The sequence below is a fragment of the Cryptomeria japonica genome, chromosome 5, assembly GCF_030272615.1.
Source record: "Cryptomeria japonica chromosome 5, Sugi_1.0, whole genome shotgun sequence".
Classification (NCBI taxonomy): domain Eukaryota; kingdom Viridiplantae; phylum Streptophyta; class Pinopsida; order Cupressales; family Cupressaceae; genus Cryptomeria; species Cryptomeria japonica.
In genome coordinates, this window is record NC_081409.1 from 369,816,470 (window position 1) to 369,888,558 (window position 72,089).

At 36.2% G+C, this 72,089-nt stretch overlaps 1 protein-coding gene across 1 annotated transcript; it reads left to right on the forward strand.

The window, feature by feature from the left end:
- Positions 1 to 1,782: 1,782 nt before the first annotated feature.
- On the forward strand, positions 1,783 to 46,392 carry LOC131034832 (3-dehydroquinate synthase, chloroplastic). Its single transcript, XM_057966436.2, has 8 exons — positions 1,783 to 2,352; positions 9,664 to 9,811; positions 10,193 to 10,360; positions 10,461 to 10,687; positions 10,773 to 10,896; positions 45,509 to 45,571; positions 45,664 to 45,807; positions 45,906 to 46,392. The coding sequence occupies exons 1-8, from the start codon at positions 2,024 to 2,026 to the stop codon at positions 46,035 to 46,037; spliced, it is 1,335 nt and encodes a 444-aa protein (XP_057822419.1). The 5' UTR covers positions 1,783 to 2,023; the 3' UTR covers positions 46,038 to 46,392.
- The last annotated feature ends 25,697 nt before the right edge of the window (positions 46,393 to 72,089 follow it).

Genomic DNA, 72,089 nt, shown 5'->3' on the forward strand with positions numbered 1-72,089 from the left:
TTTTTTACCTTAATAAAAAACAAATTAATATGACCAACACTATAATTCTATATTTTTGATAAATCAAACCATATATTAAAACAAAAACAAAATAGCTAATCCTCAACACGAAGTATGATGGAACAACCATTGATGCGAGACACATCACAAAATTATAATGTTGTGTGATAAAACACCTTACATTAGTAGTCACTTTTCTTAATATTGTAGTTTGAGGTTTGCGATGAGAGCAAAGAGTGCACATATAGAAAAACTTAAAATAACAAATAATCAACTTTCATCCCCCTATTAATAAATACTTAAAGTGTTTGCATACATGTGATCTTATAATTGTTATCAATAGACGTGAGAAAAAATATCATTAATATAAATAAAAATCATCATTAATCAAATCACACTCAAAATAGAATTCTAATTCAAAATCTTAAAAAACTTTAATATAATTTAATAAATAAAAAAATACACAATATAGTAATAACAATTTAGACCCTTCCAAAAACTCCTTTTTATCTTAATAAAAAACCAATATAACCACCACTATAATTCTATATTTTCGAAAAATTAAATCATAAATTGAAACAAAAAACACAAAATCATAATGTCAAAAGGGTCATGGATAAACCAACTTACAATATTAGTCACTACAATATAATATTGTAGTTTGAGGTTGTGATGGGAGCACAATGTATAGAGAGAAAAACTTAAAGCAACAAATAATCAACTTTCCTTCCCTTATAAATAAATACTCGAGGTGTTTGCATATCGATCTTATTCTTATTACCAACATATATGAGAAAAAATATAAATAAATACTCATAAAAACATCATTAATCAAATCCCACTCAAAATAGAATTATAATTCAAAATTTTATAATTTTTTTATATAATTTAATAAATAAGAAAATACATAATATAGTAATAATAAATTAGTGTGGTTTCCACTCTTCCAAAAACTCTTTTTTTTTTCAAAAATAAATTAAGGTCAATTCTCTCAACTTAAACTTACGCTCTAAAAAAGAAATACTTAAACTTATGCTCTAAAAAGGAAGGAATTAGTCTTGCTCTAGGAGAAGCTTAGATGGAGTTGGAGATTGCGAGGACACCCTTAGATTACCAAAACAAAAATATTATATTTTTATAATTTAAACTAATTTTAAAAAAAAAAAAATACAGTAGGGGAAGAGCACCAGTAGCCGTCATAGCTAAATTCGCGCACCCACAGATCTTAAACGGTACATCGGATTTTGATTTTTTTTTTTAGTTGTCTTCGTATGCGACTTAACTGCTTATAGCTATTGATCTGGCTTCTGGGTAGTAACGATGCACGCTGTCGAATCAATTATGTGCACAAAGGTCAAAAAGTGCACATTTCAAAGTGTCGCCTGGTACCTAACTAAAGATGTTCCAGTACCCGTCAACTCAAAATCACTAGTACTTGTTGACAAATGTCCCAATAGTGGTGCACAAATGATCCAATAGTGGTACACAAATGGGACATATGTTCCAATAGTTGTGCACAAATGGACCAATTAATTACAAAAAATGATCGGCTATTGGTACAAAACAAATTTATTAATGGTGTTTTCACTATGACAGCTATTGGGGGGTCAACATGACAATAAGGTGACAGTTATTGGAACTATGTTATCTATTGATACTCTTCCCCTAATGAAGAAAAAGAAACAAAATCCCAATCTAAGAAACAAAAATGGATTTCCTAATCTAAGAAACAAAAAATGAAAATCCACCTCACAGAAGTGGCGAAGCGACCCCACTGCAAATGGCAGCTACCTTGTTTTGATAAGAGTAGCAGATCCCCACAGCCGTGCGACTTGCGAGTGGGTGGAGTAGGTGAGTGATTGCCCGCTTTCCATACCAAACAAACCAAGAAATAAAATAAGTCCAAAAACGCACGCTGTGCTCGTGGCTCTTTTCCCATATCATTGTCTGCCCAAATTACAATCAATAACTCTCCGAAGCTTAAAATAATCTTGAAGATAAATTCCAGGTATTAGCAGGGACAATGGCGGCTGCTTCCTTCACAGTACCTCTTCAATTTACTTCACATTCAACTTATAATTCGAAACTTTCCGTCTTCTGCAAGCCTAATAATTCTTGTTTGGCATCGTCTTCTGCTGGATCAAGGGTTTTGAATGTTAACAAATGGCTACATTTGGAAAGAAATTCGAGAAGTTTGAGGATTATTAGAGCAAAGGCTGCGCAAGTAGCAGAAGAAGCCCCGCCATCCTCTTCACAGAAGGAAATGGAAGTGGTAAATGTGGATTTGGGAGATCGGAGTTACCCAATTTATATCGGATCTGCTTTGCTCGATCGCCCAGAGCTTCTTCAAAGGTATGATTTTTTCCGAATTTTGTAGTATGCGTGTTTGCACAGTGCTTAATGACCGATCTCATCTTTTCTTATTAATTGTCCGCTTTATTTTCTATTTTTGGTGAATCCTTTTTGCGCGGTCAGCCAACTAGTTATCGTATTTTCACCGTATTACTTTTATGTCATGGGAATTTGAATCTGCGACCCGTTCATTAAAGTCCGCCTTAGCTCTTGCTTACCCCATTAAACATTCATTTCATCTTTTTTAAATCTGGTAAATCCTGGATCATTCATTAAACATTCTGCCTCTTTTTCTCTTTTTCCTTTTCGTTCGTAAAATTCCTTTCTTTTAAGTGAATTTGAGCTCTGGTTCTCAACACTCTGGGTTACATTGCAATCAACGAGTTGTATCTGGTAGTTTACTCAATTTCAACACTTTATCATGTCTCTTGTATGTGTGACCCCCAGGCTCAGCTGTGAAGTTGGATGTTTAATTAAAAATATAATAGTAGCAAAAATACAACGAACAATACCAAAAATACTTTATTTTTATTCATCGACAGATTACATATTTATAGCTACGATTAACTTCAACTACATCCTACAAATCTTCTACAAATCAGTTAACTAATATGACAGCTAACTGTAGATTGTTGATAGTGAAAATTGACAACAAACTGGTTCTAGTGACAACGAACTGGGACTCTCAACGTCACCAATGCCTATCCAACAGTTTGGATCCTGTATTGTACTTGATTTCATCATTTATCACATCTCTTGGGAATTTGAACCTGGGGATCTGCTATGAAAGCCTTGTGCATTACCACTTGAGCTTATTTGGTTGATTCTCGTTTTTGGGTAACCGTCAATTTAGTCATCAGGACCATTATCAATTTTCTTTATCATTGTAAACAGATTCTGCACTGTAATATAATTCCTGTACAGGAAACGATAAAAGAACAGAAACTAAAACCCTATCAATACGACTTAAAAATTAGATGCAAGAATCTATAAATGCATACTGTAGCAAACAACAGACGGAACTTGCTGGATGAGTGCCAGAACTTGTCACTTCTTTTCATTAATTCTGAACATAAAAATCTGCTACAGAAACTAAACTCAACTGCTAGCCGCTAGACTAAAACTTCAAATAAATTTGTACCTCTGCACTTTCTCTTATAGATCTGAGATGTTTGTACTTTGGGTTCTACAGAAGTAAATCTCATACTTCAACTAGAGATCTTCATAAAGGATTAAGTAGTGCACTCCATGAGACAGTTAAGCTTCTCTTGGAATCTGAGCCCTAAGTTACAGATTAACACAAAATAGGACTTAACAGAACTCAGCACATAAACTAGAACTGAGAGACGACATTATCTGTAATGTCCCTTTTCAGGATCACCTTATATTTTGCCCTAGAAATAGAATGATACAGCCTGTAACTTAATAATAGTTCTGATCTGATCTTATCGCTGGTCTAATTTCTATTTTGGAACTGCTGTTATAGGTGCTGCTGCTTGAAATAATTATGTTACGACTCAGATTGGGTCTGCTGTATGCGAGGGTCTCTGCTGTTGTTCGATCTGATCTCCTTTATATATGCTCTAAATAGGAATGATATAGCCTGAATTGTTGCTCTAATGTCCACCAAAAGACTTGTATATATATCCCTCATTCTCAACATGCCTCTTTAACCAATGGTCACCTCCCTTTGATTAGGTCAGCCAGCATTAATATAATAATTATTTATTTGTGTTTTGACTCCATCTCCAAAAGGGAGCTCTTAAAGCAAGGAAGTCGGCCTCTCTACATTAATCCTCAGTTGGCTCATTCCAACAAGAAATGATTCATACGTGGCCACTAGCAAACTTTTCCAGGTCGGGCCTATTTAGTTATTTCGTTGCCTAGGGTATTTTATAAGGTCAGCCCTAGGAATTTCAATTGGTTTTACATCTGAATTTTTATCTATAAGGCTGCAATTTGTTATTTATTTTGCCCTAGCCTCAGGGTATGACAGTCTTCCATTCCCAAATTTGCTTGTCCTCTTTTATGTCCCTTTCCTAGATTACTTTGTAATTTGCTCTAAATTCACAAAATCCCAATGAAATAAGGAACACAACTAGTTAGAGAGATAATCCTTACCTAAGAATAGAATGAGGTAAACCTGCAACCAAGTTAGATAATAATGTAGACATAATACATATAATATATCCATCACTAGGGTTAAAGGAGAAACACACTTATTGCACATAAATCCAAGTGATCTCATAGGATCAACCATAACGAGGATGGAGATAGGATGGTCATGATGAGGTGCCCTAAATATCTCCAGCCCTAGGCTTAAGAGCAGAAACCCTGTCCCTCTTGGCTTCATGTGGTCCTTAACTGTGCTCATGAGGTGGTGTACCTAGTGTAGCCTGTACACTGTTCCCCTCCATCATGCTATTCTTCTCGCCCCTTATGATTGAGGATCCCCTTTCTTGTCTACCTCAATAACTAATCCTATACTATAGGGTTTGGAGGGAGGATTGCAATACGGTGCCCTTGACTAACCCTAGGTCCAAGGTTAGGACCTTATCCTCCTTGGCCTCATGTGGTCCTTAACTGATGGTCCTTAACCATCATCATGAGGTGGCGTCGTGGTCCTTAACAATCTTTACGAGGCGACATACCTAGTGAGGAATCTTTCACCATTCCTCCTATTGTGTCCCTTATCCTCCACCACAATTGAAGACATCGATAACATACAAATTATGCATTACAATACACAAACATTATGCAGCATTGTCCTTATTATCGATACACATAGAGCATGTTTGCAAAGATATGAAGTGCATGGATATTAGATTATTCCAAGAAAGTAGTTTATAAATGCATAAACATTGTAAGTGCATAAATATTACGAGTGCATGGATATTATAAGTGCATATTATTATATTGTTTTCATCTATTCATTCCAAATCGCAAGGATTAATGTCCTCCGTGCTGGATGTGTAATGTCCCCACTTGGGATTTCCCTTAATTTAAACCTGAGACATCCATTCTAACCACAAATTAGAATAGAAATATATTAATAAATACAATTTTATCAGAATTAGATATATTTTACTATAAAATTCTGAGATTAATTCGAATAATGGAACTTATCTTGATCAGCTTTCCGGATTTTGACAATTGAGGATATGTTATGACTGATAGAGTTAATGATACCAGCAGTTCTGAAGGTGTCATTCATTGATATGAGTATGCAATTTTTGTCTCTGACTGATTTTGTAATGGAAACTGTACTGTCGTGGTTTGTGTTGTAGTTCTTTGTCACTATGCTATGTATATACTGTCATCCTTGACACCAATCCATGTCTTCATGCATCTGGTTTACTGACTCTGTGCATATAGAACCACCCAACTGGGCAATGATGGTGGTGTTCTTCCGGTTTTCTATCCATAAGTATATATAACCACTTTATGCCAAAATGTGAATGAACAACTCAGCTCATCCCCATGCATACCACTAATAACAAAGATGTTACTGCTTGTAACATAATAACAGTTCTGATCTTGTCAATCCATGGTGATGCTATTGGATGCTTTGATTCCTTTCCTTTATATCTCTCAATGTGAGGGAGAGGTCACACCACTTCATCATGTATACCCTTTGGCAAGAGACACACCCTTTCACCATTAGCACCCTTTGAAAGAGTGCAACTCTTCATTATTTCTGTCCTTTGAAAGGGACACAACCTCTCATAATCAGATCTGCATTTATTATTTAAATCAGATCTGCACCTCTCATTTTCCAAATTATCCCCCCTCTCAAATGAGGTTCTCTCCTCCCTTTTATATCTCATTGTTGAGGGAGTCACAACTTTTCCTTTCATGTCTTTTGACTTTTCATCAACTTAAATTAATTTTTAATTAATCATATTTAATTATATTTAATTATATTATTTTATATTTTAATTTAATTTTAATTATTTTAATTTTATTATTATCATTTATTATTAAATTTTATTTCAAAGTTGGGACATTACAGGATGCCTGAGATCTGATGTTTCTTCCTTTCCCCCCCCCCCCCCTTCCTCAAATGAGACCTTCTTCCCTTTATATCTTCCATTGTGAGGGAGAAGTAACACCCCTTCAATATGCCTGCCCTTCAAAAGAGTCACAACCTTTCACAATCACCACCCTTCGAAAGAGTCAGAACCTTTTATAATTTCTGCCCTCCTTTGGAAGAGTCACTTCCTTATTTACTTCCCATTTCTTCCTTCTTCCATTGACTCTTCCTTGATTCACATGCTTCCTTCTTTCTTTTCTCCACCCTCTCCCCTCTCAAATGAGGTTCTCTGCTCCCTTTTATATCTCATGTTTGAGGGAGTCACAACTTTTCATTTCATGCTTTTTGACCACTCTTTAACTTGTTAAATTTTAATTATATTTAATTTTATATTTTAATTTAAATGTTATTTTTTATAGTTTAATTTTGTTTTTATTATTTATTATTAAATCCTATTTCAAAGTGTGGACATTACATCCTCAAGCATTAATGGAATGATCATGGAGTCTAGTTTGTAATCTGCCTTTCTTTGCGCTACTCTGATTATCATAAGTTGCTAATTTGAACAACTTAACTGAGGTGTTGAAATTTTAAGACAAGTTTTCTTCCATCTTTCTTTCCCCATCACTTGAAAATGTAAAGGATTGATTTGGATGGACCCAACGTATATTGGATACCTCTTTGTGTTAACACAAGAACTTGCCATATATTAAGATGAGGATTGGGTTCACTCTTGTTATTCTCATATTGTAGATCAACCAAAAATAGGAATCTTCATGATGATAGGAATGTGTTTACAGTATTCATAGATATTCATGGAGTAGACATGCCAACTACTGAGCATACACATAAAAACACAAAGCATACACATGAAAACACAGAGCATACACATGAAGAGATGTAGACATAGTGAACAGGCAGATTACAATAAACATTATGACTAGCTAATTAACCTATAACCAATTATTGCTTAGTTTGGTAGGAACTTGAAAAGGTGCCAGTAAATTGCCTGATCCAACTAAGCTCAAGAGCGTGTCACATCCAAATTGTATCCATTCACCTCACATCTTACAAGCGGCAGGAACACCCAACTATGACTAGTTCCATTTCTTGGGGTAATCAATTCATCACTTGGCCCACAAGAGGCAGGAACGTCCAACTATGAATAGTTCCATCCCTTGGGGTAATCAATTCATCACTTGGTCCACAAGAGGCAAGAATGTCCAACTATGACCAGTTCCATCCCTTGGGGTACCAATTCATTACTTGGCCCACAAGAGGCAGGAACATCCAACTATGACCAGTTCTATCCCTTGGGGTATCAATTCATTACTTGGCACACAAGAGGCAGGAACGTCCAACTATGGCCAATTCCATCCCTTGGGTAATCAATTTATCACTTGTCCCACAAGAGGCAGGGACGTCCAACTATGATCAGTTCCATCCCTTGGGGTAATCAATTCATCACTTGGCCCACAAGAGGCAGGAATGTCCAACTATGACCAGTTCCATCCCTTGGGGTAATCGATTCATCATTTCGCCCACAAGAGGTAAAAACGTCCAACTATGACCAATTCCATCTCTTGGGTAATTAATTCATCATTTGGCCCACAAGAGGCAGGAACGTCCAACTATGAGCAGTTCCATCCTTTGGGGTAATCAATTCATCACTTGGCCCACAAGAGGCAGGAACGTCCAACTATGACCAGTTCCATCCCTTGGGGTAATCAATTCATCATTTGGCCCACAAGAGGCAGGAACGTCCAACTATGACCAGTTCCATCCCTTGGGGTAAACAATATTCCACAACTCACATAAATCTCTTCCACAAATCTGCTATAAAATCTTCTACAAATCTGCTGTAAAGTCTTCTATAATCTGATCATAGGACTGTCATAAAGTATCCACCGTCTATTACAAACTCTTCATAGACTTCAACTTAGATCTTCATATAATATTCTCTCTTAATCTGGTGTATATATTATATACTTGTCTGGTTCCACTTTTAACAATACACCCTTTTTTTTTTTTTGAAATACTTTTTGCAGTAAGATCCCACAAACAACATGTCTGCTGTCTTCTTTTGAAATGATTTGCAATTCATTTATTTCGGTTTTTACAAATTGTGATTTGCTAAGTAACTTGTTCAATGCATTAAACAATAACATACAACTGTTCGTCACTTAAATTATAAATACCTTAAAAACTGTGTAGTGACCACCCATTTTCAAGTCTGCTGTAGCAGAAAAATGTATGACAGCCACCAACAATCAACAAATCAACTTCCCAGCATCACCTCAACATCTCCAGCTTGATACGGAGCATGAAAGGGAGCACTGCAGGTCTGGTATAGCAGGAATATCAGATTGCAGATCTGTCACAGCTCTGTTACAGGGCAAATATCTTTTAAAACCTCGTAGAACTAATCCATGTATCTCAATACACCTCCAAGACGAAGCCAGAATGCAGGGAATAGGCCCAGCAGTGTCTTTGATGAAGTGGTACCTGATCTCTATATGCTAGGACTGATTATGAAATATTGGATTTTGAGAGAGTTTGATACAACTTTGATTGTCATAGTAATCACGGTAGTGTCTAAAGTTTTATTTGTCAGATTTGCCAGTAAGTTGTGGAGCCAGATAGTAAAACTGGCTGCCAAATAATGTGTTTCTGTTGAATTGAGTGTTGTAGAAGTCTGTTTTGTACCCTGCAAGGAAACCATATGTAATGCCTCCTTTTATTAAACAATATTATAATAATAAACAAAAACATAAAATATATATAAAACTTTGCATCCCTTGGTTCTTAATGTTGATAAATACACAACTCTAGGGTATGGATTTGAATGTTGTTAATGTGTGGATATATATTTGTGGAGTACTGAAATGTGAATTTTAATCATTTTTAAGTGTTAAGCCTTGGTTGTGGAGTCCAACAATGGATTAAAATTCTGTATCTGTCCAGCATTTGTTGATCCATTTTCAACAAAGAGATGCGTGTATAACTTAAGATGGTTACCTTTCATCGTGGCTTGAGTTCATTTCTATGGTTGCTAAACATGTGTAGCAGAAGACGCATACGCACTCTCCATCCATTGCTCATTACTATATTAAAATCAGAGATGAAAATGTCTGAACTTTAGAATAGCCAATAGTTTTTCTTTATCTATCTTTGACAATCTTGTTGTTTATTTCTTAAGAATTTGTTTTTTCAAATAATGCCCGGTTACTATATTTGGAAAGACAATATGGCTTTCTTGACAAATGGCTTTTCTACAGGCATATTAAAGGACAAAAAGTTCTTATAGTAACAAACACAACTGTCGGTCCATTGTACTTGGAAAGAGTTGTGGCTGCAGTTACTCATGGTTCAAAAACTTTGGTGGAAAGTGTTATTCTACCAGATGGAGAGAAGTACAAGGACATGGTAACTAAAACATTTGTAGTCCATTGGCTAATCTTTATTACTCTTGAATGAATATGCTGGCTACTATATTTATCTGTTAGTCAGGAGGAGGTCAAACTGACTACAAATATCTGCTTTGTATGTCAAAAATTTAAATGCTCTGCTGGCTGAAATATCAATTTGCAGAGTCCTTTTATATTTCTTTTTTGTGGAGTGACTTTAGATGTATCTGCTCAACATGCCATTTTATGGCTGCATTTATATTTTCCCTTCTCTTACATTCTTCTCTTTTATTCAAGAAGTGCCTAAGATTCAAGTAGCCTCAATTGTTTATATGATAGATCTGTTCAACATCTTAAATTTGATATTTAACAATGAACCTTTCTGGGGGGATCTATTCAGGGGACTCTCATGAAGGTCTTTGATAAGGCTATTGAGACACGAATGGATCGACGCTGTACATTTATTGCTCTTGGAGGAGGTGTGATTGGTGATATGTGTGGTTTTGCTGCTGCTGCCTTCCTCCGTGGAGTAAATTTCATTCAGATTCCAACAACACTGATGTCTCAGGTTTGATTATTGCGTGGCTTCCAACTTAACTGTTTTCCTCTCAGCTTTGGAGCATTTTTCTCTGTTAATATGTACAATGCCTTTTTACTTATGGGTACAGGTCGATTCTTCAGTTGGTGGAAAAACAGGAATAAATCATCCTCTGGGAAAGAACATGATTGGTGCATTTTACCAACCTCAGTGTGTACTGATAGACACAGATACGCTGCATACATTACCTGATAGAGAACTAGCGTCTGGTATTGCTGAAGTTGTCAAGTATGGTCTGATCAGAGATGCTAAATTCTTTGAGTGGCAAGAAAAAAACATGAATGCTATCCTAGCAAGGTATTTTGAGCTTCATCCCAAGGCAAGTTTTCATATAATTTGAATGTAGGTTTTCAATGGACACATGTGCTACTCTGATGTGCAGGGATCCAAATTCTTTGGCATATGCCATCAAGCGGTCATGTGAAAACAAAGCCGAAGTTGTGGCATTGGATGAAAAAGAAGGTGGCCTAAGAGCTACCTTAAATCTGGGACATACATTTGGCCATGTAAGTTTTTTATTTTGATTGTGTTTAAAATGCTATGCTTTCAACATTCATAGAGAAATCCATTTTTCTTCTTCTTTAGGATTCTCTATGTTAACCATTTGTTACTGCACGCATTAGACGATGGTTAACACTATTGTAGTCCGTGTGCTGGCCTACATACTATTCTCTGACCTGAAGCATGCGTGCAGTGTTTGAAAACCCTCGTTATCTATGTGCTGCTAGATTCTGATAGTGCAATTCTAAGCTCACAATGGCATGCATGTAATAGACAAAATGTCAGTTTCGATGCATATTCATTTGATTTTTTCTTTGTTACAATCATTGGGTTTTTAGGCTCTTCATCCCAACACAATTAACTCTAGTCTGCATGTGCATGTTATAGTGGTGTAGAGTTTTATAAGAGCAAATTGTGCTCAGGCTTCAGTTAACTGGACTACAACTGCAGTATATAGTGGTGTAGAGTTTTACAAGAGCAAATTGTGCACATGCTTCAGTTAACTGACATATGACTTTGCTTAATCTCTAGTTAACTATTACAATGGTGTGGTGTGGATTGTAGGCATTTACAGGGTTAACATTCTTTTGGCACAAAATTGTGTTTGGTCCTTTGAACACAGATAACAAAAACAACCAAATGATCCCAAGGTGCTTGTTATGTTGGTGGAATAATAGGAGCAACCTCAAGCACAACTATTATAATCTATCTTTAGAATATTCTGCCATTGTGTGTGTGAAGCAATAGGTTTTGGAGCAAAAGTGTTGACATTGGCAAGGAGATTCTTCCATGTGGCCTCATCATCATTGGCCAAGTTACCATAGCAAATCTGTAAAAGTTGGAACTATGTGCATAAATTTTGTGAAGTTTCCAGTTGTTGGTGTGAATCCATATTTCCAATCCAGTTTCTCCCTTTGTAGTGTGAACAAGGCACATTATCTAAGTGGTCATTAGTTAGGCCCTATTCACGCATGTTCACATGTTAAGTTTACTTAGTAAATTAGGGATCTTTATAGAAGTCTCTTGTAGACTTATGATCTTATCCTCTAGTTGTCACATGACATAGGATTAAGACACTTGTCATCATCCTAGTTAGTTCCATCTCTCAGCCTTGCCTATATAAGTAAAGTCTTATTTGTACATTTTGACATATATTACATAGACATTCATTGATCACATTTGATGTAATATTATTTTTCATCCACTATTGCAAATTTATGCTCTTGCTTTTCTCTCGTGGAAGGATATTTTAGTTTTGCAAGTGATCTTGGGAGCTTGAGTTTTTAAGTGACTAACATGGTATTGAAGCTTTAGATCTACAAATCCTCTTTCTTAGATTTGATCATTTGAGAGTGATTTGTGCATGAGCTTTTGTTAGGTTGCAAATCTTGGTGGATCTTGAAAAGTTGAGTAATTTTTTCTATTGCATCATTTGATGAATTGGAGAATTAGAAAAATTTGATTGAAATGCTAGATTTTAGGGGTGTTCCTCTTTGTGGCTTTGTATTGCAAATTCATTTTGGAGCTTGTTGGTGCAAATTTGAATTTACCATTGATTTCAAGGCATCCAAGAAAGTCAGTTTTGTTTTTTGTTGTCCAAATTGAACATGTGAGGCCAGATCTATAAGGGTTTGAAGTTGGGAGGTGGTTGCTAGATTTAGAAGGTAGTTGCAATTTTGGAGCATTTTGGGTCAAATTGACTTTGCCATCATGACCAAGAGGCCCAAGAACCCTAAGATTGACTGTTAAATTGTCAATTTGGAGCACTTTGCTCCAAGCCCTCATAATGTTTTTGGCTTCCCTTGTCCGTATAGTCGTGTCATCATTGTAGTTGCAGGTACTACACACCAGATTGGTATAGTTGACTTTTTTATTAAATAAACAAATAAATTTGATTATGTTTTTAAAATATTTTTTTTCATTTAAAAAAAAACACATATTCGTTGCATACCCTACATATGTGCAAGCAAGTACTAGGCGAGTGTATCACTCTAGTAGGTGGAAAGGCCGCAACCCACTACCAACATGTTGGTTACATAGCCATGCCAATTGTCTCAAGGAATATTGGTTGAATATTTCAGTAGATTCTTCATCATAAAGTAAGACTTCAATGACAAAATTTTTTGACAAGAGAATATTCCAAAAGATTTTGACCAAACAATCATCAAATTTGGTGAAAAGTTGGTGACTCCCTCAAACATGAGGCATAAAAGGGAGAAGCGAACTTCATTTGAAAGGGGAATTTTTAAGAAAGAATGAGAAGTGCAGATCTGTTTTGAATAATAAGGCAGCAATGAGGAGACATGACCTTTTAAAAGGATGTCTCTTTCCAAAGAGATGTGTATCCTCAATGAGATATGAAGGTTTAAAAAGAGTAGGCAATTAATATGAAGAGGGGGAATAGGAATTTTGATTCCAAGTTTAATATAGAAAAGTGCAGGCAAATGGAGTGAAGGGAGGAAGAAAGAATGGAGCATAGGGGGTAAGGAAAGATTAATGGAAGAAGAAAGGAATGAGCAGAAAATAAGGAAGTGACTTTTCAAGGACAGGAATGATGAAAGGTTGTGACCCTTTGAAAGGGTGGTAATTGTGAAAGGTTGTGACCCTTGCAAAGGTAAGGCATGATGAAGAGATGTGAATCCCTCACTTTGGAAGTTATAAAGGGGAGAAGGTTACATTTGAGGAGGGGATGGAAGGAAGATCAATTTGGAGAATGATTTATTATTCTCAAAGACAACAATGAAAAGTGGCGACTCAATTCTTATGAAAGGTGGTGACACTTTCACCATTGAGGTATAAAGGATAATTCATTCCAAGCATTGAAGGATCACTCACTCAATCATCAATCATCACTCATGAATCCACAAAAGCAATCATCAACCAAATCATTCTATCAAATCAACGTTCATTCATTCATATATCAAACCGGCATTCATTACATCATCACTCATCAATAATCTAATCAACAATCACTTAGTCATCACACCCCAATACCTCAAATCATCCCATCAAAGGAATTCATTGAATCAATCAGTCAATCATACAAATATCAATTGAACAAGGACAGATCTGATATAAGTGAATCAGATTAAGGCATACAACCATTGTGCATTGCATTAGTGATTGGTATGAAGTCTAAAGTATTTTATTCAATCTTCCTATTTACATTTATAAATACTGATTTCTAAGTATTTTATACAATCAACCTTTCTATATGAATTTATAGATGATTATAATAAGATCAATACTTCTATCCCATAATCAATCAAATGTAAGTTGGAGGAAATAAGCTAGGGAGATGCAGTTTATTGGCTCCATCAAACTAAGTAGACCACCCCACGGGATGGAATTGGTCATAGTTGGATGTTCTTGTCACTTGTGCGCCAAGAGGCGAATATGTTACCCCAAGGGATGGAACTGGTCATAGTTGGACCTTCCTACCGCTTGTGGGACAAGAGGCGAGTTGCCATGATTGAATGTTGCGTTCTCTCGAGCTTAGTTGGGTTGGGTAGTTTACTGGTGCCCTTTCGAGTTTTCCTACCAAACTAAGTTATGATTGGTTATATGATAGTTAGCTAGTTATAATGCTTATCATAATATACTTGTTCACTAATCTATGTAATTGTTCATTATCTCTTGAATTATTAATGATTAAATGAATTTACTTTAGTATGTTATTGTTAAAGGATAGATTATATTGTTGGAATTGTTAATTTTGGCACAAATAGGTTAAACCCAAATTGGGGACGTGTTGACGTGTATTTTATACACAATCATACACAGAATAAAATACCAATAGGCATCTTATCCTCTCTTGAGAAAATAGTCTCTAACTGCTGAAGATCTGCAAAAAGGATCAGTTAGATGGACTCCAAGGTTCTTTGATGTAGGGTCTCTACGTGTGGACAAGCTCCAGTGGTATGATGTGATTTGCTGGAATCACAAGGGGACTTACATTGAACTTCCGATCTGCTTTGCTGGACACAGGCTCTTACTAACTTAGATAAAAAAAAATGGAAAAAGGATAAGGGCGAAGAGAGGATCTAATCCTAATACTAAGAATGTAGGAGCAATGATTGATTTTTGATGAAACTCTAACTAGGTCTTGTTTTGACATCAATGGAACATCTACACAAGACTAGTGCGATCTTCTATGGGAAGCTTTATGATGTTCAAATCATCACCGCAGGCATAGATACCATCCAAGTTGATGCATATCAATGAAGAGGCGACAAATCGAAATTGAGCTTAGGCTGAACGATTCCAGTTGACTACGCAAGGCAAGTCTGCAATCAACAAACTGCTAGTAGTATGGATATACGAATTTCACCATCAATCAAGCACATTTCCTCCATTCATCTAATTATCTACCATCTAAGATTGAAGACTCAACAAGAAACCATGCAAATTGCAAGAAAAACGACATATTTCACCATTACTTCAATGAAAATGGAGTTTGTTTACAATCAATGGCAACAATTTCTTGCCTTGTCCTCCTATTCTACTCTCTAACTACTAACTACTTTCAACTATTTCTAACTATCTCTCTCTAATTCTAAATTATATTTTACAAATGAAATGTTTGGGCTTATATAGTGCCCACAATACAATCTGATGGCTTAGATCAATTCAAGATCAATGGCCAAGATTCAACAATGAAAACCCTAATTAGGGTTTGTTACAACCATTACATAACATTTAATGCTTGACCAATGATAAAATTGTATTGTTTGGACACATGTCCTTTTTGGAAAAAATCGACCAATGGATAGCCGGGGTAGGTACATCGGAGTTTGTGTCACCTTCCATGAGTTAAGTACATTGAATCTAGACATGCTGAGATGGACCTCACTGATTGGAGAAATGATGACTAGGATGCCACCTCATCTGACACTTGTAACTTTGGTAAATATTCAACTTGATGTTGTTGAGAAGCTTTCTTTAATTAATTCATCTAGAACTATTTTGCTTCTTCAACGAGCCCTTGTTCTAACTCCTTGCGTCCTTGATGTGCAGGAAGATGATGTACCTCGCCATGGAACGCTGGATTGCCCTTGATGATGTTAGTCCAAAGAAGGTCGTCCATGTCCTGGCTTGATCGTCCTGGCGAAGACCGTCCTTGATCCGGCTTGATTTTTCTTGAAGAGATCTTCATTCGATGCCTACACAACATTTCAAAATTAGTAACATGATTTTGCAATACATAACATAAATTAGAGAGCAAATTTTAGGAAACTTAATGATAAGTCCTTTATTAATCATTTCCTAAAAAAGACTGAGCTAAGGAAAAACAAAATTTCAAAATTCAAAATTAAGGCAATGACGATCAAAATTTGAAATTAAAACAAGAGATCTTGCCATACCTTACTTGAGAGCTTAACTCTAAAATGCAAAATGAATAAAATTGCCTAGGCAAAATTGACGTAAGATGGTCATCAACGTGATTCTTCTTCAAAATGACAACTTCGCCACCTTTGATATGTCCTTGGCAAGTTCGCTCAAGTGAGATTAAGTTCGCACCACCTTTGGATAGATGTTTCGCCTTGGATAAAACTAGTGCCTTCTTTTGTTTTGAAATGAAATTCGCTCCTTCAAACACACTCGCACTCCCTTGATGATGTTTGCGCCTTCCTTGACAAGACCCGCACCTTGAAGATAATTTCGCACTTCTCCCTTTGAGATCGCATGAAAAATGATAATGTGAAAATAATGATTCTCACCTCCCTTTATAGTGCTCATCTCACAATTACCACCTTAGGCCGACTTGATAATTAATAAGGCAAATTTAAAATAAACTTAAAAAGGCCGACCTTCAAAAACAAATAAATACCAAGCGCTCCTTTTGATTTTTAATGATTAATTAATAATTAATTAAATGCCTTTCGTGTTTTAATTTGTAAATTTCGATTTTAAATAAAGGCAAAATAATTAATAAATGATCAACGCCATATTAAATGCTAATTTAAATAGATTTTCAATTTTATCGAACTTAGCATTTAAGGAAAATTTGAAATGTTTATTTGGCGCCAAAATTATAAAAATGAAAGGGACGTACCTCATCGCTCTGGTCCCTTGGAGAGGGACAGGAGCGATTTTGCTCTTATGGGCCTCATTTCACTTCATCACCTTCGAAAATTATATTCAACGGATTCGCAATGCCTCCTTTCATTCAATCATGCCTTGAGATCGGTTGAAATTTGGCGAGAAAATCATCTACAACAAAAATCGCTCTGGTCCCTTCCTGAGGGACAGGAGCGAACTTAAGCATTTTGGTCCTTTGTTGACGTTTGATAATCTTCAATTTGTCTTCAACGGGTTCGATTGACCTCCTTTCTTGCCTTCGAACATAAAATTTGCTTGATCTTTGCCTAGATCGTACCTTATGAAGAATTTCGCTCTGGTCCCTTGGTGAGGGACAGGAGCGCATCGCCTTGGTCCTCCAGTGAGGGACAGGAGCGAAATTCGCTCTAGATCCTTAGTGAAGGACGGGAGCGAAATTTGACTTTTCGCACTCTCTATCAGGATAACTTTTATGGAATATAACATTTAAGTATAAGAAGAAGAAATATATACTTTCAGGATGTTTGAGAGTGGTTTCAGACCTCCAGGAGTTATATTGCAAAATCTAGTTTTTGGAGGTTTTTTCAGTTTCCAGACTTAGTCAAATTTCAGGATCAGGGCATTCCAGACTTAGCCAAATTTCAGGATCAGGACCTTACTCAAGCCGGACCTGCTACCCTGTTGATCTCCCCGACAGCACTTCAAGTTATATTCATTTGATAAAATATACCTCTTTGGACCTTTTCACATCGTCAAGACGTTAAAATCCTGCAAGGACAAAGCAGAATTGGATTTGTAGCTCCGGTCCTTCACTGAGGGACAGGAGCGATTTTTCCCCTGGAGGCATTTCTGTGCTCATGAAAATCTTCAATTTATATTCAATGGAAAGATCTCGCCTTTCTCCATCACTTCCAATTCGTAATTCATCTTGACCCTGCAGGAATAGTAAAATATTTGAAAACGAGCTCCCGTCCTTCACTGAGGGACAGGAGCGATTTTGCTCCTACAGGCCAAAATAACATGATTTTACACATTTTAACACTTCACAAGGCGAAAACAAATTATTTGAAATGCCTAGGATCAAAAATCAAAAAAGTCAAAATTTGGTCAAAATTGCTCAATTGGACAAAAATTCATATTTCATCATCAACACTTAGACAAATTTAGACTCTGCGTTCAAAATTCCAACTGAAAATAGACCATTCTGGCGAATTCATTGCATTTAAAAATTGCATTCTAGAAAAGGAAATTCAAAAAGCTCTCAAAACCGACTGGATCCAAACCAAAACCCTAAAAAAAGCAAAGCGAAAACAAACAAAATGAGCAAAAAACATGGGTCCCCATTTGCAATGGGGCGATGTGTGAAAACGTCACAACAGGACGTTACATTGCACTAAGTATAAAGTGCTAAATTATACTTGCTTGGGGGGTTCATCGATTGAGTGAATTTTTTTGGGGTATATAGTGGTTGATTAATATGTATTAATATTAGATATTATCATTTGAGGAGGTATCAGGAAGTTTCCTATTCATCCTTAGATAAGGACAATTTTTTTTTTTGGATCAATTGATAGCAATCAAGGGGATTGCACCCTTTGTATTAAAATATCAAAAAAGGATTGCATCGTCTTCTTATTTGTCCATATCTTTTTTCTGCACCGTATACTACTAGTAAACCAACCATTAAAAGTAGATCCAACTAACCTATTAACAGGCACCACCCATAGATTTAAAACGGTGACCTGTATACGGTAATATATCATAATTATCATCATGATCCAGTATGATTACCCCCTACATGTTCAAAATTGGGGCTATTTAAAAACTATTACATAATGACCCTCTATAATTACCATACCTCCCTGCTCACAGTTCCAATATGATCAAACCCGTTGAGTTTTTTTGGGAATTCTTGTCCACACCTACTGTGGTCTTCTCTTGCAGTCACTTCCTCTTCTTTTGTCTCAGTATCTTCTTTCGCCACGTCCAGCTTTGCTTGTCCACCAAACTGCACTAGATTTTCCTCTTTCATATATTTTTGCAACCACCCCAACCCATCCTCAAGCACCACCTCCAACATTCTCTTCAAAATAATGCACTCTTCCTTGCCACCTCCCGATTCTTGGGAAGGTAGGAAGGGGACGAGGCAAAGATAAGTGGTAATTTGTCCACCTCATAGCCTTACATTTGAATTATATAGAAAGATTTTGGCAGAGGGACCCCAAAACTTTCAACTACATTCTCTAAAACGTCCTCAAGCTCCCCAAAAACCGTTTCCAAATGAGTTTCTTGCAAAGTGCTTCTGCCATTGCCTTTGTTTCCCTCCAATCTAGCAAAGAGGCTAGAAACATTAAGGAGATATCAATATTGAATCTATACCGATTGCAGAAACTCCTCACCCAACGCCTCTTTCATTGTGTGGATAATGAGCATGTGATTTGTCTTAAAGATGCCCATCAACCTCTTCTTTGTTATCTTTCCTAGGAACACTATCTATTTGTGTTGGCAAGTGAGCCTCAATGGTGTGTCCATCTCTCCTTTTTGTTGAAGTTTTGTAGCTGCGAGAGAGTTTATCTATCTGTGTTGGATTGCTGAGCTACTTCCTTCGTATTTCTTCCGTTCTCTCCGCTGAGTCAGCGCGACTTAGGATTGTATATGCAGATCGTGGTTGTCGATTCTTTCCACCGCATATGTGATTATGGTTCATCGGTTTTATTCTTTATGACGTCGTCGAGTTTTGACAACGGTTTATTCTTGTATGAGGTCGTTAAGCTTTGTAATGGCATGGAGAGCAATGGTCGTTTCTTTGGAATATGATGGGCCTTTGTAACCGTGGTTCTTCATCTCCTGTGTGAGATGCCTTAGTATTGATCGTATTATATATGTGTGCCAAGATTCATTTAGTTCGATTAGCATGAATATCGATTCATATGTGTGTCTATCATGAGTATCATTTCTTTTGTATTGTGAGTCTCGAGAGGCTGTCATTATTCTGATTCTATAGTCAAGGAATTGTATCCGTAAAGGAAGTGTCTCAGGTTTCTTTAATTGACGATTGAAGTCATCAATAATTTTTTGTATTTGTTTTAGAAATCTCAATAAAGATATTATGTTTTGTGGGTTGGGTTTTTCACCCTCAAGTGGAGGGTTTTCCTAGGATAAATTTTGTGCTCCTTTTGTTCTTGTGTTTAAGTTTCTGTTCATTGCTTTATTATATGCATTTTGGTTCATATTTTTAACATGGTATCAGAGCTGGTCTAAAGAAACAATCTAGGACCAGAATCTATAAGTTTTATATTACTCTTTGCTCTACTTCTAGTCTGTTTGTTTCAGCCACAAACTTCACTTCTTGGAAGTTCAGGGTTCTAATTGTGCTTGAAGAAAATAATCTTCTTGACTACGTGAAGTCTGATGTAGGTGAGCCTATTGATGACACTGAGAAAGCACAATGGAGAAAGAACAATGTCATGGCAAGGAAGATTCTAATTGATTCTGTTAAAGATCATTTGGTACCTGTCATTTCCAAGATGAATTCAGCCAAGGAGATGTTTGAATGCCTTCAAAGTCTATATGAATTCAACAACACTAGTAGAGCTCTAGCCTTGAGACTTCAGTTGTTACATATTAAGATGGCTAGAGGTGAATTAGTTGTGTCTTTCTTTATGAAGATTTCAGAATTAAAGGATCAACTCACTGCAATTGGAGATTCCATTGAAGACAAAGATCTTGTTATGTTGGCGATGAATGGCCTCCCGCACTCATGGGAATCCTTCATTCAGGGTATCAATTGAAGAGCTGAACTTCCTAAGGTTGATCGATTTAGAGCTGATTGTATTCAGGAGGAATGCGGGTTAGAAGCTAGAGGTAATGGATGTAAAACTCACCTTGAAGATGATCATGTACTTGCTGTTCATACTTCTAAAGGGAAAGGGAAGAAAGGTAACTTCAAGAGGTTTAGAGATAGAATTTTGATTCAGCTCTTGAATCCAAGAAAAAGAAGGATCTATCTAGAATTCAGTGTTTCAGATGTGACAAATTTGGTCACTTTGCTAGAGATTGTATCTCTAGACCCAAGCATCAAGCTGCTACCACTAATGTTGAAAATGCATCTCCCCCTAGAGAGTCTAGTGAAAACTCAAAGGGGTTCTTATTTATTTCTGCTCTCTCTAGTAATATTCCTACTGACAGTGATGCATGGCTTATTGATAGTGGAGCCTCTCGTCATATTTCAGGTTATCGAGAGCATCTCTCTAATCTGAAAGAAAAGGAATCTCACTTACAGGTTATCATTGGTGATGATGCTTGCTATTTTGTGAAGGGTGGTGGTTCCACTTCATTTTACTTAGATTCAGGTGTTTCTCTTCACTTGAGTGATGTTCTGTTTGTCCCTGGAATTAAGAGGAATCTGATTTCCATTTCAGCATTGGAAGAAAAAGGTTATAATGTTGTATTTGCTGATGGGAAAGTACTTGCATGGAAGAAGAACTCAAGCATTGAGACAACTCGTGAAATTGGTGTTCGTCATGATAGTCTTTATAGACTTTCAGCTCATCCTATTCAAGTTTTTGCACATGATTCAATAAGTTCAAGTGAGTTATGGCACAAAAGATTTGTTCATCTAAATTTCAGAACCTTGTCTTCCATGGAGAAGATGGTAGTCGACCTTTCCAAAGCTGAGTCAAGATCATGAGGGTGTCTGCAAAGGGTGTGCTCTAGGTAAGAACATTAAACATCCATTTCATAGCAGTGAAAGTAGAGCAAAAGATGTTCTAGAGTTGATTCATTTTGATTTGTGCGGTCCTATGTCGGTTGCTTCTTTAAGTGGGTTTTGGTATTATGTTACTTTTATTGATGACTTCTCTCGTAAGTCATGGATTTATTTTCTAAAATCTAAAGAGTCTGATGAAGTGTTGTCCAAATTTAAAGAATTTAAAGCTCTTGTTGAAAAATTGTCAAATAAGAAGATAAAGATCTCTAGGTCTGATAATGGGGGTGAATATACTTCTGGTATATTTCAAAATTTTTGTATTGAAGCTGGGATTAAGAGGGAGTTTTGTGTCCCTTATAATCCGCAACAAAACGGTGTAGCTGAAAGAAAGAACAGGTCTGTTGTTGAGGCAGGGAAAGCCATGATCCATGATCAAGGCCTTCAAACATTTTTATGGGCAGAAGCTTGCAGGACAGTAGTATATGTTCAGAATCGTAGTCCTCACCAGATTCTAGATAATATGACACTTGAAGAAGCTTTCTCAGGTTCCAAACCAAATAGTAGTCATCTCAGAATTTTTGGATGTCCAGTGTATATTCATGTTCCAAAAGATAAGAGATCTAAGTTAGAACCTTCAGGAAAGAAAGGCATTTTTGTTGGTTATAGTGAATCATCAAAAGCATACAAAATTTATATTCCGGGTCAAAAGCAGATTGAAATCAGCAGAGATGTATCTTTTGAAGAAGATGTAGCTTGCAATAAGTCTAAAGAATCTAATATGGAAATTGATAGAGAAGATTTTGTGCCTTCTCAAGATATGGATATGGCTATTCTAGATTCCCCTTTTGAGATTCAGAGGGAGATTTCTGAGTTAGAAGATTTTGCTAATCCTATCGATCTTGTTGATCCTCTAGATACTACTGCTGGTCCAAGTAATGCTTCAGCTAATAAGAAGAGACCATTGTGGGCCGGGCATACTATGCAAGAAGCTGAAAAATATGCAGCACCACGTGGCACTTTCAGGGAAAGTTAAAGACCTCATAAGTTTGCAGGATATGTTGCTTTGATGAGTCATTTTATAGCATCCGAGCCTTCTAATTTTGAGGAGGCTTCAAAACAACTAGTATGAAAGGATGCCATGATGCAGGAATACCAATCCATAATCAAGAATGATGTGTGGGACATAGTTCCTAGGCCCATTGATAAATCTGTTGTTTCTTCTAAGTGGCTGTACAAAATTAAACATGCAGCTGATGGGAGTGTGGAAAAATATAAAGCTAGATTTGTAGCTAGAGGATTTTCTCAAAAAGAAGGTATAGACTATGAAGAGACTTTTGCACCTGTAGCATGTTACACTTCCATTAGACCTATTATAGCTATTGCAGTGGTTAAAAGATGGAAACTTCATCAAATGGATGTGAAGATGACATTCTTGAATGGGGTAATTGAAGAAGAGGTTTATATTGAACAGCCAGAGGGTTTTGTGATTCATGATAAGGAATCACATGTGTGTAGATTGAAAAAGATCTTGTATGGCCTCAAACAAGCTCCACGTGCATGGTATGAGAGAATTGATCGTTACTTATTGAGCCTGGGCTTTCTTAAGAATGATGCTGATCCAAATTTATATTTCAAGGTAATTGATGATAAAGCCTTAATCTTAGTACTTTATGTTGATGATTTGTTTCTCACTGGTGAAGATGATCTCATTATTAAATGTAAAAAGGAGTTAGCTTCTGAGTTTGAAATGAAAGATCTTGGTCTTATGCACTACTTTCTTGGACTTGAGGTATGGCAAGGACCAAATGAGATTATCTTAAGTCAAGGGAAATATGCTATTGATATTCTGAAAAGATTCGGTATGTTAGACTGTAAGTCTATGGTAACTCCTATGGAAGCAAATCTGAAAAAGTTACATGAGGTTGCAGCCACTTCAGATTTAGTTGATCCCACTATGTTCAGGCAATTAATTGGTTCATTAATGTATTTGGTTAATACTAGGCCCAATATATGTTATGTTGTTAACACTCTTAAGTCAGTTCATGTGTGAACCTAGACAGATTCATCTTGTTGCAGCCAAACACATTTTGAGATATGTACGTGGTATTGTGGGATTTGGTCTAAAATATTCTTCTTGTGAAGAGCTGAACTTGCAGGTTTTTTTTGATTCATATTGGTAGGTTGTGTGCCTGATAGGAAGGGCACTTCAGGATGTTTCAGCCTAGGATCAGCTATGATTTCCTGGTGCAGCAGAAAACAATCATGTGTTGCTCAGAGTACAACTGAAGCGGAATATGTTGCAGCTAGTGTGGCTGCCAGAGAAGCAGTATGGCTTCGCAATTGCTTGCAAAATTGTTTGGGCAGCCTTTGGAACCTACAATGATTCTTTGTGATAACCAAAGCTGTGTGAAGCTTTCGGTTAATCTTGTTTTCCATGATAGAACCAAGCATGTGGAAATAATATATCATTACTTGAGAGATATGGTTCAAAGGAAAGCAGTGGAGCTCAAGTACATTTGTACAGAAGAACAAACAACGAACATTCTCACCCAGCCACTTTCTAGAGTGAAGTTTTGTTATTTTCGAGACAAGCTTGGTATTGTGGAGAATGATGCTCTTGTTGAGAGAGAATCTCAACTTCAATGAACCTTTTACATGTTAATGAGTTCTTCTCTGTGAGGGAGAAGTTTGAGGTGCAATCCCTTGTTAATGAGTTCTTCTCTGTGAGGGAGAAGTTCGAGGTGCAATCCCTTGTTAATGCATTCTTCTTTGCGAGAGAAGTTTGAGGTGAAAGCCCTTGTTCCACCCTCTGGGAATAGCTATGGTGGATCCGCTCTCTGGGAGTAGCCATGGTGGAAGTCATGTGTGAGACTCCATGACTTAGTTTTCTGTTCTTTCACCCTCTGGGAGTAGCCATGGTGAATGTTATGCTGAGATGACAATATTGCATTAAGAAAATTTGTGATGAGATTTTGATTACTGACATTTCTTGTTGCAACTTCTTATGCTTGTCATGTCAAGAGATGGCAAGACATATGAATAATCTCTCTCTTGCTAAGAGGGAGTGTTGAAGTTTTGTAGCTGCGAGAGAGTTTATCTATTTGTGTTGGATTGCTGAGCTACTTCCTTCATATTTCTTCCGTTCTCTCCGCTGAGTCAGCATGACTTAGGATTGTATGTGTCTTGAGGCAGATCGTGGTTGTTGATTCTTTCCACCGCATATGTGATTATGGTTCATTGGTTTTATTCTTTATGATGCCGTCGAGTTTTGACAACGGTTTATTCTTGTATGAGGTCGTTAAGCTTTGTAACAACATGAAGAGCAATGGTCGTTTCTTTGGAATACGATGGGTCTTTGTAACCGTGGTTCTTCATCTCCCGTGTGAGATGCCTTAGTGTTGATTGTACTATATATGTGTGCGGAGATTCATTTAGTTCGATTAGCGTTAATATCGATTCATATGTGTGTTTGTCATGAGTATCATTTCTTTTGTATTGTGAGTCTCGAGAGGCTGTCATTATTCTGAATCTATAGTCAGGGAATTGTATCCGTAAAGGAAGTGTCTCAAGTTTCTTTAATTGTTGATTGAAGTCATCAATAATTTTTTGTATTTGTTTTAGAAATCTCAATAAAGATATTATCTTTTGTGGGCTGGGTTTTTCACCCTCAAGTGGAGGGTTTTCCCAAGATAAATTTTGTGCTCCTGTTGTTCTTGTTTTTAAGTTTCTGTTCATTGCTTTATTATATGCATTCTGGTTCATATTTTTAACACTTTCCACTCTATGTTTTTGGTACTTTAGCTCTCAAAAAATGTAAAGCTTTCCATCCTTTGTCATTATATCTCGTCATTTCCTTATGTTGGCATTCCCAACGATAATGGTGTATTTGTACTTTTGATGCCTTAAGAATTGGGGATATCTCTTGCCCCACTACCATCCATAATTGTACTTTACACCCTCACATCCATTGCCCCCTTTGCCAACTCATTTGCCACCTCATTCCCCTCCCGATAAATGTGTGAAATTTTAAACTCTTTGAATTTCCTAATCAGCTCCCAAATCAGTGTTAACTGTTAACCATTTCCTTAGTTGTCAATTTAGCATCCAATTTTGTTGTATTGCATTGATTGTCAAAAGGGAGTTTCCTTCAAGATGGATTTGTTTCACATTTTCCTCTATTCCGCATTTCAAACCAAGAAGGGCAGCCTGAAATTCTGCCTCATTGTTGGTTCCAATACCCAAATATTTGGACATTTTTCTCTGAATAGATCCATTGTGGTCTCTTATCACACATCCGACTTTGCATGCTCCCGGGCTGCCTTTCGAGGCTCCATTGAAATTGATTTTCATCCATCCCTTTTTCGGAGCTGACCACTTTACTCCGATTCTGGGATTAACAACAAGATCAAATTTCTTGACCCCATTAACAAGAGGAACTGCTAACCCTGTCCACTTTTTAAGCAGTTCATTATCCCATTTTGAGAACATATTCTTCTTTAGTTTTTGGATCCTGGCCGTGTTATTGACAAATTCTATAATCAAGGCTTCTATCTTATGTAATCAAAGCTTCTATCTTCTGAACTAGCTCCTCCTTGGGCATTCCTTTATCTTGAAAGATTCTTCTGTTGCATTCTTTCCAAATCTCCAACATAGTACTTAAGGTTGTACTTATCCAAATGTTGAGAAGAGCGATCTTTTGTGAAGGATCGACCACATTAAGAAGGTTTCCTTGATGTCTTGCGGTAGTGAGCTCTACTAGTTTAGTTTCCTCATCATGCTTTTCCAACATAACTCAACATATTGACAATTCAAAAGAATATGATTTGCATTTTCATCATCTTGTTTACACAACACACATATGTTTGGACTTGTATCCTCAACTTTCTCAATCTATCCCTTGTTAGAATTTTTTTCTGCAATGCCATCCATGCAAAAACTCTTGCCTTTGGTAGGCAAGAGCGGTGCAATAAAAGGTTTACCAACCAATCTTGTTTATTTGTAGCAGCCTCTTGGATCTTATAACCAATTTTCACTCTACTCTCCCGATTTGTTAGCACACCATCTAATTCATCCTCACCATAAGAAATTACTATTGGTCTATCCTTGAGGATCTTGTGTAACTCATTCTTCTTATCCTCCGATGCATTGATTCCTTGAAGGGATTCCACTTCCAATATTCCACTCCATTGATCACTAATGACTCCAAATAATCTCTCACTTGACAAGATAGAAAAGGTACTTGAGGGGACAAGCCCATGTGCTTGATGTGATGGGAGGAGATTGTGGGGATTTGAAGTGGGTCAAATCCACTTAATTAGGATTAGGGAATGTGCAAATGATTAGGAGGGGATTAGGTGAAGATTGGGAGATAATGAAAAGTGATGGAGGATGTGACATGTGAAAGGGATTACCGATTAAACAAATAAAAGGATTTATTTATTTAATTGATGGGACAAAGTGGACTAAGGATGGGATAAATAATTAAATCAATTATTTACCTTAGGCTATGCCTTAAGAAAAACAAAAGAAAATAGATAATATTAATTAAATAATAGGATATTATTTAATTAATATAAATGATGGGGATTAGATGAAATAGGGGTAAAATGTGGTCAATTTAAGTGTCTATAGGTTCAAGTGAGTGAAATGATACCATGTGGTAGCCTTCTATTGGAGGCGTACCCTACTATGGGTACAAGGTACCTTGTGTAGGAAAGGTACAACTTGTGATTTTTCTTTGCAATTTTTTTTAAAATAAAAAAATAGAAAGTTTTTTAATTATTTTTTATTCACTTACACCTAATTTACTTGTCAACTTGTGCGACCATATGGTTGTACAGTCATCCATTTTGTAGTAATGGTGGGGAATACACATTTTTTTGAGAGCCAGGCAAGTGCTCCAATTTTGACGATTTGGCAATCGGTCTTAGCATTCTTGGGCCTTTTGGACATGTTGGCAGGGTTAGTTTTGACCTAAAATACTCCAAAATTGCAGCTACCTTTTGGATTCGGCAACCACCTCTCAACATCAAGCCTTTGTAAATCTAGCCTCGCATGTCCAATTTGGACAAAACAAAAAGCAAAATTGACATTCTTGAACACTCTGAACTCGGTGATGGGCTCAAATATGTACCAACAAGCTCCAAAATGAATTTGCAATACAAAGACACAAAGAGGAAACCCTCAAAATCTGATATTTTTATCATGATTTTTTATTCCCTAGGTCTTCATATGATGTAAGAGAAGAGCATACTCAAATTTTCAAGATCCACTAAGATCTGCAACCTAGCAAAAGCTCAAGCACAAATCACTCTCAAATTTAAGAAGGGGTTTGTAGATCTGAAGCTTTGATACCATGTTAGAGTCACTCAAGGACTCAAACTCCTAGAGTCATTTGCAATGGAAAAAATCCTTCCACAAGGAGTAAACGCAAGAGCATAAATTTACAATTTTGGATGCAAAGTAATATTAGATCAGATGTGATCAATATGAAATACAATGTACATATGAGACCTTGCTTGTATAGGGAAGGTTGAGAGGTACGACAAACTAGGATGGTGACAAGTGTCTTAATACTATGACATGAGACAAACATTAAATGACACAAGATAAGATCACATGACAACTTAGACTTCTAGAAATATTTTTAACTAAGTAAACTTAACATGTGAACATGTGTGAAAAGGTCCTAACTAGGAAATAGTTAATTAATGCACCTGGTTCACACTACAAAGGTGGAAACCGGATAGGTAATACCCCTGTTCACACCAACACTTTTAGGATTATAGAATTGTGTAACCCTACCTCAAGGGTATTTTTATTTATGAGTATGTTGAAGATTATGACAATTGGTCCTCTATACATCTGTTGCACATGTAATTAATGCTATTAAATTGGGACTATTTCTATATATTGGATGTTTGGCTCTGAACAAGCAGTGTGATCCCTACACAATGTTATGCATTGTTTTTGTTTCTCATCTGATCATTTTGTTCACATTCATTATAATTTGTCCTATTCTATATAGTAAAGTTTACTAGGATAGAAAATTTGCGAGATTATGTTGATTTTGGATCTTATTTCATTCTTTTCTTATTGCATATTATTTTTGAATCAGGCATCATGCATAACACCATTAAAGTACATGGAAAGTCAATTAAATGCTGGCTTAAAATCAAAACAGTGCAGCCTTGTCTCAACAAATGCAAAGAGCTATATCAGCTTTTAGTTCTTACATCTAGAGGTTAACATGTCCTGATTACAGCCATCCTTGCTACAATAGCATTCATTAAATCACCTTTATAGGTTCCAAACGCCCCTAGATGTAACTTAAAAACATCTTCACATAATGATGTTCATACTCGTGTCTCCATAGAAAAGAAGTGTTGGAGAGGTAAATAGTATGTCTTTACTGTGATGCTGCATCATCCTTGTGTCTAAGGATCACGTCTTTCCAATGTTGAGTACAACAGACGGTCCAAAATATTCTGACATATCTAAAATCCAAATCTGATCAAACAATTCAACAATTCCTGAAGAAATGTTACATTATTGGTTCCATTATAATTATCAATTATGACATATACTTGTCGAACGGTCTGAGCTTGCCCAATCCACCTTCAAGAGGTATAATCCAATGGATGAATAACTAGCCCGGATGTGTCGTGTCCCCATCTCAAAAGAGGCTTTATCATGAACAGAAAGGACAGAAGAAGCAAGCGAATAAATGATTTAAGAGGCGATCTTAAGTCAGCAATCAAGTAGGAATAATCAGCGATCAAGACTAACAGCAATTCCATTATAACAAACAGCAAACATTATAAGATATCTTGAAGAGGTGCGATTAAGAAAAAGAAACAAATGATTAGTCAGTGGTTAAGTGAGACGCATGTCTCCTCGCAAAGATCGCCTCCCTTCAAAGGGTTAATGGGATATGAATAGAGGGGGCTGCAGTGGAAGGAAGGCAGCAAAAAAATCATCATCATCGAATCTCTCAAGCAGAATCAGATTCTGAGCACACTCAGTAAATAAATAAATCCAAAAACACATCTGCAGAAACATCAAGTATGATACCAGCAGATCAGCAACCAATCCGAACAGAAGGCAGATTGTACTTCCAGCATCACTCAGTCTGCAACAATAGCATCGAATCCAGCAATTGACATCAGATTGGACAAGGTCACACAGTCAATCAATAAATAGCAGTTGAGAGATTTCAATCGAACCGTTACATCCAATGTCTTGGTAAATAATACTCACATATATTTGCCAATTCCTTATATATATGTATCTTTATATTTAGCTGATGCTTAGTAAGATTAATGCTTAAGTGTCTGCCTCTATGGTAGTAAATAGATATGCATACTGTCTGAAATCCACCTTGTGGGATAAGGCTTGAGGCGTAAGAGAAGGGTGACGAGCAGGCTCATAAGTAGGCTGTCCTAGAAGGACCATAGTGGCCTAGGACAAAGAGGGCACTTATTGACTTAGAAACCTGTTGTGACCATTTCACACATCGCCCCATTAGAATGTGGTCCCCCTCTTTTTGCTTTAGGTTTTGCTTTCTCTTTGCTTGTTTTTCTCTTTGCTTTTTAGGGTTTTGAGTGAGTGAGTGGTTTGCCTGGGTTGGCTTGATTAGAGCTAAACCTTGGAAGCTCGTTTTAGGGTTTCTTTCATGCTAAGTCTAGTCTTGTTTTGGGAGGTTGTTAGTCGTCTGCCTGAAGCCTCAAGATTGCCAGAATGAAGCATGCCTTTCAGGAGAGTCAAGTGGGTTAGATCAAGGAACAGGGAGAATAGGTCTCAGGTCAGGTCTAGATTGAAAGAGGGTTTTTCTTGTCAGGGTCCTACTTGTTTCCCTGTCAAAGTCAGTTGAGCAGAGCCAATGGAGAAAAGGAGTGGGTTTGATCAAGTTTGATGGAGGATGAAGCGAATCAAGGTAACATCTAGTTTTGAAAGGGAAATTTCGCTCCTGACCCTTCCAGAGGGTCCAGGGCGAAAATCATTGTAAAACACTTTTTCTTCTCATTTTTGACTGAATGATGCTTTCTAAGGCATTTTTGGAGGCGAATTGATATGTTCTTGCCTGGAGAGGGATTTGATTGATTTTTGAAGAACAAGATGATCCCTGAAAGAGGATTTTCGCTCCCGACCCTTCCAAAGGGTCCAGAGCGAATTTCATCCTAAACACTATTTCTTGCCTTGGATAGACTTGCAATCCTATTCCTAGCTTAGAAAATGATCTAACTTTGCCTTATGAGGTGGTTTGAAACATGAAAACTGAGCAATTTGGCTTGGAATGGAGATTTCGCTCCTGACCCTTCCAAAGGGTCCAGGGCGAAAATCTTATTAGAGCTTATTTTTCACTAACTTTGGCTAAGTTTTAATGTGCAGGGTATCTTGGAGGGAGGATTGAACGTGCCTGTCACATTTGAGGATTTGGAAAGCATGAGTAAATGAAGAATTTTGGACAGAAAGGAGAATTTCGCTCCTGACCCTTCCAAAGGGTCCAGAGCGAAATTCCCAAATGCTCTCATTATGCAGTGAAGAAGGTCAAGTTTTTGGCATGAATGAAACAAGAACAACTTGCTTTTGCCTCTTGAAGATGTTTTAACTTGGAAAAATGAAGGATTTTGCCCAAAAGGAGAAATTTCGCTCCTGACCCTTCCAGAGGGTCTAGGGCGAAAATTCCTCAATCACCTATTTTTTCTTGCAAAATCAAGTCAAGTTTTGATTTTTATGGCATGGATGAGAGAAGAGTAGTGTTTTCTTCCTTTGGGAGGTGAATTCAACTTGAAATGATGATGGAATAGACCTAAAATGAAAAAATCGCTCCTGACCCTTCCAAAGGGTCCGGAGCGAAAATCTCTATAAGGGATATTTCTTGCCTTGTTTGGTCAAATTGAGGAGTCTAAGGCATCATGAAAGGAAGAATGAGCATATTCAAACCCTTAGGCATGTTTAGAAGTCATGAAAATGAAGGATTCTGGCCAGGAAAGGCAATTTCGCTCCTAACCCTTCCAAAGGGTCCAGAGCGAAATTCCTTATAAACACATTTTTTAGCCTTTCTTGGATATGAAACCTTAATCCTAGCATGATGAAACATGAAATCCCACTTGGCAAAGAAGTTTCAAGGTGAAAAAATGAAGATTTTTGGTCAAGATTGTAATTTTCGCTCCTGACCCTTTCAAAGGGTCCAGAGCGAATTTTCTCAAAATCACTTTTTGCTATCAAATTTTGCTAAGTACAGTACGGGATAAGGTGAAACATAGAAGGAATTGCCCCTGGGAGTGACTTGAGGTTGCAAGAAATCATTAAAAAGTGAAGGAATTGAGCCAAATGGTGTATTTCGCTCCTGACCCTTCCAAAGGGTCCAGAGCGAAATTCCTAAAAACACCTATTTTCTTTGCAAGGTCAAAACAACTTCTGGTTTTTATGGCTCGAATGGGTGCGGGGAAGTGTGTTTTGCCTTTTGAAGATGATTGAGATTGTCAAGAGGAAGCAATTAAGCCTAGGACATGATTTTCGCTCCTGACCCTTCCAAAGGGTCTAGAGCAAAAATCCTCAAAACTATCCTTTCTTCCAAATTTTGGGTAAAACTAAACTTAGACAAGGGTGTGAGAGGACTTTTGGAATGCCTTAGAGTTGAATTGGATTGCTAAGAATGCAAATTTTGATGCCAAGAGGGAAATTCGCTCCTGACCCTTCCAGAGGGTCCAGGGCGAAATTTCCAAATCCTCCTATTTTCCTTGCAGTTCAAGATAAAATTTTGGTTTTCAGGACTCAAAGAGGAGTAAGGCATGATGTTCTATGCCTTGGAAATGATTTGAAGTTAAAAGGATGAAGGAATTGCCCTAAAACCTAAAAATCGCTCCTGACCCTTCTAGAGGGTCCAGGTCGAAAATCCTAAAACCAACATGTTCCTTTCAAGTTTGTGCTAAGGCAAGACTAGACCAAGGTAGAAAAGGCCTTTGAGACCACCTTTGAGTGGATGTTTGTTCCAAAAAATGATGATTCTAGGTCAGAAGAAGAAAATCGCTCCTGACCCTTCCAGAGGGTCCAGGGCGAAAATCTCAAAATCCCCTATTTTACCTTGCAAGAACAAACCAAGCTTGGGTGGAGCGAATGAAGGAGACCATTGCCTAACCTTGAGTGAAGGATTCAAGACAAAATGATGAAGGAGTAAGCCTAAGCAAGGAAAATCACTCCTGACCCTTCCAAAGGGTCCAGGGCAAAAAACACTAAAGTCACCTTTTCCTCCAAAATTCAAGTAAAACTAGGCCTGGACTACGATGAAAGAACCTATTTGGAATGCCTTGAAAAGGTTTTGGACCTTCAAAAATGGGAATTTTGAGCTTAGGAGAGAATTTCGCTCCTGACCTTTCCAAAGGGTCCAGAGCGAAATTCCCAAAAATGCAGTATTTCCTTCAAAGTTTTGATGAGCCAACTCAGTGATGGAGATAAATATACCCTGGAGATTGCCTTGGAGGAGTTTAATGATCAAACTAAGGTGAATTTTGGCCTAAAATGTAAAAATCGCTCCTGACCCTTCTAGAGGGTCCAGGGCGAAATCCACATTTTCACCTAATTTCCTCATGTGAAAGACTAAAAATTGAAATGCAAGACTTTGATTAGGTCAAAACAAACATGAACTCACCTTCCGGGAGATTTTGGAGTGAAGGGAATGAGGTATTCAACACCTAATTGGAAAAATCGCTCCCGACCCTTCCAAAGGGTCTAGGGCGAAATCATCAAAAAACCTATCATTCAACCTCGTTTGATTAAGTCTATAAGGCAAATTGCAAGATTGTGAAGACAAAGACATGGAAATTTGCAAATGTAGGTTGAGAAAATTTCAATTTTATCAAGTGAACAAGCTTGGATAAGGGGTTCAAACAAGTCTTGAAGTGAATCTAGACCTTCATCACTTTGAATATTTCAAAGCCTAAAGAGAAAGGAAGCTTCATTAAGCCTCAATCAAACCTCAATATTCCTCAATTCTCACTAAATTCGCCAAAATTAAGACATTTGGGGAGGTTGAATTAAGTTTGCATAATTTGAGGCCTTTATAATTGAATTAATTAATTTTTAAAGCCTTAAAGCAAATATAAAATCCACCTTGGAGGCCTTGAAATTCATTTTGATTTAACAAAAAATTAAGGAGAGCGCTTAAAATACATTTATTTGCTTTTACAAGCAAGTCGGCCTCCTTTTAAGTGGGATTTTATCTTATTTTATTGCTAAAAAACCTAAGTCGGCCTCATGAGAATTAGGGTGAGCGCCCTATTTAAGGGAGATGCTTTGTGGTGAATTCAAATCATTCATTCATTCCTTCTTATGCGAATTTGAGGAGCAGATTAGAGGAGCGAATTCTAGCAGATTGGAGGCGAATTTTTTGCTAAGTGTTGGAGGCTAGTGAAGGTGAAGTTCTTTTGAAGGTTAATCAAGACATAATTCATCCAAAGAGGGCCAGAAATTCAATTTTTTGTCCAGCAAAATCTGATCTTCTTTCTTCCATTTTCCAAGGTTCATAGTTAAGCATTCAAGAGAAAGGTATGAAGAATCCTTTTTGAAGTTCTTATTCAAGACTTGTTTTGATTTCCATAGCAATCTTTTAAAGTCTAAGTCTTGAAAAATCTAATTTCCATTCATAATTAATTTGAAAATTTAGAATTCCTGGATTTATCATGTCATTTTCAAATTAATGTTTTGAATCATTCCCTTTGAAAGGTCTTGAATTCTATGCTTTAAGGTATGATGCTTAAAGACTAATTTTAAATTTTTGTGTAGGCATCAAATGACGACCCCCAAAGCCGAAGGATCTACTAGTTGGCAGGCTCTCATCAAGGAAGATCAGAGGAGCGACGAATTGGAGACCAGGATCGTGTCCAAATGGAATAATATCGGAGACACCAACTTAGGAAACTTCAATGTGAAGAAGTTTCGAGAGGTCCCCTACATTGGCAAGCCATCACCTGTTGCGAGGAGGATAATTGAGAGTGGCATCATCAAGGCTGCAGGTTTCCCTCCCGCAATCAAGTGTCATGAGTTGATGATCGAGTGTGCCCGCCACTATGACTCACAATCAAGGACGATCGTAACCAAGGACGGGAACATCTTAGCCTACCTTTCAGAGGAAGCTATAGGCGAAGCTCTTCATCTTCCGGACCATAAAGACATGATCTACAAGAGCTTGGAAGGAGCAAGGTCGATCTATGAAGATGATCCTGAGTCTTGTTTGAACTTCATCAATAAGAATTGGTTGCTCAAAAGTCGGCCTCGCCTGAACAAAATTCGCAATACACCACATAGAATTGACTTCTAGGAGGAATACAAGGACTTGATAACTTTGCTTAATCGAGTTACAGGTGCTTCTCAAGCCTTCTTCTTCAACAAGTGGATGTTCTTCTTCATACAAGTGATCGTCCAAGGAAAAGGGATGCTTCATTGGGCCAGAATCATTAGCAATTGTCTAGACATGCAGTTGAGAAGGCTAAGACCCACCAAATCATTCCACATGAGCTCATATGTTATATATGCCTTGGTCAGGAGTTTCGAGTATGCAGGGTTACCTCACAAAGGAGTGATTGGAAGAGGACCCGGAGAAATAAGAGTTTGTGATTCTTATGTTCAACTGCATCATCCGCCTAGAAGTGACTACAAGTTAGTCAATGATACCTTCACGATGAATATTACCAGGATATTGCAAGGTGGGATTCACAATCGACTGTCTATGGATGCACAAGAGCTTGTGAAGAAGCATGGTGCATGGTTCATTCAGTTTCCAAAATTCACATACATAAGAGTTCATGGGTGTCCTTCACCTCCCTACATGTTGCCAAGATATCCAACAGACAGGATAGTACTACTTGAGGTGACCAGACAGTTGGCAGCTTATGCGAAGGCATCCAAACACAAGCATGGAAATGGAATTCCTGTGCCCATCATACTAGGGAATTCAGTTGAAGTGTGTCCTAATACTCAAGCTGCGGAAGATGCAGAAAAGGAATTATCTCTATACTCATTCACATCCTTTGCCTCGAGAGAGAATTTTGATCCTCATGGTTATATGGAGGAGACAGTCGGCAAGAAGTACAAGCATGAGTTTCAGGTGGAGGACTTTTGGATGAATGTCCCAGGCGATTTAGAGGTCAAAAGAAAGATGCATTCCAGGCTACCCTTAGATCTCATCAGGAAATGCAAAATCTATAGAGTAGCCGATCAAGCCCAGGATAATGGTAGATACCTCTAGTCATCCTATGAGAAAGAAGACAAGGAAGTGAAGATAGATTGGAATGAGCATGAGGTTTTAGACTTGAGAGTTTTGATGGCTCCCGTTTTATCCTGTACTCGTAGATGGGTGGATGTACAGCATCAAAATTTGAAGGAGTAGAATGTATCTATGACATTCACTTCGGAAGAAAGACCAGAAGAAGGAGAAGCAAGTGTGAGTGAGAACACCTCTCATTCCAAAGGCTCAAAGAGGAAAGGACCTGAGAAGAGAGAACCGTCCAAGAAGAAGCAGAAAACGAATCCTGATCGCCCACCAAGCACATCTTCTAGGCATGAAAAGGAAGCGAGTCAAGGGGAAGATCAGAGGTAGATAGTATATGAAGTTGATGAGTCTATGGAATCCATGGTACGAAACGATAAACAAGAGAAAGGACAGACGCCTCAGCATTCATCAAGTCAATCTCCCCAAGTTGGTGCTAATGAGCAACACGAAGAAAAGAATGACGATGAAGCGACATCTCCTTTCTGGGAAGATAGACCACTACCTAAAGAAATACAAGTGAGGGAAACAAGATCTGCCATTCCTGATTGGCTGAAAGAGAGACTGACAAGGGTAGTTGTGGTTGAAGAAGAAGAAGATTTGTTTGACTTAGAAAGCCTTATAGGAAATTCTCATGAGGCAGTGGAGAAGAAGAAGGCCACAAAGATGTCTAAGGTAATTAGAGATGAGACAGGATCCAGGAAAGTGCAGGTAGCTACACCAGTGGTGGACAAATATGAGGATGAGATTCTTGCAGAAGAGTATGACTTAGAAACATTTGAGCTTGGTCCACTTACCTCCGAGCAAGCAATGGAAGAAGCAATTGATTCATTTGAAGCACTTAAAGACAAACTTAAAGAAGAAATGGAAAAGAATAAGAGGCTTGAGAGAGAGGTCAGTGCTTGGAGGAATTATTTTAGTCATCTTAATCAGCCCTTGAGACGTCAGGATCCAGCAGTATCTCCTTTACATGCACTCCCTCTTGAATCAGTAGGTGAGGCAGAAAGGGTGAAGAGCTTGGTTCAACTTATGAGTTCTTGGATGGATGAATCTCACAAGGTAGCCATTGAATTTACAACAAGAATGATGAAGACAGTTCATCGAGCTATCCGGGTCCTTGAGATTATCCATAATCTAATGATAACTGTAGCTGCATTCACTCACACTAGAGATATTATCATCCCAGTCTTACAAGTGATAAGAGAAACACCAAGACGGATTCTGGCACAAGAAAAGATAATGGATGGAGGAACCCATAGCCTCCTACAGTGGTCAGCTTTGCTCCAGATGAAGGAAGTCCTTTTTGAAGACGTCAACACCAAATGCAGCCGAGTTGAAGGCATCATTCATCCAATTCAAGATAAGGTGTTTGAGGTGTTGTGTACCATTCTTAACAGGCGGATCGAGATTGAGACAGATGTGGACATCCAAGAGTTGGAGGATAGAATCAAGGTCATCTTTTGCAAGAAGGAGAACATCATCACAGATAAGCAACGAGATCAAATGTTCACTACTATGTTCCTGATTGAGAAGACTAAAGAACTCAAACCTGGATGGGAGACGACTCTTCTCACTGCTTTTGATCAAGTCCTTCACTTGGAAGAACGAATGAAGAATCTTCTTGAGATTCCCATTGTTGAGATTGAGGGAATTGTGTCCAGATTCGTTGAATATGCTAAGAAAGAGCACAGGAAAGGGAACAAAATTTTAGATGAAAAGTTGTTATAGGATGATGTGGCAACTTAATTCCTATTGGTCTATGTCTCCTCGGTATTTGTGCCAATTCTTTATTGGCTATGGATTAGTGATGTTTATCTAAATGGGGACTTTTTTGTAACAAACCCTAATTAGGGTTTAGGTGTCAAAATCTCAGCCGTTGATTTTCTTTTGATCCAGGCCATTCATTGTATTTGAGGATGCTATATATACCCTCACTCATTTCAGTTAGAAGGGTTAGAAAAGTTAGAAAAGAGAGAGAGCTTAGAGAGAAGAAAGTTAGAAAGTTATTGTTGTAGCAAGATTGAGTAGTGAAGAAAGAATTTTGAACAATTGTTGTCCATTTGGCTATGAGATCGATAAAATATTGAAGTTATGGTGTTTTATTGCAATACTTGTGGCTATCTTTATGATTGTTTATCTTCTTGAATCACTCTCAGTTGAAATAGCATTTAAATTTTAAGTTTGGAGGACAAAGTGTTGTGCTTGATCTTTGATAAGATTCACATTCCAAACCACTAGCTTCTTACTGATTGTAAGAACGCCTTGTGTGGTCAACTGGAAACATTGAGATTGATTAAGAATTCAATCATTCTTGGAAGTATTGATATGTATCTTTATGATAGTATCTATATCCTTGATGATTTGAAAGTTATTGAATCCCCTTAGAAGATCGCATCAATTCCAGTAGAGTTGTAATTTCTTGGCGATACTGAAATTGGTAGAATCTTATCAGGTCTAGTCTCCATTGAATCATTCTTAGGATTAGTTCAAGTATTCCTTCCTTGAAACCCTTATCTTTTGACATTTTTTGAAAATCCGTTAGTGTTAGGAAAATCCTGTTCTTGCATTTGGAAAGAGAGTAACGTGGACAAGCTTTCTTTGAAAGTACGTAAGGCCCCTTCAAGAAACAGCATACACAACGACCACTGGTGCTTATCCACACGTAGAGATCCTACAACAAAGAACCTTGAAGTCATCCCGATTGATCCTTTCGCGACATCTTTAGCATTCAGAGACTTATTCAAGAGAGGATAAGATACCTCTGGGTATTTTATTCTGTGTTTGGTAGTGTACAAAATACACATCAACAAAACCCTAATTAGGGTTTGCTACAACAAACTTTCTTAGCCAATTAGAAAATTACATTCTTGGAGCGAGGACCAATAGGAAGCAGGGGTAGGTACATTGAAGTTTGTGCCGCCTCCGATGAGTCAGGTACATTGAATCTGGACATGCTGAGGTGGACCAATCCGACTGGAGGAGTAGTGACTGGGATGCCACCTTGTCTGACGTCTGGGTCTTGGTTGATTCTTTTCTGTCTCTGATGTGACGAATAATGTACTTCCTTTGCTTGATGAGGCTTCCTTATTGTCAAGTCTTCCTTCTCCAGTAGCATATCTCACCCTGAAGTGCTGGCAAAGCCTTTCTTTGTCATTATGTGGTCCCTTAGCGTGGCAAAGTGAAGGTTTTGGCAACTTCTTGAACACCTGTAGTTTTCCAACGTTTCAAAACACCTTGAGTCCATCTTTGTGCCTTTGGAATGTGCTTGATGAGGATGGACTGGAATAGGTCGTCCTTGCCCTGGCCTGGTCTTCTTCCATCTGCAAAACCAACCAAAAGGTGATTAAGGACACATAATGAATTCATTCTAACATAGCATTTCCTACCTTAAATCATCAATGAGAAGACATCAAAATGGAATTTCGCTCAATATCCTCTCCAGGGACAGGCCCTATTAGATTTTCGCTCTGGACCCTTTGGAAGGGTTAGGAGCGAATTTTGACAAAGCTTCTCAATCAGACCTCATTCTCAACATTACCTCACCAAGATCAAGTCATTAACCTCCAAAATTGCCAAGGAATAGGTTTTGCTCAAGGACCTAGGCAAAATATTAGACCACTTAGGAATTTCGCTCTGGACCCTTTGGAAGGGTCAGGAGCGAAATTTGCATTCTTGGCTCAAATTCTATCATTTCTCCACTTTGTGACCATACTTGCTCAGATACATATCCAAGGATGCCCTCAATCTCAACCAACACCAAGCTTGATGCAAAATTGGAGCAAAATGGAGTTTTTAAGGATTTCGCTCTGGACCCTTTGGAAGGGTCAGGAGCGAAATTTGCATTTTAGGACAAATTCCATCGTCTCTAATCCAAAATGCCTTTCAAGGCAAGCATACACTATCCTTCTCTTCACCAAAGCCTAGGAATCCACAACTTGACCTTCATCACGGGCAAACTAGGTGATTTTGGTAATTTCGCTCTGGACCCTTTGGAAGGGCCAGGAGCGAAATTCAAGTTTTAGACTTATTTCTTTACTTCCTTTACTCCAATTCACCTTACAAGGTAAGAATACCTCACTCCACCTTCAACCATGCCATAGGAATCAATGTTTTGGCTTCACACAAGGAGAAAATAGGTGGTTTGAAGAATTTCGCTTTGGACCCTTTGGAAGGGTCAGGAGCGAAATTCTCCTTTTAGGTTGATTTCTCTTACTTAGTTCCATTCTTCTCACTTTGTTCCCCCTTGACTCTCCCTTTGGATCCTTCTCTCATGCTTGCAACACTTTGTTTGACCTCAAAATGGCTAGAAAGGAGAATTTCGCTAAAAATCATGGCCAGGGACAGGACCTATCTAGGATTTCGCTCTGGACCCTTTGGAAGGGTCAGGAGCGAAATCCTTGTCCTAGCCTAAAATCTTCATCATTGGTGGCCATAATCCATTCCAAGGCATGCCTAGGGGTCCTTCCAAGCTCAATCTACCTTGATCCACACTTAGCTTGACACAAAAATGAAAGGAAATGGTGGATTTTAGGAATTTCGCTCTGGACCCTTTGGAAGGGTCAGGAGCGAGATTCTTGATTTTGAGCTCATTCTTTCAATCTTCCACTTCAATTCACCTCAAAGGTCAAGGAAACGTTACTCCATTCCTATCTAGGCCATAAAAACCAAAAATTTGACTTGTTATGAAGGGGAAAAAGGTGTTCTTAGGAATTTCGCTCTGGACCCTTTGGAAGGGTCAGGAGCAAAATTCTAGTTTTTGCTCAATTCCTTCAATTTTTTTGATTACTAGCAATTCAAAGTCATGCCCAAGGACATCTCCAATCCTAATTCACCCTAACCCACACTTGACTTGGCACAAAATTGACAGAAAAGAGTGGTTATGGGGATTTTCGCTCTGGACCCTTTGGAAGGGTCAGGAGCGAAATCCATGTTCTTGGTTGGCTTCACACTTCCTTCATCCAATCCTCCTTCAAACTTGATCAAATTCAAGCTCCTTTCGCCACATTCAAGTGAATTTGCCATCTACTTAGCTCAAAACAAGGTCCTCCTAGTGCTTAAGGCAAAAAGGAAGGTCAAATTGAGGATTTCGCTCTGGACCCTTTGGAAGGGTCAGGAGCGAAATTCTCCTTCTAGGTTGATTTCCACCACTTCATCACCTCAAACCTCCTCTTAAAGACAAATATGTATCAAATCCTTCCCATCACGCCTTAGAAGTCAACAAACTTGGTCAAATCAAAGAGCAAAGTGGAGGAAAAGTGGATTTCGCTTTGGGCCCTTTGGAAGGGTCAGGAGCGAAATCCATGTCTTAGGTCAAAATCTTCATTTCTCAATGCTTTCAATCACTTCCTGAGGCAAGAACATATCAATCTACCCCCACCATGTCCAAGGAACAAGGATGTTGGCCCAAACAAGGGAGAAAATAGTGTCTAGGGAGAATTTCGCTCTGGACCCTTTGGAAGGGTCAGGAGCGAAATTCTAGTTTTGGGTTGATTTCACACTTCTTTTCTCCTTCTCATTCCTTGGAGATACTTTGTTAGGCTTCCTTCCATCATGATCATGTGAATTTGCTCTTCAAGTTGACATCTAGCTCAAGATTTTGTGAAAAATAGGGTCTTAGAAGATTTTCGCTCTGGACCCTTTGGAAGGGTCAGGAGTGAAATTCACATTTAGGCTCAAATCTTGACTTCATTTCCCACATTTCTTCATCCAAACAAGTGTTTTGCCCTCAATAATGCCTGGGAATGAGTTAGTTCCAAGTTTGGGTCAAAGTAGAATGTCCTATAGAGGAATTTGCTATGGATCCTTTGGAAGGGTCAGGAGCGAAATTGAAATTCGCTTTGGACCTTTTGGAAGGGTCATGAGCGAAATTTGACATTTTGGTCTCTCCGTCAGGATTCATATATGGAATATAACATTTAAGTATAAGTCTTTCTTATACTTTAAGTTATATTCCATATATACTGTCAGGATGTTTGATAGTGGTTTCAGATCTCCAAGAGTTATAATGCAAAATCTAGTTTTTGGAGGATTCTTCAATTTTCCAGACTTAGTCAAATTTCAGGATCAGGATGACATTCCAGACTTAGCCAAATTTCAGGTCATTTGAGGATCAGGATGACATTCTAGACTTCTCAAGGCGAATTCGCTCTGCCCTTGATGTAAGGGATGGGACCTAGGAGGACATTATGCATTCAACCAAGGTTTGATTTAGCAACTTGAATTGCGACCAGATAGTACACAAAAAACACCCTAGGAATGATCTAAATTACCCCTAATCACTCAATTGACCTGACCTCTTGAGGAGATCCACCTGACTCAAGCAGAGCCTGCTACCCTAATGAGCCCTCTGGCAACACTCGGCATGCAAGGGCTAATAGACAAAACCCTAAAAGACCTAGAAACAAACCCCAGGAAGCAAAAAAATAGGGGTCCCCATTTGCAATGGGGCGATGTGTGAATACGTCACAACACGACCACATATTTATATCCTACTTTCCAATTTACTCTAACTAAATATTATTCATTGGTAGAACAATTGTTCAAATGCAAGATCAGGATAGAGGCTAGCAGTAATCTCTGTAAACACCCATGTAATAACTTCGTTGTTTGGAATCCAAGACAGAATATGAGTTTCTGGGATGCTTTGAAATTGTTTGCTTCAACTATTGTTTCTTAGGGATTTTAAAATTTTATTTTTTATACTTTGATGTGCTTTAATTTTTTTTTCTTTATTTTTTGAAATGAAAAAAGTAATAAAAAACCATAAGCTCTCTCTCTCTCCCTCTCTCACTCTCTCTCCACCCCACCCTTCCCAGGCTTTTGTAATAACTATGCATTTATCAAGCTATTAGGAAACAGAGTATTTTAATTATCCCAAAACAATCCGTATATAGATAAATTCTAACCTACAAACTCATAAGTTATATGACAAAGATGAAAGATATACATTATATAGTCCTTTTCATTTGTGAGATGACTTATTTGAGTGGGGGACTGTATATGAAATCTGACGCATATGATCTGACATCAGACTCATCACCTTGTGCTTAAATGATTTTGTAGTTCATAATCACTGCGATTGGGTGCTTTGTGTGACTTCCCTGTTCCCCTTTTTCTCTTGGCCATGATGTTAAGGAGTGATTGAGCTGCACCTTAAAGTCATAGAAGCATACATCTTCAAAATATTATGTTTTCTCATGATAAATCGTTTATCACTGCCTCTGCTGCTTTTTGCCGCAACAACTTTGTGATTTTTTGAATTTATTGGGTCAATGCTTTTCTGCTATTTCTTTTACAAATTAACTGTTAATGTATTGTGACTTTTTTCTGCTTAAAAACCCCATCTGTGATTTCATAGTTAGGGTTTCTGTATTCTTTTTCAATTTTTGTGGCATTTTTTTCACTTTTCCCTAATCATAACTGTATCTGTAACCCTAACCCAAAATTGTGAAAATTTCCCTGATTCAATCCCAATAAATTGAAAACACTTTATCTTTTTGTTTGCTGAGTTATTTCTGAGAAAGATTTTTGCTTCTATATTTTAAACCATTCCATCTATTTCACATCTTCATTTATAATATATTATGATGTCCTTGGTAGCTTTTCATTTTTCTTCTCATATTGCAGCTGCATTATGTACTTCCTGTACTTGACTGTACGCATATTTATCCACAGCCTCACCAATCAGTAATGTTAGTAGTGGACACTGAACACTAAGGGCATACTGTATAACTATTTGCTTTATGTTCATGTTCATCATTCATAGATGCATATATAATTTGATTTAGCTTGCTAATGAGATTTGTCAGGCATTTTTTTGATTGCTGATATAGATGTTAACACTTTTTTACAAATAAGTTTTGATTGCTTACAAGATGTGCTTTAAACTCTTTATACTGCAAAGTCATTATATTTTACTCTTAACAAGAAACACGGTCTTCGGATATACTTTTATTTGAACACTAGATGCTGCTTCTAACCACCCAGAATTATCAGTAGAGAATATCCATTTCATGGATGTAGGCCTGGAATTTGACTGCACCCTTTGCCTGTGAGCCTGTATTATTGTAATTGTGCAATCTTAGGGGAAAGGGATATGTTTACCACTTCTTGAGAGGATTGTTTCAGACCAGGGATGGTGGAGAGGAAGGAAAGGGTGATGATCCTCAAGATTTATACCCTTGCAGAGCCAATTTTATCCCTTTACATTCCTCGCTAGTAAGGGATGCCTTTATGTTCCATGGATCATGTCGTCTGTCTGAGCCCTTAGCCTTGTCAGAATTCACCATAAAATTGGCTTTTTCCAGATGATTTTTCTTTGGTGCTGTACTTTATTATCTTTGGTACAGATTTTGGTGACATACACAAGATACATTGTTTAAATCACTACTATATGGATTTTTTTAGAAATTCATTTCCTTAATAGCACATTATATCATTTGGTTTCTAACTTTTTATTGTTGATTGCTTTTAAGTTCTTGATTTTGATTGATGATTACTTTTAAATTCTTGCTGCTAATTGTGTAAGTTAGCATGAATCTGTGCCTTAAGGATTCTGGACATATATAAAAATGATTTTCTTTGAATCTGCTAACAGCAGATAGAGGTCTCTTATGACCAGAGTCAATTCTGATTTTCCTCAATAGTCTTCTAATACTTTCCAACTGTGGAGGCATCTGTACTTGTCTGTATTTGTTTCTGACTTTTGCGTCCCTAAATATAGTTGAAATACAACATGATATTTGCAGCAAGGTTTTGGCAGTGAGTGCAACAAAATCTTTGCTATTGATATCACACATTTTAATTATTTTTTATGCTCACTGGGTTTGTTGTCCCCTGTTAAATGTGATCCCATTCAGTATACAAGGGGACTGCCAGAGACAAAGTTGGCATGTTATAGTTGTTATACTGCTGAATGTTACTGTTATACTGCACAAAATGCCACTTTCATTATGCAAAAATGTATCAATCGTGCCTGGCACAGGTAATTCATAGAACAATCCCATCTATTAGTATCCCAGCCGAGGTCAAACTGCAACATAACCAGCTGTCATTTTACTAAACTGTTTATCTTTGTTCATGAGTTCAACAACAGAATATACAGTCTTGAAGGCTTTGGGAAAACTTCAATAATAAACCCCTCACCTGAATATACATACCAGTTAGGCATGTTTTTATTCACTCATGCTCATATATGTATATATCACATTCAATTACCCATGTTCACAAAGGTTCTATGATTTCTATGATGAATGTCTGATGAATGTTATCATATGAATATTTGTAATTTCCTTATATCTTACAATTATCCTTTTTTTTAATAGCTGGCCCCTTCCGTCCCCAAAAAAGTTGCCCTAAAAAGAATCCATCCGAAATGCATTCCCTTGTCCCCTGCTGGCTCTGTCCTGGAAACTTGGGGGAGCATAGATTATTTTTCATGTTTATCACTAAAAACCGGATTTTGTCCAAACATGTATATTTCTTATTAAGGTCTCTTGTCTGGAAGAACCTTACAAATGACTAGTTGTATTCATTGTTCCATTGTGGCAAAAGTTAAATTTCATTTCCCTACTTTTTACAGGCCATAGAAAATGGTATCGGCTATGGAAAATGGCTACATGGAGAGGCAGTTGCTGCTGGAATGGTAAAGCTAAGATCTCATTTGATCGATTTTCATTAGATTGCATTTTTAAGGTGTATTACCAAAGAATTAATAATGGTGCAATTCTTTCTTAGGTGATGGCAGCAGATACGTCATATCGCCTAGGGTGGATTGATGACATGTTACCAAAACGAATACTTCAGATACTTAATCAAGCCAACCTTCCTATCACTCCCCCGGAGGAAATGACAGTGGAAAAATTCAAAAATATAATGGCGGTAAGTTCTTTTTGAGAGGAATGCTTATTGCTTTTTGTTTGTTAGGCAATTGAAATCTATTAAATAAAATCTTTGTATACCTTATTATTTGATTGTAGGTGGATAAAAAGGTGGCTGATGGGTTGTTACGACTCATTCTCCTCAAGGGACCCCTTGGTAGCTGTGTCTTTACAGGAGATTATGATCAGAAGGCCGTTGATGACACCCTTCATGCTTTCTGCCAATCTTGACATTAAATTAAGATGGCTACATCTGGCTAATTTTCCATTCCAACAAAGTTGATGTGCTTAAGCAGTGGGTTTACCATAGTTATTCACCTATTTAGGCATTTGGCACTACCCAATATAGGTCTACTTTTCTGCTAATCAGAGTGTTAACCCTGTTCTCAATTTATATAAATCAAAAGAGTTGCAGGAAGAATATTGTTGAATGTTAATTATCTGAGGTCAACGCATTTCTTTCAACTGTGCATATTTTCTGCAATTCAAGCATTGTAGAGTGGGTATAATAGTATTGCTATCCTGGAAGATGGTTTAGCAAATGCATCAGGTCATACCATTAATTTAATTCATTTCAAAAAGTTCATTTTGAATGTTTGAAATTTTTGTGAAAGGGGCTTATTGAAATATAACGGTTGCGGCCTTTAACGAAATTGATCTGGGAGCTTTTTCTTTCTAGATCTACATATATCCTTCTTCCAAGAAGTTCTAGGAAGTGCCCCATCTTATAAAATTTTGTGCCTTTGTAATAAGATTCCACTAATATATGTCTGTCCAATATGTTGAAGCACCTTTTAAAACTAAAAGAGTGCTGAGACTGCAGGTGCAGGACAAAGCAGTCGTAAAGATTTTTTATAATGAATGTAAACAGTTGTCCCGATTAGAACTTTATAAAATGGAAAGGAAAGAAGCATATAGAAAACAGTGATGCAAGAAATTATTTCTCCCCAATCGTCCTACCAAAATATTTGTAGAATATGTGCGATTTAAGCTTCTCTTTTCTCTCAAACATGTTAGACCATTTCTCCCATGAATTTTGCCATCTAATCGTGTAGCTTAATTTGATCTTAATGTAGTTGTCAGCTTTAAGAAAATTACTACCCATGTGTGTTAATGTCTCCCTGCATTTTTTTAACTTGAAAATGGCAAAGAAAAATTGCGACTCTTGTAAGATTCTCTTTCAGAATCTGGATTGCATTTATCCCATTCCTTTATAATTGATTGTTGCGAAATGATACATCCTTAATTGTAGAAGAAACAACTTTTTTGGTTCAATAAATATAATGCACTATTTGAATACTCTTTTTTTAATAACTCTTCCTAATAAATGATCAGGTCTGCAAAAACCTGAAAATATCTTGAATGTAAATGTCTTATCTATAGGAGGGGCTAATAAATTTTGACTTTTTTATAGTTGAAAAATATCTTACAGGAGAAATACAACGGAAGCTTCACTTTAATAAAGTATGACTATATAAAATTCTTTAGTGTTGTTCAATGCATGAATACTGAAAATTTAGAGATTGTAATTTTTTAAATGTCTACAAACCCTGAAGGGAGCTAAAGATATTTAGAAATAATATAAAAGTAAATGAAATTCGCAAACAATTCTTTACAATCACATTAGAAGGGAAAACAAGAACAAGAAAATGCCCAATTCTTAAAATATAAAGGTAAACGAATATCACATGAAAGCAGAAAGGTTTAACAGATTAGGTTAGTCCAGTTTCACCTTAACAATAGAAGTTGAAAATAAACAGGCATCGAGTTTGAATAGGTTTCTTGGAGCACCATAAAAAGTCTTGCTTGATTAGCTTGCCGTTTTTTAACAATGTCAAACAATATCCGCACTAAGATTAGGAACATTTACATATCAGGACTCGAGTGGATTTGTGTGTAATCTTGAAAATATGAGTACTTTGTAAAATGATACCTACTTTTAAAAACATGTATGATCACATATCTAAACTAAGAACAGTTGTAGGTGTTTAATAGTGTTTAGTGTATGGCTTGCATATGTTCGACATGGATTCAGCTGCTTGATTGAGATTTGGCCCTATTTTGTCTTAGTTAGTATCATCAATATCCCATCACTTCATCATACTTGAAGCCATCCACCTCTTGTATTTAGCTCCGGCATTATTCACAGTGGTGATGAACCCACTGTCAAGGCCTCACTTTACAGTGTTAACTGCATGTGTTTATTGACAAATGTACGATTCAACCTTGACAGCATGTGACAAGCTTCAACTTCAAAACAATATGGTTGGATAGCTCAAAATCTTGTCACAATTTTTTTGTGCTAGTTCATAGGGGTATGGTGAGCTATTTCATCTAATAATTGAAATTATTTTTTAAAGCTATACTTCCGTTTGTGGAGAAAGTGGAATTGAATGACTTGGTCTATGCAACGCACACATCATGCCTATAAGCCTCATTATTTTAGTATTTTTTTCTATTTTAAATTTGTATTGAAGAATATTTAAACTCTGCAGCATCTATGGACTTTGTCATTAAACCTAGTGCACTTTGACATTATTTTAGTAATTGGTTCCATCGTTTTTTATGTGAATTCGATAACTATTCAATCCAATTCTTTATCCTAAATTTAGTCTTTGAATTGAAAACTTAAAATAGTATTCTTTTTAGTTGAGAAATTTTTTTCTTGCACATACTTGCAATAATAGAGCTCTGATTTGTACATCTGATGTCATTGTTTTTACAATTCAACCATACATTATTTATACAGGATGCAAATCAAATTCTCAAATGAATACTATTAACTCAAATGTTAACAATTCTTAACTGAATAGTATTTACTTTAATATTAATTAGAAATTTGAATATCACTTGTCATTATGTTCAATAAAATTTAAATACACATCATATCTTTTGTCAATCATTTTAGTAGAAATGAATATCTATTGAAAAACACATACTTATTTCTATATATGCAACAAATATATATACAAATCTTTCAATTCCTTATTCTTTATCTCGACAAATATAATTATTAGAGTTCTCTTATTTGTGATGTCCACCAACATCATACATCACTGAAGATATCAAAGCGGTACACCATCACCACTAGATTTAATTGTTTCCTATGGCCCCTATTGTGTTTGAATGCACCATGTGTGTGAAGTTGATCATTTCTAATCTAACCAATCGTAGTGGAAGTAGATGTTTTGAAATACTTAGTTGTTTCTATTGTAGAAGTGTCAAAGTCGTGATTCATGTTGACTACACACATGCATAAACATAACCATCTCACATATATGCACCCACACCCCACACACGTGCACAAATGCCTCTCCTCTATCCCTCCACTTTTCTCTTTCATCCTCTGCCCCCCTTTCCCCACCTCAAATAGTTAGATGTTGTTAAGGAAATTGCTGTAACTAGTTGATTTGTCAAATAAACTATGCACTTGTCATATTCCTACGTGCCACCTTTGACTAGAACTCCAATCACTTCAACACAAAAGATGCATGTTTACATGAAACTCCACCATAAGTCAAACTCATTAAATGTCATTTTCAATGTCAGTCCCTTTTTCTTTTACACATTTTATGGTGTTATTTTCTAGTTTCTTTCATTTTTTTTTATTGTACTTTAATTTTGAAATATTTAGGTTAATAAACATAATTTAAACCCAAGCTCCATTTAATTTAATAGGTTCCATGTGCAATAATAGAAATTATACGTCTTTAACAAACAAATAATTATGTTCTTGAAATGAAATTTGTTTATCAAGGGTAAGTAGTGTGGATATATATTGTAGATACATAAAATATCAAGAGAATATCATGTAGACAAATAAGAACAAAATATGATAATTAGATTGTGTTCCTACATACAATATATTTTGTTATGTAATGTAAATGAACTATTTTGCTATAAATGCCATTCTTTGTGATATACTTTTAGTTATATACATGTGGTGGTGTTAGTCAAATCACTAGTAAGGAGTAGATGGATCATGCAAGAAGGTACTAGAAGGATCATTATGAATGCATGCAAAAGTTATAAACAAAATATGCATATAAACTTGGCTTATTCAAACAAAAACATGCAAACCTCAAAATGATAAGTATGTTGATATGCTGATGATTGGTTGGATGTGGTTGCTCCTTGATCCAACGACATGACGGTGGTGTGAAGATGTTTGAGTGATAAACTTGACAACATAATGATAGCACATGAATGGATGGTTAAAATGAGAGAAGAGGCCTCAATTTATAGATTTTCAAATTTGGAATGGACGATGGAGATCAATAGATGATGAAGGACCAAGATTGAATGTGAGAGGAGAGGACAAGTGGGAGATCCAAGAGATTTAGCCATACAGACATTCCTTGACTTCACACTCCTCAAGGACATGGGGAAGAGGGACAAAGGACAATGGGAAGAGGAACAAGCAATTAAAAATTCCTTGGGAAAGATAAAGGGAATTAAAAATTTCTTAGAAATAGAGACTCTTGGAAGAACAAATGATAAAAAGAATTAAAAATCCCTTGGGAAGAGGGAGCATGGTGAGATTCAAGGAATTCAAAATTCCTTGGATAGACAAAAATGGGTGGCATTTAAGGTTGGGAGGTGAGATGGGAGAGCCATTTATGGCTTGTTGTTGACTATTCCTAATCTTGGAGATTAGGAATGTGCAGATGATTAGTGAGGGGATTAGGTGAGGTAATGAGAGATTGTGAGAGCACATGCGCAAGTTAGAAGGATGTGACATGAGGAGAGAGAATGACTGGAGGAATTTAATAATAGGAAAAATCGTAAGAGGGTTAATTAGCTTAAATCAATTAACTAAGTAGGTATTAATTGATTTAGTAGGAGGATTTGTAGGACAAGGTTAGACACAATGAAATTGTTGGCATATGTGTCGAGTATGTTGACATGATGATATTGTGTTGTCATTGATGTCAATATGCTGAAGAGAGAACCGGTAATATGCTGAAGAGTGAATCGGTAATTTGTTGAAGAGTGAACCAGTTTATTGAAGTTAAGCAACTGGCAAAGTGAACCAATATAATGTTGTGAACCGGTATATGTGCAAAAGGTGAAGCGGTACGTTTGTCCAAGTGAACCGGTATATGGAATGTTTTCTATCAAGGTTTAATATGGTATGACTACCGGTTGGTAGTCCCAGCCTCAGGGTTTTCGGTTGAAGTGTTTCGAGCCTGTGTGATTCAACCGATGGCATTGTGTGATGAGTTAGCATTGTAATGGAGATCAGATCATGTTGCCACGTCAGCCTCGTGCGCGTGAAGGATCTTGCATGAAGGAGATTGATCCTATCTACCTCAGGAATGTGCGAAGTCCCTGCAAACGATGAAGAATGCGTGATGGGTTATCGCCTCCAAGAAGCGGTGAAGAACGAATGATGAAGAATGCCTTGAGATCTGTTCAAGACCGTTGTATTCAAATGCAAAGTGTTCAATGGTCAGGATTGAACCGACTGAATTGCTCAACCTAAATGTTTAGGGTTTAGGGTTTATGCTACTGACCTATCTGTTTCCTATAAGGTTGATGTTGTGTTTCATGTTGAAGTTGTTGGCAAATGTTGTGTGTGTATCTAAGTGCAGAGATACGTGATTCTTGCCAGACCAAATAAGAGAATTGATACCTGCAAGGTGTGTGTGCAGAAGGAAGGAACTAAAACGGATCTGCATTGGCACTGAGTGCTATTACCAAATCATTGTAATACCTGTTGATCTCTAATCACTTCAACAGTTGGAAAATCCCTTAACAGGGTAGCTTTAACCAGCTTGCTATAAATCCTTTAACAGGGTGACTCAAAGCCATTGAATTCATAAAATCCTCTAACAAGGTAACCTTTAACATGGTTTAACCCTTAATCGGGTATTCTAGCCATCCCTTAACCGGGTGATCCCTAACAGGATCGGTTCCTAACAGAACCTGTTGTAACAGTCTTTAACCAGACTATGCTCCTAACAGAGCGGACTTCTAAAGAGTTCAAAAACAGCTTGTGGGTATTCATCCCCATCGCGGTTTTTCCCAGTTGGGTTTCCACGTGAAAAATATGTGTGTCATGTGTGATGCCTTTTTCATGTGATGTTTTGTTATTTCTTGTTTAGTGGTGAATCATGTTGTTCTAGTAAATTATTATATCTCTGATGATAGATTATCTGTTATGCATAAGGATGAAGTGGAAATGAGGGAGTAGATTGTATGGAAAGCTAAGTGTTGCCAGTTTATGTCTTTCACAGTCTCATTATGTTTAACCAATAGTAATCTAGTTTAGATTGGTATTAGTGTTTGTCTGTCAAGTGCACTGTTTGTAGTCAAACCGGCTCAGGAAAATTTTTTGTGTCTGTACTGATTCACCCCCCCTCTCAGTACCGGTTTGGTAATCACTGTTCATCATTGAGTTATCAGAAATAAATGTAAATTTATTTAATTAAGGTGAAGGATAAACTTAAGGGTGAAGGCTAAATTAAATAAATGTAAATTTATTTAATTAAAGGTAGTGGGTTAAGACAAAAGATTAATTTAATTGGTTAGAATGGGATAAGGTCAAGTGTAGTTGGGTATGGACAAATTTAGGTGTCTACACATTAAACTTAGAAGGATCATTAATCTAGCCCCCTTTTCTCTACTAATTAAATAAATACTTTTATTTATTTATTTAATTCCTTATCCTCTTCCTCTTAAAATTTTAGCCCTCCAACTTGTTCACATGGATCATAATCTAAATCCGTAGGCATGTGACAAGTGTCAAATTCCTCTTAACCACCTTTTCTCTTTCCTTATCTCCATATGTCAACATGCCTATCGAATCTTACCTACCACTCAATCGTATCCCTCCATTTCAAATCAATCTCTTAATCCTATTCACTCCCACCTACACAATTTCCACTACTCAATCCTATTGATTCTCTTTAAACTATTTAATCATGACCATATTCATCCTTTAACCTCTTAATCTAAGCCCTTGATTCTCTTGGAGATTTCTATAAAAAGGGTTTCTTCCCTCTCATTTGTACACTGAGCAATCATTGAGAGTACCCACATTTTGTCAAAATAATTCTAGGATCATACACATCACACCATCTTTGCATCATAACTTACCTCATCAAACAACCACACTCCATTCTTTCATGAACTCTTGTGCATGTGCTACATTGTTGAGAGAAACCATCATCTATACAAGATCTTGGAGGGTAGGAGAACAATGGAGACAAGCCTACTATGTATGTGAAGCTACATGTATGGAAGATCTCTATTGATTGTTTGTTGAATTAGTTTGTAGATCTTGGTTAGTGGTTGGCTTAAATAGGGTTTACAAATAGGTACAAATTTAGCATACACAAGAATATGATTATTACTACCCAAAAATAGCACAATACATCAATAAAAACAACTAGAAGAACTTACATAGTTCTCCATTTTACAATTTTTTGGAGGTACATATGAAGGTTAAGGTTTGATAGAATGTTGGAAGGAAATGAAATATTCATAATCAACACTTGCAAACGTAGTTAACAAAACATATAGATAGAAAATAAGAAAAAATCATTTAGACACGAAGGGACGAGATATTTTCACAACATATCCAAAGAAGAGAAGAGGTAGAATGATAACTTTTCATTGATACAAATGCATAAGACAAGTTATAGTAACAAAGGTGCAAATATGCATTAGTCTCTATAGAGAACTAAGGGTAGCACCATTACAATAAGCACCAAAGTGCTTTTTATTCATTTGTTGGGTGCTAGGGGAAGATAGGGCATGAGAATGGGAAAGAAACCCAGATCTTCTGTAAAACCATTCATATGTAGGCATATGCAATTCAAATCCTAAGATAAAGGAATGAGAGAACATTCCTAACACCATATCTATGCTCCAACATTGATGAATCTAGATAATAAGTGTAGAAACCCCCATGAAATCAACTGAAAAATTAGAAAAAGGAATGAACCTCTGACACAAAAGATTCTACAATACAATAAATGAGCATGGGCCCTGTATATTCCCATGAATCCAAGTTAAAAAATATTTAAGACCCTTCGTATAGATTCATGAATTAATATCTAGTAGTTTTGGAAGTTGTATCATTAATGGCGATTTATAGGTCAAAAAATAAAAATCCATCGCAAAAGTCAAGAAATCCTTGTGAGATACAAAGTTTCACCAAGAAGAAAGGTAATAGGAAATTATGTGAAAGGAAGATAAAAGGCCACAAGAACAAGGACATTGGGAGGATGAAAGGTGACAAGACTTGGTCCAAAAGTCCCCACAAGACTTGAAGTTACACTAGGACCAAAGGTGATGGGAACTTGAGTGAAAGGAAAACAAAAGGATATGGGAAAGTAGACGTTGGGAGGATAGAAGGTGATGAGACTTGGTCCAAAAGTTGCATTGTGAGAGTCGAATTTTTTCCAAGGCCAAAGGTGATGTTAACTTAGGTTAAAGAAAGACATAAGGTTGTGGGAATATGGATGTTGGGAGGATAGAAGGTGATGAGACTTGGTCTAAAAGTCCTCGTAGTACCTAAAGTTTTGCCAAGACCAAAATATGAAAAAACTAGTCACATTTTTAGGACTTTTTGAATGAGTATTTGATTGAAGGATAAAGAGGGAGAACAGTAACCATCATAGGAAAATTTGAGCAAGAGAAATCCATTAAGATGTCTCAAATCATTTATAATTGATGGGCAATGAAGGGGTCATGAAATACCAACATTTTGGTGACCTTTACGAAAAGCTTACTTGCTAAACATGGGATATAGGGGCATTATCAATCTATGGGGCATAGAGTCATGAAGGTAACTACAACAATTAAATATCCTTAAATAAAATATAAACACAACAACATCTGCAAGCTTGCACTTGGGAGAACGAAAAACTTGAGCATACATTGCCTTAAGGAGAATGCATGGTGTGCAACAACACTTCATGAAAAAATAAAAATCAAGATAACTACATAGAGTCATGAGAGTAACTACAACAATTGAATAGCCTCAAATAAAAGACAAACACAACAACATATGCAAGCTTGCACTTGGAAGAACGAAAAAATTGAGCATGCATACATTGCCTTAAGAAGAATGCATGGTGTGCAACAACACTTCATGAAAAAATGAAAAATCAAGATAAGCTAACCTATCCTAAACTAGCAAGTAGGAAAATAATTTTAATCAAATCCATTGAATGACTTATCCAAGTAGCCACTTTTTCTAACTAGCTTGAGATTCCTTTCATGTTCATGGACAAGCAATTGGAAAAGGAAAATTGATAGGCATCAAATAGGTTGTTGGAGTGCCTCCCAAAGATTGAGAACAAAATAGCTCACCCACTTGTGAGTGTTGTCCTCTTGGAGTAAATGGGAAAGTATATATTTTTCTCCATGATGCTCATCTTCATTCTTAGGAGCAAGCATAACTTGGTGTAGTTCATGAACCTCCAACTGAGATAGATACTCAATAGGGTATGCTCTTAAAAGCACCAAGTCTAAACCAACAATGATGGACTTATAATTATGCTCTATCTCTTTTATGTTTTGTTGGTCAATAAGAGTTGGTTCTAATTGCTCATCTAATAATAGTATGTGAACCTCCTTTTGTTGTTGCTTCTCATGAAAATCTAGGTTAGGAGATGAAATCTTGATTTCAAGGTCTAAGAAAAAATATTCTTACTCATCCAAGACTAGGTCTTCATCAATATCTTCCTTTCTTATTTCCATGATAGGAATATTCCTCACTTTACAATAGTCTTCATGATGGTTCGAAGAAACATCAAGCTTCTCCTATAATGATCAACTATGATATCATGCACAGTTTGGTCAACAACCTCATGCATGCCAATTTCCTCATCTTTGAGGACAATACAAACCTCATGATCTCCTTCAACCTTAGACCTTTCCTCATTCTTATGTTTCCCACCAAGCTCCTCAAAATTAGTCTGCTGATCCAAAACTTTTACTGATGTAGACATAGAAACATCCTCTTCCTTATAATAAATGAAACAATGGAGTGCAATAAATGAAATGACCATTTCCTCTCTTTCACCATCATTTACTACTTGCTTGATGGTTTGTTTCTTTAGCTGATCATCTTCGATATCTTCTTGTAATAGGGATAATTGTTCATTCTTTCAAGAATACAAGAGCTCACAAACAACAATATGCACCTCCTTCATTTTCTTATTAGATTAGTCAACCTTCTAGATAAAAGGTCCACCTATGAAAAGTGAAATAGTGTTAGGATAAGAGAGCAAAGTAGGTGACTTTTTTGCAAAGGAAACTAGGATGTTTAAGTCTCTTGAGTGGGAATGGGATTTTGAGGGGTGTATTATTGTGGAATAAGAGATTGAGAACCTTTGAAACTTGGAATTTTGAACTTAGGGGCCTGAAGGGGGTTGAGTTAGCCTCTTGCATGAGTTTCATCTCTCTAGCTACCAGCTGCCTAATTTTTTCCTTCCTAGTAGTAACCTACCTTGTAAGGAAATCTTTAAGTTGCCTTTGTACCTCCATTTGTTATTTTTGAAGATGAGCTTGATAAGAAATTTTTTCTTGTTGGAGGTGATGCTCTTGCTCCCTCTCAATAATATTCAACCATTCTTGGAAATTTAACATTATATCTTAGATGCTAATACTTTCCAAGTTGTTTATGTTTTGATCCTGCATGGGGAAATGAGCATATTGATTGTTGATAGAAAAAGGCCCTTGGGGTTGCTGGTAAGCGTATGCAAGTTGCTAAGAAAGCTTAGTAGGGGTGGTTGGGAGGCAATCACTAAGAGTGTGTTGATAACCTCGATTGTAGTAGGGTTATGTGAAGTAAAACCATCAACATTTCCATCTTGATATTTCTGGTAGGGGGTATAAAACTTGCATTTTCATGGGATGGAGAAGGAAGCATGTGTTGTCCATAATATCTCGCCACACTAAAGCATGAAAGAAAATAGAATATTTTTAATGATGCTTTTAAAAAGACCAAAAGGTTTTCTCAAATTAGAGAATTAGGTACATACCAACAGAGTCACCCAAATTTTAATTGCAAAGTCACCAGGTTCTTGAAACATGCTTCTTCCAGGTTGAATACAATGAAGAACACACCAAATATTTAGTGAGTGATGTAAATCTCACAAAACTCAAACCTAGTGGGAGTGCCAAAAATTGTTGTCACATAAAATTGCACCTTGTTGGATAGGCTCTAGCATTCCAATAACACAATGGAAACAATATCAAGGTGTGAGACCTTTGCAGATGAGTTTGAATCTTTGGAGAAGGTTGCCATCCTTCCTATTATAGATGCAAAATAATTGATCCAACCCAATACTAAACAAGCCTAATCTAGTCCTACTTTGTGAACTTGCAATGGAAAAGGGAGAGAGTGCATAAAATTAAAGGGGTGGTGATACACCAAGCTTATAACATGTTTCTTATTACCCAAAATAGCATAATAAATCAACGAAAACAAATAGAAGACCATGCATAGTTCTCTATTTCACTATTGTTTAGAGGTATATAAAGGTTTGATAGGATGCTAGAAAGAAAGGAAATATTCACAATCAACATTTATAGACATAGTTAACAAAACATATAGACATAGAAAATATGAAAAATGCATTTAAGCATGAAGGCAAGAGAGATTTACATAACTTATCCAAATCCAAAGAAGAGAAGAGGTAAAATGATAAATTTTCATTAATACAAAATATCCATAGGAAAAATGCATTTAGACATAAAGGCAAGAGAAATTTACACAACATATGCAAAGAAAAGAAGAGGTAAAATGATATTTATTTATTAATACAAATACATAAGTCAAGTTATAGAAACAAAGTTGAAATATGCATTAGTCTCTATAGATAACTAAGGGAAGCGCCATTACAATGAACACCAAAGATCCTTTTACTCATTTGTTGGGTGTTAGGGGAAGATAGGACATGAAATGAGAAAGAAACCCTAATTTACTAGAAAACCAATCATATTTAGACATGTGTACTTCAAATTCCAAGATAAGGTAAGAGATAACATTCCTAACACCATAGACATACCCCAACATTGATGAACCAATAGAAGAAGTGCATAAAACCCCATGAAATTAGTTGCAAAATTAGTAAAGGGGATGACCCTCTAACAAAAAAGGACTGTGCAATATAATAAATGAGCATGGGCCTCATATCTTCCCTTCAATCCATGTAAAAAACAATTTAAGAGCTTTCATATAGCTCCATGAATGATCTAGTAGTCGTGGAATTTGTTGCAACATTAATGATGATTTTTGGGTCAAAATGTGAAAATTTGTCGAAGAAGCCTATAAATCCCCGTGGAACTCAAAGCTTTACCAATACCAAAGGTGATGGGAACTTGGGTGAAAGGAAGACGAGATGCTATGAGAATATGAATGTTGAGAGGATGGAAGGTGACAAGAATTGGCCCAAAAGTCCCTGCAAGACCTAAAGTTCCACAAGGACCAAAGGCGATGGGAATTTGGGTCAAAGGAAGATGAGAGGCTATAAGAATGTTGATGCCAAAAGGATGGAAGGTGATGGGACTTGGTCGAAAAGTCCCTATGTGACTTGAAGTTTTTTGAAGACAAAAGGTGACAAGAACTTAGGTGAAAAGAAGATGAAAGGTTGGGGGAACATGGATTTCAAGAAGATGGAAGGTGATGAGACTTAGTCGAAAGGTACCTATGGGGCCTGAAGTTTTGCTAGGACCAAAATATGAAACACTTAAGACAACCAATTTTATAGAATTTTTGAAATGGATATTTGGTTGAAGGCTAGAGAGGGAGAACCACAACCACTAGAGGCAAATTTGAGCAAGATAAAGCCATTAATATGTCTCAGATCAATTATAATTGATGGGAAATAAAGTGGGCATGAAATTTCAAAAAGAATATTTAGGACCAGTCTAGTTTCCTTTTACAATCCGTATTTTGGGTATGCAATTGACCTCATTGTTTCTCTATGTGAATGTTTTTGCTAGATTTTTAAGTAGACTATAGGTTTTATCAGAGCGAAGCCTTGATTTTCAAGACAAGAAAAAGAAAATTAATTACAAATATAATAATTTTCTATTTGAGAGTCAAATTAAAGTACAATATTTTAGAAAGTAGATAAAATGTTTGCATCTAAAGATTTGTATACTTCAATTTATATTTCTATGGAGTGGTAAATAGTTGTAGCGAGTTGTTTTGAAGTCATTTGATTTTTTTTTCTAGTAACTTGTCATTTAAATTTTTTAACTTTTTGCTCTAATTTTTTATTGAATTTATATATTTTTGGTCGGAATGAGTATTAAATAAGATTTAAAATAAATAGTTTTGATCAACATTTCATCAATAAATGCGAGGAAAAGAGATTGTAATGATACATCTATTTTAGCTTAAAATTCCACATTAAAATAATGTTATATAAAATGACATTGCATTGAAACAAGATCATGTGAGAATAGATTAAAAGAGTATCAAATGCATTCAATTATATCTAAAATATTTAATATGCATCTAGTTTTGATATCAAAGTATAGAATGAAAATAGATGAACATATATATTTGGATGATATTTGAATTGAGTGGTATGATGACTTATTTTAGTTAGACAAGGATAACTTATTTATGTCTTCTCTTTAATGAATATCTTATATGTGGCGGAGAAAAAATGTTTTCAATCCATATTTGATGATTGCCCTCTTGTTTGAGATGATTCTCCAAGTAATGAGGATATTTACAAAACTATAAAAAATATTTCAACTTTTATAGGTGAGTTTTATTTTCTTTATAATGATTCTTCTAATGAGAGAAATGAATATACAAAAAATTTGAAGAACATCGCCACCCCAATAAAAGTTAGTGAAGCCTACAATTTAAAAGTCTATTGATATGTCAGTGAATAAAAAAATGTGTGGTGCCTTAAATATATCTTAGAATACATATGGTAGACTTTTGATGATTCTCATGTGGATCCTAAGAGAAGAAGGAGACAAGTCCAATCATAAAGGAAATATCAATATGAGAATAGATAAGGTACAAAATAACACCATTCTATTGCATCTATAATGTCTTATCAACTATATGAGTGGTGTAATTGGAAGATGACACAACACTTGATTGGAATAGAGTCACTAACACATTTGGGGTCATTTTTCGATGAACTATCATTGGAATTCCGACATATTAATGTCGTAGATCTGACGAAACGACGAAAAATATTTTCGTTGATCAAATTTCATCATCATATTCGACGAACAACTTTTCGTCGAAATTCCGACGCTATGTTCGTTGAAAATTGATACATACTGTGGCAGTCTAATTCGTCAGAATTTTGACAAAGTCATCAAACCTTCAATGAACCATGCACACTATTGTCGTCGGTACATGTTGGGGGTTTTTTCAGAAGTCCGACGATAAATGGCACTATGCTCCAATGGGAATGTTGTACCTGCGATAAAATTTGTCATCGCAAGTACAATATTCCTATTGAAAAATGATGGGGATAACGTTAGAATTCCGACGATAAATGTAAGTAAGCTCTGATGAGAATGTTGTACCTGCAACAAAATTTTTGTCGCAAGTACAACACTCTCGTCGGGGCCTATGTCAGGCATTTTCGTTAGAATTACGACGAACAAGTAATATTTATAAAAAAAAAAAAACATCCATTCTACCCCCATATAACATGGACACACCAATTGCCATCAAGGAATATAAAGCATTGAAACTATGGAATATGATTTGATAAGCTTTCTCAATAATTGAACTAACCCTATACAACTCCTTACCTCAATGATAATTAAAGTCTTGGATAACTCCAAAATGGCTTCCACTTTTACTAAATTCCTAATGATGGTTGGATCTCAGCTACTTCATAGGCTTAGCTATCTTTGATCATAGACTTAGGCAACTATTTTCTATTTTCTAAATGACAACAAAAATCTATTTTCTACAATTCATGGGTTAAACTCCTTGTTTCAATGACAATGAAAGCCTTGGATCACTTCAAACAGGCTTCCACTTTTACTAAATTCCTAATGATGGTTGGATCTCTGTCTAATAAATTTTGATCCCAGCTAATTCATAGACTTATCTATCTTTGATCTCAGACTTAGGAAACTATTTGCTATTTTTGGTGACTACCCTTTTAAAAAGTTAAATGAATATTTGCCTATGTAATCAACAATATGAATATAAACAACAAAAATCTATTTTCTACAATTCATGGGTTAAACTCCTTACCTCAATGACAATAAAAGTCTTGGATCACTTCAAAATGGCTTCCACTTTTACTAAATTCCTAACGATGGTTGGATGTCTGTCTAATAAATTTTGATCCCAGCTACTTCATAGACTTAGCTATCTTTGATCTCAGACTTAGGCAACTATTTGATCCCAAATACTTCATAGACTAAATAAAAAACCATGTCAGCAACAAAATTTCCATGTTAGCAACGAAATTTCTAGACAATAAACAAGGAAAGCTCACATGTTTGTTGTAGGACCAGTCTGATCAGAGAGGACTCACAAAGACATGTACAATGATTTCAGTCCTCAGAGCATAATTGGTAATGTACTCAGGCAAAGATAGAAGACATAGTTGTGACAGTCCAAAGGAGTACATCTACAACCAACATAAGAGCAGTTAATGGACAAGACAATCCTCTCAAGAATAGCAAGAATTCTTATTTCCTTCCTGAGCATAACACAGTCATAAAAGAATTACCAAAGCTAGAAATTTGATATACAGTCTTTCTACCAAAACACATCATCAATAAGGGCACATTTCACATACAGTCATATACATGCATTAAGATTGCAGTCATAAATAGTATATCTTATAGTGCAAGTAAGCTATTAACACAGAGGTCATATGAAAAAAGGGACCATGTACAAGATCAGAAAGTAATAATATAACAGTGGAAGGCATAGTCAAAGGTTTCCTCAAATAAAAATATGCAACAATGGTATTATAAAGAGTGGCCTCTAATAGTTTTCATCATCAAAGTTCAGGTATCCATGAACAAAAGAATCAAGAAGCAACCTCAAGAGTATAGGAGAGATCAGAGCAAAAAAACATGAAGGAATACTGTCATATTCTATTTGACTGCTACAACACAATGGAAAAGCTATGCATTGTAGGATTGTCCTCATGAAACCCCTATAGGGTTTAGATTGAATAATTACAATCAAGGATAAATAAAAGAGTAGAGATTTGATGTTGTTGTAGCATACATAAATATAATAAAGGAACAATGAGTATTCATATTTGGTGAACAATGTCAAAGAAAGACCCACGCTATTGTTTCATTTTTTCAAAAGGATGAAGACATGTTTACTTCATTTTTCTAGTTCATAGCTCGAAAAGAAATCAAAGGAAAGATAAATCACAGAGAACCTTCATAGTATAAGATAATGAACTCTGTAAACATCATTCAATACCAAAGGTCTTTTCATCTTATTTGATAGAGACATAATCTACAGACATAACAAGGGTGAAATAAGTATGCAATGTTTTCATGATAATATCCAGCTGGCTTTTAAATGAACATCAAGGACCATAAATGCACAGTCACTGAGATATACAATAAGGTGATATTAGTTGTTAATTTGAAACTATAACAACATTTTATGCTCTGATCCAAGGGTATCTTTAGAAAGAGTGAAATTAGTAAAGCCTAGTAAGTGTGCCAAAAGGAAAATTTGTAAGCCCAAAGATTAGGTGAATTTTGATCTTAGCTATTTCATAGACTTAGCTAATGTTTGATCTTAGACTTAGATACCTATTTGGTGTATTTGGTGTCTGCCCCTTTAAAACGTTAAATGGATATTTTTCTATGTAATCAACAAAATGAATATAAACAACAAAAATATATTTCCAACAATTCATGGGTTAAACTCCTTGAATAAATCACAATGAAAGAATTGCATCACTTCAAAATGGCTTCCACTTTTACTAAATTACTAATGATAGTTGGATCTCTGTCTGATAAATTTTGATCTCAACCACTTCATAGACTTAGCTAATACCCCTAGAAAACTTGGTGTACGGGCACCTCATAATTGATCCATATGGTCATGTCATATCATGGATGTAATAAGGGTCTAAGGCCCATTTGAATGTTTTCATGTTTTTAAGGCTTTTAAGTCATTTTGTTCATTCAACTATGTACTCATGTAATGGGGTTTGTAATAGGCCCTATCAGGGGTCAACAATGGTCAAACATGTTCTAAATGGCCACGATGAGTAGGAATATTATTTTTGGTCTTGTATGGACATATTTGGTCCTTATGTAATGGTTTCATGGTGTTTTGGTTGGTTACAAGGCCATTTGCAAAAATATGTAAAAGTTGTCAATGTTGTTATGACAACTTCTATTGTCAACTTTACAACATTTTGGATTAGTTGGTCTCCAACGGTCCAATGGTTCAAAATTAAATTTTGGACATTGGGAGACATTGTTTTGATACATACAAAAGCCTTTGAGGCCGAACATGTAAGGTTGTTGATGGTGGAATGAAGGAAGGTGATCTTTGTTTCATACATTTTGTGTCTTAGTCCGAATTTCCTACATTTTCTCACATTGAATATGATTGAAAAATATTCTCAAACTCCAAGTGTGGGCAGGCTTTGAAGCATTGGTTTTCATTGATCTTTGGTATTGTTTGTGTTTCTGGGCTTGTGAAAACCCTACCGAGGGTTTCATTTATAATGGTTGGTTCTCAACATTCTTGAGAGTCAAAATTCATGAAACTCAAGGGGATTTTGGTCCAACTAGTGTATTATAGCATGTTAGGAGTGATGGAGGTTTCCGTTATGATTGGAGAAGAAAAAATGTATTGAAGTGCTTGACATTAGGAGGAATGGCAAGCAATTGAAGATAAGTGATGAAGTTGGATGAGTTCCAAAACATAACAGACACAATATTTTGATGAAATTTGTGGTTTTGACACTAACCCTGAGTAGCTCAAGTGGAGAGAAGTTTCTGTGAGTAGTTTGAAGAGGGGTTGCTTTGTAAAACATGCCTAATTGAGGCTCTTGCCTAATTAGGACAGGTGTTGGTAAGGATGACCGGTCCAAAATTGCCCTATCTAAGTTTGACATATGTTGTAGAAGGCCCAAAAGGGTATCCTAATTAGTCATTTTTTTTCTTAGTGTTTTGGGATAATTATGAGTTATTGCACAAAAACTGAAAACTTAGGGCTTGTAGGATTGTGAAGCGTTTGTGAAGAACAAGGATATTAGGAAGTTTAATAATCACTTCCAATGCTTGAATAATGTTTCATAGGATGTAAGAAGGCATTTTGTATGGGTGGTTTGGGTCTATTCCATATTGTTGGTGTATTGCCTTTGTAAGGGTATGCATAGCCTATTGGGAATTAGGGCTATAAAGGAAGGTCACATTGAAATCATGTGTTGTCAACCAATGACTTATTGAGTCATTTAAGAAGGGTAAATTGAGTGAGTAAGTCCCTTGGAGAGTGTGTATGTGTGTGGGGATTGGGTATTCTACCAAGTTTCCCCTTGACTCTGCATCAAAACTCTTTGACTCAATCACAATGAAAGTCATGGATCAGTTCAAAATGGATTCCACTTTTACTAAATTCCTCACAATATTTTTATCTCAAACTGATAAATATTTATCCTATCTACTTAATAGACTTAGCTAATCTGTGATCTCAAACTTAGACAGCGATTTGGTGTATTTGGTGACTGCCCTTTTAAAAAGTTAAATGAATATTTGCCTATGTAATCAACAATATGAATATAAACAACAAAATCTATTTTTTGTAATCATCAATATAAATATAAACAATCAAATCTTAATCAAGGACCTTACCTATGATGGTCTCCACTAAGTAACTTCTTGTGATGTTGTTCGTGTTGGCTCTGTTGGACCCTACAATTAAGATTCAATACATATTATTCAATAAGATTAATAGTGGAGTATAATAAAATATTAAAAATTGTGTTACCTTATTGAGTTTCTCTTTGTTTCAAGAATAGTTTAATATTCTCTACTTAACATGGCCAACCACGTGAAGGTGGAAGCTCATTTGCACACCCCCCCCTCCAACATCAGTCTAAATTCCCCATTAACATATAACATTCATTCATTCTTTCATCCATTAATAAAATATAACATTCATTCATTGTCACATAACATTCATTAACACATAACATTCATTAACATGTAACATTCATCAACATTCATTAACACATATCATTCATTAACATTCATTAACACATAAAATTCATTCATTAACAAATAATATGATTACACTCATTTTTTTTTGAAGATAAGTAAAGACTAAGTGGAGCATCGTTTTCTTTATCATTTTTCCCCTCTTTAGTTGTTGTGCCCTCTGTTCATGATCTTAATGTATGCCCCGTCCTGTACTCACGATGAGGATGCCTATGCAAAGGGGGGTCCGCTGCAATAGAAAAGAAATGTGTTAAAATTATAAGATTTTTTATTATTGTTACAAGTATTTCATTAATTAAAATAACTTTACAGGGGCGCTCTTTACCCGATGGGGCCACATCATATTCTTCATCATTTTGTCTAGCCTCATCCTCAACATGCTGAACACCCTCTAAATCCTCTAAAGTTGAAACACAAAAGGTTACATTAATCAATACACCAATTGCAATTAAATTCGTTTAAAGGAATAATAGTGGTCCTCTTTACCTGATGGGGGCACATCACGTTCCTGATGTTGTCTACCCTGATCATGCTCAACTTGTTCACCATGCTCTACATGCTCTAAAATAAAAACAAAAAAAGTTACATTAATTAATACACCAATTTCAATTAAAGATGTTTAATTGTATTAATAATTACATAAATTTTTTTGTATATCACATGAATACCTCCAGTACCGGGATGCACACCATGACCTTCATCATGTGCAGGTTGTGTTCCACCCTTAGCATGCTGCATTCCAATGTCATGTGCATTGTTATCATTGCTTGCTTATTTAAAATAAATAGTCACTTTATGTTGGAAATTAACATCGAATAGATTATTGCTCAAGTATTCAATTTTAAATAATTATCATTTAGCATATTTACCTATGTGAAGGATGCACCGAAATCTTGTATTTGCCCACTCAATTCTCTTAGGCGTTCATCCACGACTCCATAGCCTTGCAGGAAGGCAATTTTCATGTCATCTTCTTTGGGCGCTCTATTGAATTCATAGCCCTGCATTTCTGCTTAATATCATGGATTTTTCTTCAATTGTTTGATTAAAAAAAATTGTTTACAATTTATTATTTCGATGCGATAGTTCATTTATTGATACTTACAATTTGTTCGACAAATTTCATATAGCCACCAGAGCCAAGTTGGTGTTACCCGTGCTTTTCTATTCTTGCCTTAGTTGCCTTTGATGTGTCAGGCAACCTATGAAAAGTTTGAAATATGTTAGATTATGTAAATATAAAGAGTAATTAGTACATAATTACATTGTTAATAGTATCACATACCTTCCTTCACCCGATGGCATATGTCCTTTTCTCTTTTTAGCTTTATCCTTTCCATCCGAAACCAAGTCCTAACACTCCCTCTTTGGAATCATGGGGGGATGCTCATACTTATTGTTCTTCTCTAAATGTGTCCTATATTGGTCCCTCACATACTTTAGATATGTGTCGGCTTTCTGAAGGACCTTGGTTTTGTTGAATGTGTCATTTTCGAACAACACACCCAAACGGTTTATGAGTTCATCTTTTAATTGTTGATTTTGGGAATTCCATTGTGTATGTATGGTGGGCCCGAAGATCTCCAATGTAATATCATTTAGATTTTTATAAAAAATATCATTGCTTGCAAAAAAATCATGGGATCATTAGTCCAAAACAAGTGATCAATAAGCAAATTACAATTAGATTATATAATAATAATTTTAAAGTACCTGGAACCTTCTCTATCTTTATGGGAACAAAATCATCGGTCACCACAAATGTGACCGACAATGTTCCTGTACTAGTAATACGGAAAGATCCAGGAAATGTTGCTGAAATATCACCACTAGTCTGCATCTCTAGGTACATGTTTTGCTGCACAGGTTGGTGCAATACTCGATGCCTGCATGTTGCGTGTTGCTAACATTGCATTCGACAATATAGGTGCGGATGATGGGGTAGGATGAGGTGGTGTGTGCACAAGAACATGGACAACACCTGAAGAATAATACATTAAATATATAATACATTAGATATATGAGCAATAACACATTAACGAAAGGATAGGAAGATGTATGCATAGAACATGGTCATCACCTGAACTACTTGGAGTACCCTGATCATGGCCACCAACTTTATGAGGACGCAAAAATTCCCGTTAAAACATCACGTACATATTTTAGTTCATGAAATAAAAGAGTATAAAATATAAACCATGAATGAACTTATGTTATAATTAAAGATTTCATGACTGCTTACTTCCAAGTTTTGTGCTCTCTTTGTCAATTGTTTCACCCTCTTTTTTATCTCATCAGTTTGAGGGACTATGAATAACAATTTAAGAATTTATTTATTAATTGTTTTTGCGTCTTTCTTATCATTTCACTCGGGTTTGTGAAATATGCAATGTCATCATCGCATAATAGTGAGTCCACCTCTGTATCGATGTTCTTAGCTACTGCAAATGCCTTTCCCCGAACATCCGTCTGTGACAAGAATATTAGTATCATTATAAAAATTAATCCAAAGCCCTAAAGAAAATAACATCATAATATAACATTTTGCTTGTATCTAATTTGTACAATTACAATGAGATTAACCTATTGGGTAGAAGTGTCCAAAGCTATATCCTGGTCTGTGCTATGTGTCGGATCAATGTCGCACTGTGGCAAAAATTAAATATAAAAAAACATTAGCAAAATGAAACCAATAGACTTACCAAAAAAACTTAATAATATAATGGTATATTGGAGTCATTAATTGGAGGTTGGTTTAAATGGTATATAGTACTTACCACCCCCATGATAGTAACTTTTTTTGTATCTATGCGATTCAAATTGTAATCGATTAGCAACTCTTTGCCCACACTTATTGATTTTATCGCACATACGAATACACGGTTTCCCTTGCGTGCCTTGAATATGCAATTGGGTTGCCTATTAGTTGACCCAGATCATGTACTGTTTATAAAACCTGCAATATTCCCTGTTGCTTTTGGCCTTCCGTCGATGTAAATAGACACTCTTTTACTTTGATCATTATCTTTAGTTGTATATAATTTGCTGACAGTGCATACCTACGCATACTTTGTATATATTGAACCAGCTGCATCCAATTTTTGTAATTGTAACAGGGTCTGACATACTCCATCAATTCAACAACTTTGTTGTATCAAACCTTTATGCCGTCCATAGAAAATAGGCCCAAACCATGTAATGATGATGGTGCTATGCAATATATCCTTGCGTTAACACAAAAATCAGTGTTTATTGGAGGAAGTTTCTTGGGTACCCATTGTTTCTGTAGATGTTTATACCTCAAGAGCACCTCGATTTCACCTATGTTCTCATCATCATAAGAACACGATTCCCCTTGAGCAAGAAAAAATTCCATGTGTTTATGGAATTTTCTTCTAATCTTTTGACCTCTAGTTGATCTCCCTCTTTTAGACCTACTACATGTCTCACTTTCCTCTTCTCTTCCTAAATTTCCCTCACTCGAGGAAGACACATCTGACAAATACCTATTTGATGGTACCTGTACTCCTTCAAATGAGAGAGATAGTTGGTAGAGGGTCGATTTTTATTGTGAGAGGAAATAAATTTTAGGATTCCAAGGAGACTAGAGATGACAAGAAGTTGTAATAGATGGTTCACCATATCTTGTTGATTTTTTGCAAATGCTGCAAATAGATTTGAGGGCGGGTTGTCAAAGGTCCATTGCATGGATTGATAAGAATGGTTCATGCTTTTTCCCCAGATTCATCATTGAGGGTAATGTTGATGAAGAAGTCGGCCCTAAAGTTGATTTTGACATTTAAATTCGAATAAGCTGAACTGGGGCCTCAAGTGCTGATAATTGTATTAGAGTTGCTGCTAATGTGGAGGTTTCAAAATTTAAGCAAGTTTATTTTCCTGGTAATTTTGGAGTTTCAAAAACTCAGAAAAATAGTCTTCCTCATCACATAAAGTATATAGGAGGGCCAAGAAAGTGGAATGAGCTATACCATGTGTATGTCAAGGTGGTTTAGGTGAGAAAAAAAATCAAAGTTTTGACAAAATATAGTTTCTAAAACCTAGCTTATTATTAAACCACTCCAAGATGCGTGTAAGGAGAAAGCAATCAAATAATAAATGGTTTCTATAGGGTTTATTGACTTATACATGCTGATCCATGAGAAGAATCGTTGCCTTGCCTTTATGTAAACTATGTAGGATCCTCGTCAAACAAGTTCAGGTTCCTGCATATGTAATTCATTTATCTTATGTTAGCTTACATCTTATATGAAGGTCAATCATAATCATATTTACATAACTCACATCATACACATGCTAAAAATTACATAGTAGACAACATGAATATATGTATTTCTTGTTACAATATGCAGTCATCATAGTTTATACAAATACTAGAATGAATGGTAAAGAGTATTATTTAGGACTGTAAAAAATCAATCACTTCATCACACTACACAATACACAATTAGGGGTAGGTAAAAGTAACTTATTTACTGATTAGAATCAGGTACATACAACTAAGTACATGTTTGTCTTAAGCATTTTATCAATCAATTCACTACCTTGCATAGACAAGGCAACAGACTGTTTGAAAAAATGTCTCAAAGAAACGTGTTCTAATGGTGATGGAATGCCATGACAATCCATAGTAATTTGTCTATCATGGCATTCCATCACCATCATTGCATTCCATCACCATGAGACCGCATTGCTTTAAGGCATTTTTTTTGACAGTTCACTGCCTTGTCTATGTTACCACATTTTTCATACATTGCTTATATTGGTCAAATAGTGCAAAACATATATTCAACATAGCTTGGCAATGATCACAAATTCTCTAATTACATATAGAAATGTTTAATATCCCATAGGTCAATTTTGATTTTTACATATAATTACATATAGAAATGTATAATATCCCATACCTTGGCAATGTTTACTTATAATTTGATATGAAAATGTTTAATATCCCATAGGTCAATTTTAATTTCATCACAGTTACAACATTCTCGTCGGGGCCTATGTTAGGCATTATATGGGATATTATAATTAAATCCCATATAATATCCCATTTAATTATAATTACCATGCAAATTAAAAGTCATGCCTATGTAATTGAAATATCCCATTTACATATAATTATAATATCCCATAGGTCAATTTCAATTTCAAATTACTCTGCAAAGCAAAAGACTTCAAAAAATTACACAAGAAGATCTTTTGCTTTGTATAGTAATTATAAGTAAACGAGATATTATAATTATATGTAAATGGGATATTTCAATTTTAATTTTTACATATAATTATAATATCCCATATAATATCCCATTTACTTATAATTACTATGCAAAGCAAAAGACATATGTTTATGAAATTGAAATATCCCATTTACATATAATTATAATATCCCATATAATTACATATAGAAATGTATAAGTGAAAGCCATTTTGAAGTGATGCAAGAATTTCATTGTGATTGAGACAAGGAGTTTTGTAGAGTTAATTCAATATTTTAGAAACCTTTTCAAGTCATATTCCACAATTGCAATATATTAAAATTGATTGATATTCTTCAATTAGTTATTAACAAGTTCTTATTTATTTTCCTCATTAGATGATTAATTTCATTTTTCATAGTTCTTATTATAAATAGCACCCTTTTTAAAGAGTGCAACTCTTCATTATTTCTGCCCTTTGAAAGGGACATAAACTTTCATAATCAGGTCTACACTGCTTATTTAAATCAGATGTGCACTTCTCATTTCCAAATTATGCCCCCCTCAAATAAAGTTGTGTTTTGAAGTAACTCAGATCAAAAGTTAACAGACAAATGGTAAAAGTGAAAGCCATTTTGAAGTGATGCAAGAATTTCATTTTGATTGAGACAATCATACACTATGCAAGGATAGTCATACTCTTGGACTTCTAGGACAGTCATACCCTTAGACTTCTAGGACAGTCATACCCTTAGACTTCTAGGACAACATTTTATTGCCATTTTTAAGTGATGCAACTTCTAGGATAGTCATACACTATGCAAGGATAGTCATACCCTTAGACTTCTAGGACAGTCACACCCTTTGACTTCTAGGACACTATTTCATTGGCATTTTGAAGTGATGCAACTTCTAGGAAAGTCTTACACTATGTAAGGATAGTCATACCCTTATAATTCTTCACTCTTATCAATGCCTTAGGGACTTCTAGGAATTTTATAGTAGTTACCCAAACTTCTCCACCAACACTAATCATCCAGCCAATCAAGAATGAATCTTGCAAATATAAGTTCCTTATACCCTATCAAGAAGGGTAGCCACTGTCATTGTAGGATAGTCAAAGGTATTTTATTTTGGGGTTGTTTACTTTCCTTACCCAACCTTGTAACTCTCAAATAACCTTTATTCACTCTCCCTCCTTCCCCTAATCCTCTTACTCAATGAATCCTTTGCATAAGCTTCACCATTAACCACTCCTTGCTGCTATATTTTGACTAAGACACATTTTCAGTCATAAACCATTGTTTGAGCACGTGCCAACATTTCTTTGAGACCCTCCAAACAATATTATAAGAAAGAACATAATTTGATACAAAGATTTCCTCGTTGCTATGATCAATCAATCATGAACTAATTCAAAATACATTTTATTTGGCCAATGATTACCCTAATGAGGGTTTTGATTGTGATTCACAAGAATGAATCGATCTTCTTCTATACACAACCAAAATAGATTGTAATTACCTTAAACTTGATTTGGAACCAACTTTACATCATTTTCTTCCAAAATGCAACTTTTGCATGACAACATTTTTTGTCAACTTTGACAATTTTGCACAAAATCCCACCTAGACCAAACCTAAACCTCAAATGACTCAAAATGGATCCAAATAGGTCCAATTACATCATAAATAGACTTTTACATCCTCATTTCCCTTTACAAGACTCATTTACTTATACCACAAACCATCTTGAGTGTTCAAGGATTGGGAAACATTGATTGTCAAGAGAGTGTATGAGGGTCTTGTTTTCATTCCCATATGTGTTTCCAAGAAAGGGTCTTTAGTTTCATAATGACTGTCCTAAATGTGGATGTGAGTTGAGCCAA

What these genes read in the sequence shown, in the direction of transcription:
- LOC131034832 (XM_057966436.2), top strand. Translation starts at nt 2,024, where the DNA reads ATGGCGGCTGCTTCCTTCACAGTACCTCTTCAATTTACTTCACATTCA. An exon ending in CGCCCAGAGCTTCTTCAAAG is followed by an intron (nt 2,353 to 9,663) that starts GTATGATTTTTT and finishes GCTTTTCTACAG; the next exon opens with GCATATTAAAGGACAAAAAG. An exon ending in AGGCAGTTGCTGCTGGAATG is followed by an intron (nt 45,572 to 45,663) that starts GTAAAGCTAAGA and finishes ATTCTTTCTTAG; the next exon opens with GTGATGGCAGCAGATACGTC.